At 40.4% G+C, this 62,641-nt stretch overlaps 3 protein-coding genes across 5 annotated transcripts; all 3 read right to left on the minus strand.

Moving 5' to 3' along the window:
* Positions 1-18,370: 18,370 nt before the first annotated feature.
* On the minus strand, positions 18,371-21,224 carry rpl35 (ribosomal protein L35). Its single transcript, XM_071528749.1, has 4 exons — positions 21,125-21,224; positions 20,445-20,581; positions 18,936-19,017; positions 18,371-18,564 (listed from the first exon to the last, which is right to left on the minus strand). The coding sequence occupies exons 1-4, from the start codon at positions 21,125-21,127 to the stop codon at positions 18,415-18,417; spliced, it is 372 nt and encodes a 123-aa protein (XP_071384850.1). The 5' UTR covers positions 21,128-21,224; the 3' UTR covers positions 18,371-18,414.
* Positions 21,225-24,085: 2,861 nt separating this feature from the next.
* golga1 (golgin A1) lies at positions 24,086-51,464 on the minus strand. Its single transcript, XM_071528747.1, has 24 exons — positions 51,329-51,464; positions 49,909-50,219; positions 44,642-44,732; positions 41,186-41,260; positions 39,853-39,950; positions 39,733-39,765; positions 38,987-39,115; positions 37,284-37,453; positions 36,452-36,563; positions 36,243-36,326; positions 34,671-34,796; positions 34,430-34,525; positions 33,387-33,482; positions 32,687-32,782; positions 32,417-32,557; positions 31,418-31,492; positions 30,593-30,682; positions 30,214-30,316; positions 29,319-29,479; positions 28,416-28,574; positions 27,969-28,028; positions 26,204-26,428; positions 26,021-26,107; positions 24,086-25,050 (listed from the first exon to the last, which is right to left on the minus strand). Exons 2-24 carry the CDS (start codon positions 50,035-50,037, stop codon positions 24,970-24,972), a joined length of 2,517 nt encoding a protein of 838 aa, XP_071384848.1. The 5' UTR covers positions 50,038-50,219; positions 51,329-51,464; the 3' UTR covers positions 24,086-24,969.
* A 1,201-nt stretch (positions 51,465-52,665) lies between these two features.
* LOC139651865 (serine/threonine-protein phosphatase 6 catalytic subunit) lies at positions 52,666-59,799 on the minus strand. 3 transcript variants are annotated; one of them, XM_071528746.1, is made up of 7 exons: positions 59,692-59,799; positions 57,548-57,643; positions 56,632-56,670; positions 56,354-56,426; positions 56,156-56,235; positions 55,198-55,407; positions 52,666-53,877 (listed from the first exon to the last, which is right to left on the minus strand). In XM_071528746.1, the coding sequence occupies exons 1-7, from the start codon at positions 59,764-59,766 to the stop codon at positions 53,629-53,631; spliced, it is 822 nt and encodes a 273-aa protein (XP_071384847.1). In that variant the 5' UTR covers positions 59,767-59,799; the 3' UTR covers positions 52,666-53,628. The 3 variants fall into 3 exon arrangements, with proteins under 3 accessions (XP_071384847.1, XP_071384846.1, XP_071384845.1); XM_071528744.1 differs by having other exon boundaries at positions 52,669-53,877; positions 56,354-56,495; positions 56,605-56,670; XM_071528745.1 differs by lacking the exon at positions 56,632-56,670 and having other exon boundaries at positions 52,667-53,877; positions 56,354-56,495.
* Positions 59,800-62,641: the final 2,842 nt, after the last annotated feature.

Below are 62,641 nucleotides of genomic sequence, written 5' to 3' on the forward strand. Positions count from 1 at the left end.
TTGTACTCTATAGAGGGTGACATCACCTGGCACAAAGACCAGCCAATAGCAGATTTGGGTTTGGGGTTTCGTTACTCTTTATAGGGGCAATAAATATGATGTTTACTGTCCCATAGCACAAAATGACTATAATATATCTGCAGGGGGATGATCAATACATGCTAGAGACTTGTGTAGGATAAGTTCAATGTTGTTGCAATTCCTACTGGTCACCAATAGAGGTCAATAGAGTTCATAAATTAGTTTAATCCCTTTAGTTCTGACATAAAATATTCCATAATAATATACATTTTTTTACATGTGTTTCTTATATCATGGTGTGATTAACAAGCATTATCATGAAGTTGCAAAGTACTTACAATGTCTCTTATAATGCCTTATGAGCCCCAGTTCAGTGTTACCAGGGATCCTGCTTTAACAACACATAAACAGTCAAGCCAGGTTCTTAACTTTTTCTCCATATGAGCTAAACAGCTGATTCCCAGTCTGTTTCACAATGGGTGGATACAGGCTGAGGAGACATGGGCTGGATCTGCCAGGAACTTTTATTCCAGGACACAGAGGATGGAAATAAGAGGTGCTTCACCTCTCGTTGCCGACGCTGAAAAACATATTTTCCCTTTTCCCTCACTTAGCACCCACCCATGTTAACAGTTTGGGTGTAAACACTTGACCTTTGTGGTTAGGACACCGGAGAGCACATTAACACCTAAGGGCCCTAGGGGTAACACATTTGGTATGTTTTAATTTTGTACATACTTTCATTCATCTTTTCTTTGACTGTTGCTGTCACTTTGCACAGCCTAAATAATGCTGTATTTCATATTTCTACATACTGATTTATAGTTTTTTTTTTATGTAAAAGTACTGCTGTCTTAGTCTGGTGTTGGTATGATGGAAAATCTTCTCCAAACAGGAAGTAATGACATCCGTCCAGAGAAAGCCGGACTCACCAATGTTAGACGTTTTTCCTCTCTCGTCCCTTAGGTGTCCTTTGGTATAAAGCATCAAGGTTGGTAAACATGAGTTTTCTCACTGATGTCACCTTACAGGATTTCTGGATATTGAAGTTCAAATTTTTCCAACAATTAACTCTTGCTGCCATCTGGAGCCACCAATGTGTAACGTTGTCTAGCATCTTATTTATACTCTATTTTTTCCTGTATCCTATGACTATTTTGCCGCTGCAGTGAGCCAATTCACCCACAGGGACCATTAAAGTTTCATCTTATCTTATTAGATACAATTATCTTTACAGTAAGTGGGCTTGTAACCAGAAGATTGATAGTTTGAATACCAGCCAGTGATGCTCTCCCCTCTCAAAATAAATACTGTTCAACTGTTCAACGTAAACTAGTGGTTCTCAACATGGGGTCCGGGGACCACCAGGGGTCCTTGAGGGGGTTCCAGGGGGTCCCCAGCAAATTGATGAATTGTTAAACTTCACTATTATTTAATTTACAAGTTAACACAGTTAGAGAATGTAGAAGAATGACTGTTTTGATCATAGTTTCACTGTTATCTCTCTACCTACAATACAGATAGTCATGGAATTCTGGACAAAATCATATCTAACAATAAAAAATATTCTCAGACTTGGGTTCGAGAGACAAAATCTCATCAAATGGGGGTCCGTGGCCCTAATGTGTAGTAAATTAGGGGTCCTTGATATGAAAAAGGTTGAGAATCACTGGGTTAAACTAATAGAGAGCAGGTAAGAACAGATGCAGAACTTTGTTGTTGTGGTGGAACTGCTGAAAGTCATGTTCAAGATTGTCCCCAGAGGCTTGTGAGAACCAAACAGACACACACATGCTTTCTATTAGAATAATTGTTGATAATTCTGCTTTTGTTCAATTCCCTAGAACTAAACATCCTTATTGAATCAGTTCCTGAGCTGCGTGCCCTCCGTTTTTTGTTAAAAGAAAAACATGTCCTGAAGGTAAAATAGGGAAAAAACGAAAGGGAGCTGCTACAGTAGATGTAAATGTGTCTAATTGTGTGCATCTGAAGCAGGTTACTGTTGAAAAAGAGCATGCATGTTCATTCATCCCTGGGCAAAGACAGGTCAGGCAAAATAAAACAGGGTCATGGTATGGACTCTGTAAAGAGGCGGTTCGGCTTCTGTTCTGTCCTCACCTGGACACCGTCAAACAGCCGGCTGATGTAAATGGTGTGTAAATGAAAACAGACAACAGCCCCCGAAGGCCACAAACCCTCCTCTGCTGGAATCGGTCCAACCTGGGGGGGGGGGAAGTGAAGACAGACTAATGCGGGCAATATGAACCGCTGTTCCACCTGTTCTCCTTTTAAGTTGTTTCATTACATGTGACGTGGTGATAAAAGCATCACCGAGGAGCCCCAAATCCATGGAGCAATGTTAAGCTTACTTCTCACGCATGACCCTTTCATTTTCCTCACTTTTGAAATATTATCACAGGGCCACGAGAACCTCGGTGCATGAGACAGACCTGTTTTGCTGTCCAGAGAAGGCAGAATTCATGTTGTTACGTGGGGATACAAACTTGCAGTTGCATCACAGATTCTAGCATCCATTCAGTGGTCCAGTGGGGGAACTGGTGTGAACAAATAGGATAATGGCTGAATATAAAACAAGGCTAAAAGAGAGCTATCGGAAAAACATTTTTGCGGTATGGGCGTAGGTCCATTCAGTAACATTTTAAGTAAAAGTGAAAAGTCTGATGAGGTGGTTTTGTTTCCAAATGTAGGTTACTGTGACACAGTAAACTGTCTTGTCTTTAGCTCTAGTCTCTACTCCAAAACAGTTTGATTGGCTGTGAATCACTGGCACATTAAAATTTTGTCACAGACCAGATTTTGTTTTCCACAGCAAATTTAAATTTTAGACTCTGTGCTAACGCAAGTATGTGCTACAAAAGTTATTGAGATGAAGCTGCTACAGAGGTTTTGCTTACAGGAATTATTAAAAGATAGAAATATGTTAGCATGGCTGCCTACACACTAAGGGAATTAGCTATGGGTATTATAGCTTATGTAGTGAGACTACTCACCTCCCGCCTTATGCTTGATTTGATTTGTCAACCTTTTCTTTGTTTTCTTTGCTTTCTTTGCCCCATTTGTTTGGAATGAGTAAAGAAGTTCAATAAGGTCTTCACGCTTGCATCAGACACCCTGATAGAAGTTGGAGAAGAGTCAGCTCTGATTAAACAATATTTTTGGCTTTGTTAGCTAACTAACTAGCCAGCAGGCTAATTTAGCCAAGCAACTGATGTTCAAACAGGAGAGACTAGGACGAATGCTCGAATGAAAAACTTTATTCATGCCATGAAACAAGATGTAAACTTTGGCGTAAGCTCCATGCAGGAACTCCTCCCATTCCTGAAGTTAGGAGTACATCCGGGATAGATGTAGGAATTAGGGATGTAACCCTGGGGAGTTCCTCTGGAGCCTGGACATTGGTGGTGATGGGGTGGAGGAGGGACGAAGGTAAGCACAGCAACTGGAATGACAGCAGCATACGGCATAGATCTGAGAGAAGGGCAATAGCATAGAAGGTGAGGTGTATACACTCCCGTCACTTAGATGATTGGCTCTTTGAAAAAGAGAGGGAAGTGACGGCTAACTCTGATTGGTTCTCTGGAAAAAGAGGGAAAGTGTTCACCAGCTCTGATTGGATAAAGAGAAAGCATGAATCAATAATAAGTAGTCTTCCTGATTGAAATTGCGTAATACTTCACTTGATGTTAACATGCAACTAACTAACCACTACTAATGTAAAACAAATCCAATTCCAGTCCCTGTAACTTTAGCTTAATATGATATACTGGTCTGCGTTCTTCTTCTCTTGTCTTCATACTATTTAAGAACACATCAAGAAATAGCTGGATATGAGCATCAGTCCAAATTGTGGTTTGCCCTCAGTTCATTTTGTTATGCCAGGCTTTCCAAGAATGAGGAACTACTGGCTATCAGATGTCAACATCCGTCTCCTTATATCCATAAAATCCATTCATTTTGCTGTTGTTTCCTGTTGTTGGTTCTGATTACGTTCTTATTCCTAATAATTGCACTGCAGTTATATTATTAGAGAAGAGTGAGTCGCATTTTCAGGTGTCTTGGTGCTGTTATTTAGTGTCACCAGAGTTCCAATGGCATTGTTCTCACCTGGCCAAACGAACTGAACTAAAGGAGGAAATATTCCACACTATGTCTCTTGGGATTACTACCAGACAATGTTGAAATGTCAAAACGCCAGAAATAATGGTGCTGCTTAGCTATAATAACAGGATGTAGGATAAATCTACGCCACTGGAAATCTTCCACCTTATCCACTTTTAAAGAATGGATAGAGGTATTAAGTACAATGGCAAGTTATAAGCGGGTTACTTATAGAGTGGCTGGGAGGGAAGAGCTATTTAATGAAGTATGGGGCCCATTCCTTGCCCAATTGTTGGATATAAAAGTTTGATGCTACCTACCTTAGCATAATTTGTATTTGGACCAGGTATGTGCTGTTTATGCTGTGTAGATTTCCTAGGGTGTTGTGTGTTTTTTTGTTGTTGTTGTGTCTTCATTTTGATGCTCTGTGTTTTGTGTTGGTTGTCTGGCTAGATTTGAATGTTATTGCTGGACTGCAGACTTTTTTCTTTTAGTTGTTAAAAAAAAAAAAAAAGACTGGACAGAACCTGAAAGAAGACATATTATGTCATGTAATTATAATAATGTAACTGATATCTCAATGAAAATGTCTGACCAAAAACATTAATAAAAAATAAAAAAAAAAGGAGGAAATGTTCCAGAGTTCAAACATGCTTGGTGTGAACAATCCCTTAGAAACATATCCAGCTCTTCTTAGCCATTGTTGCCCAAGAGTTGTGGACCTTCAACATGGCAGCCAGAGGGTAGGTTACGTCTATAGCTTGTTAAAATATCAACCATTATGTCTGTGTCATACAAACCATAGCTTGTAACCATGACAAGCCCCCCCCCACCCACACACACACACACACACACACACAGGCACGCACACACACCAACCACAAACAAACCCAGAGAGTGAGCTCATTGGCCCCTTGGCAACAGCCAAGTGGGTCTAACAGACCAGCCAGAAAACTAATGTTTGGGTGTGGATCCATATGCAGAGAAACATTACAAAAATGGGCTGTGGTTCAACTGGTGCACTATATCATTCCCCGGGGAGCGCTCGTGAAAAGCCTTGGATCAGGTAAGAACAGTTGCAAAATGTTATTGTTGTGGTGGAATTGCTGAAAGGCGTTGTTAAAGACTGTGAGAACCACACGCACATGCTTTCCGTTAAATGATTGTTGATAACCCGGCTTATCCAATTCACTAAAGCTAAACACCCCATGCTGAATCATTTCCAGAGCTGCATGCCTTCTGTTTTTGTTCAAAAATTTGTCCCCGAAGTTCAAATGGGCTTGTAATTTGGGTGTCGGCTGTGTGGATCTATCCAGGTTATTGTCCCAGTGTAGGTGGAATGAGGATAGCATGTAATTTATTATTTAGTCTATAGAGTTATAATCACAATGGCAATCCACATTCATCTGTAGTCATCCCCTAATCAAGGCAGGGTTATACTGAACAAATGGAAAGGGCAACTGACTCCATAATTCATTCTATTTGATAGATAGGCCTATCTAAAAGTGTAGACTGAATTGAAGTTAATCTATTGGTTTCTCTTTGCCTCTGCATTTAGAGGCTTGTAATTCATAACTGTAAAGAGATATCAGTTTGGTGTTGCACAATAGACACTACACAGAATATCAGTATCCAGTTACATGACCTTATGTGCCCCTTGCCTCGTTAATCAAATTGTTTTCAGCACCCTCAGAATGTTTGTGGTATGGCACTTTGTCCATTGGTTTAGCCACTTTAGTAGTCAAATATTTGTATGCAATCACTCATTTCTTAAAGGGGCACTACGCAGATTTTGGAAATCATGGTTTGTTTTATACGGAAGCCGAGACCGGCCGTGCTTGCAATTATTTTGTTAATGCCGTTATCTCGAGATCACGAGTTCATTATTTCGTTATCTCGAGATAACAAAGCTCGTTTTCTCGAGATAACGGGTTCATTTATCTCATTATCTCGAGAAAACCAAAGGCCGATTTCTCGAGATAACGAGATAATTTATCACGAGAAAAACGACTTTTGTTTTCTCGAGATCACGGGATAATTATGGAGAACTTGAAAATGAGTGTCTGGTTCATTTGATCACGCCTGATTTCAGCCTTCAAGATCACTGTGATGACTGTCAGGGAGGATTCATAACTGCTAGTCTTCTCCTTAAATGACGAGGACCGATCTGAATGTTATCTCTAACAGAAAGACGCAATGCAATTTCTGCCTGTGTTAGACATTTTCAGCTTAAATCAGTTGCTACATTTGTCAAGACGTCATCTATGCATGCTGGCATGGCACTCCTGATCTCTGATAAACATTATAAGTAATTATAAGTAAGAGGAAACAACAATTTGTTTTTCGAGATAACGAGATAATCAACCTGTTATCACGAGATAACAAGATAATTAACTCAAGATCTCGAGATAACAGCATTAAAAAAAATAATTTCAAGCACGGCCCTTCTCAGCTTCCGTAGTTTTACCTCAGGTAGGGGTATCTCCAGAATTTTAGTCCTTGTTGCTGCACTATATGGTGTGTAAACTCAACGCCAAGCTCCCTCTGATCTGCTCCCAGCCACACACACACACAAACATTTACCATAAGGCTGTGATAGTCCTGATGGCCTTAGTTTTATAACATGGGACAGATTTTGTTTGTTCGACCAAGCTTCAAAACATCATGAAGTCATATGGATTTTCTTGGCAGGCTGAATTGTGAAGTTATGAGCTGTGAGTGAGGAATCCTGGTGTGATGCCTTATTGGAAGACTGATGATCTCCCATGTGTGGCCCAGAGTTGCCGAATGCATAGAAATCACAGCAAAGCAAGACATAACCTGCGATATTAAACATGCATCCCCACATCTCAGTATTGATACACACACACAACTAGGGTTAAACCAATATATCGGTTTGATATTAGTGTTTAATTAAACATCAGATGTTGGCCACCTCTGATATGATGGATATGATGCAGTTTGATTGATTAATACTAAAGATAAAGTTACATAAAATAAGAGTTTTAAAAGGAATATATTTGGGTTGGTATACTAAATGAGCAAAAATGAGTTTTTAAAGTTTTCTAGCATGAGAATTGTCAAATTTAAACATGATATGAAAGGAGAACATGGGTGTGTGTGTGTGTGTGTATTTGGCAGCCTGTATTCACAAGCTTGCTGTGAAAGGTCTACGGATTGCAGACCTCTCCAATAAAAAGATTCTTGGAAACAGTAGGGAGCCAGGCTGTGTGGCTTGACCAGGCTTTTAGTAACCTTAACTGTTAAGTCAAGTCAAGTTTTATTTATTTATAGCCCAATATCGCACAGCATGCCTCAAAGGGCTTCACAAAACAAAAAGATAAAAGCAGTGGTCAAAACAAATACAATAAAATGTACACTCAACACTGGTTCTAATACTTCAAATTCAATGCAATGTAAATTCTGAAATTATACTAATATACTATTTCATTATGCTATAACATTTAACATTTGTACATCTTTTCTAAATGCGTATCCAACCATGCTCAAACTATTTCCTTAGAACAAATACCAAAAACAAGGAGAAAACTAAAAGCTATTAAATACTTTTGAGTGCCTTTAAATCCATACAAATCCCCCCCAAACGTACGATTTTCAACCCAGCCCTACAAATGAAGCCATTACAGTAAAATGCATGTGTGAGACATTCTGAGGCTATGTACGCTCTCTTTTCAGACTACCATGTTGAATGTGTGATGAATGAGAGGAGGCCAAGCATCAAGCATGTTTCTCCACAGTGACCAGAGGAGGCTGTTTCAGTATGAAGCCTTCTGTACGGCCAGAGGACTCCCAGTGTTTCCACACAGACCGGTCTCCTCTGCCCAGAGAGGGCTTTCCTCCAGAGGCTCAGACAGCCTCGGCCTGCAGGGTGACTGTCTTTCACTGCTGCCCTCAAGTCACACATACACTACAGCAGCAGCACCATTGCAATTGGATGTCTCAGTTGTGTTGTGTTGTATTGTGTTGTGTTGTGTGTTATGTTGTGTTGTGTTGTGTCATGTTATGTTGTATATTATGTTGTGTTGTGTTGTGTCATGTTATGTTGTATGTTATGTTGTGTTGTATATTATGTTGTATATTATGTTGTGTTGTGTTATGTTGTATGTTATGTTGTGTTGTGTTGTGTTGTATGTTATGTTGTGTTATGTTGTATGTTATGTTGTATGTTATGTTGTGTTGTGTTGTGTTGTATATTATGGTGTATATTATGTTGTGTTGTGTGTTATGTTGTGTTGTGTTGTGTTATGTTGTATGTTATGTTGTGTTGTGTTGTATTATGTTGTATGTTATGTTGTGTTGTTATGTTGTATGTTATGTTGTGTTATGTTGTACGTTATGTTGTGTTGTGTTATGTTGTATGTTATGTTGTGTTATGTTGTATGTTATGTTGTGTTGTATGTTATGTTGTGTTGTGTTATGTTGTGTTATGTTGTGTTGTGTTATGTTGTATGTTGTGTTGTGTTGTGTTGTATGTTATGTTGTGTTGTGTTGTGTTGTATGCTATGTTGTGTTGTGTTATGTTGTATGTCGTGTTGTGTTGTATATTATGTTGTATTGTGTTGTGTTGTATGTTATGTTGTGTTGTGTTGTATGTTGTGTTGTGTTGTATGTTGTGTTGTGTTATGTTGTATGTTATGTTGTGTTGTATGTTGTGTTGTGTTGTATGTTGTGTTGTGTTGTATGTTGTGTTGTGTTATGTTGTATGTTATGTTGTGTTGTGTTGTGTTATGTTGTATGTTATGTTGTGTTGTATGTTGTGTTGTGTTGTATGTTGTGTTGTGTTATGTTGTATGTTATGTTGTGTTGTGTTGTGTTATGTTGTATGTTATGTTGTGTTGTGTTATGTTGTATGTTATGTTGTGTTGTGTTGTGTTATGTTGTATGTTATGTTGTGTTGTGTTATGTTGTATGTTATGTTGTGTTGTATGTTGTGTTGTGTTGTATGTTGTGTTGTGTTATGTTGTATGTTATGTTGTGTTGTGTTGTGTTATGTTGTATGTTATGTTGTGTTGTGTTATGTTGTATGTTATGTTGTGTTGTGTTATGTTGTGTTGTATGTTGTGTTGTGTTATGTTGTATGTTGTGTTGTGTTATGTTGTATGTTATGTTGTATGTTGTCTTGTGTTGTATGTTACAGTATGTTGTATTGTGTTGTGTTATGTTGTATGTTATGTTATGTTGTGTTGTGTTATGTTGTATGTTATGTTGTGTTGTGTTGTGTTGTGTTGTGTTATGTTGTATGTTGTGTTGTATGTTATGTTGTATTGTGTTGTGTTATGTTGTATGTTATGTTGTGTTGTGTTGTGTTATGTTGTATGTTGTGTTGTATGTTATGTTGTATTGTGTTGTGTTATGTTGTATGTAATGTTATGTTATGTTATGTTGTGTTGTGTTGTGTTGTATGTTATGTTGTATTGTGTTATGTTGTATGTTATGTTATGTTGTGTTGTGTTGCGTTAAATTGTGTTATGTTGTTTTATCTTATGTTATGTTATCTTATGTTGTTGTTATATTATGTTTATTCAGCTTAGTTCCAGTGAGCATCCATTTTTACTTTCTAATTTTGTCAATGATAATAATTAATAATCAATTAATACTAATTATATAATAATAATTACTATTATTATCTATTTGTATTGTTATTGTTTATTGTTTATTATTAATTTGTTAATTTATAACTTATATTACCATATCTCAATAATAATAATAATAGTAATAAATACAAACTATGACAAATATTTATTTATTTATAAATATTCTAAATGATAATAATAGCATAAGAGTTGGTATAATATTACAAATATTAAGTTATTTTCTATGACATATTTATTAATTTACATTACTATTCTAAATAATGAAAATAGGGGTAGGGATAATACAATAATAATAATAATGATATTCAATCCTGCCTCAGTGCGAGGGTTCTGCTGCACCCTCCAACAGAGGCCCAGCAGTGGGAGGGTGACGCCCAGGGTGACACCCCAGAGCAGAGGGGGAGGAGGCGGGAGACCGAGGCCGGTAAGCAGCGCTGGGGGGAGGCTGCAGGCCAGAGGGGGGCCGGGGTCCAGGCCCAGGCCCGGGCCCCGAACCAGACCGGGCACGGCCCTGGAGCCAGGAGGACCGTCGGGGTCACATCAGACAGAACCAGCCAGGGAAACATCAGGTAAAGGCCGGTGTTGATATTTTTGGATTGAAAAATATCTCATTATAATCAATTTAGATTAAGGGCTTCCCTTAGACAACAAGTGTAGTATTGATCAATTCTACAATAAATATGTAATCAATCAAACTGCATCATATCAGAGGTGGACCACACTTCTTTTAATAAAAGGCCAGTATCGGCCCCATATATCAGTCTAATCCTATCTGGTACTAATGTGTACTCATAATGTGTACTCATGCCATAATGGGGACCAAAGCTGCTGTTTACACACAATGGTAACCACTTAAAAGGCTTTTGTGATCAACACTTCTCCCAGGGGACAAAAATGAACCCACGCACACACACACACACACACACACACTCAACAGCTTCCATCTGCGTGCAAATCCCCATAACCATATCCAAACAACATGCATACATGATTTTTCTCCTCTGGCTCGGGGCACGAACAGCTGGGGCTATTTGCGGTGACTCTCAAACAAATAATCCAATTTTTATTTGCCAATTGACATGAAAGTTCCTCTCGTTTCCCATTCCCTCTGTTTTATTCCGTTTCCGGGGCAGTGTGTGTTTTTGCTGCAGTTTGGGTAATTGCCTTCTGGATATCCTCTAGCGATCGCAGACCCAGTCGTTCAGATGTTGTCATGCTCAATCTATCACACTGACCATGCTAATTTCAAGATGTTGCGTTCGGGATATTGGCGAGCGCGGGGGTCGAGTGACATCTGCGGCGTGGGATTCGGCTGAATTCGAAAGCCGTTTTTTTTGTTTTTTTTCCCCCCCGAACCGCTATGACCTACTCTTTGAAACGCATTTTCAGAAACTCCCGGAACCCCCCGCGATGACGAGAGGCAGGCTGACGGACGGCCCGCTGGAAAGGTTTCAACGCTGCACCTTTATCTGCCTTCGTCGCGCTGCGAGGATGAGGAGCGGGACGCCGAGGCCGAGGAGACGGGGTATGGTTTCCATCTGTCGGTGTTTAGGAGTTAACGGGACGACCGGCCATCTGCGTCCGTATCGCGGGTCGCCCCCCTCAGATAATAATCTTTCGCGTCACATCTGCGCGTTCCCACCCTCCTCCCGGAAATCGGAAAACAGAGCTCCGAAGCAGGTCTCCTAAGTGATGTCAGTCGGAGGGTGGGGGAGGCAAAACATTTTCCCAAGCAAGCCAACAGCACATGTAAAGGCATGCCCGTAGGATCTGTTATATCCCAGGAATAATTGTGTGCAAACGCCACGGCCAATGAGGATCAAGTTACAGGATGTTCTGCGGCGGAAAAAATGTCCTGTGAAATGTCAAATCGTTTGTTCGCAGTGTAGAGAAGTCCAGTCCCACTGCTGGAATAGAGTTTACCACCTTCAATAAATCTTTGAGGTAACACTTTACAATAAGGGTCACTAAGTTAAGGGTTATTTAATGCTTAATAAGCATTAACTAACCCTTAATTAACAGTTAACTAATGTGTCTGGTAATCATTTACTAATGGTGTTCATGTTAACGAAGGTATTCATTTATACATTATTTAATAGTCATCTTTATAAACTATTAAATATGTATAAATTAATACCTTAGTTAATATGAACATCATTAGTAAATTACACATTAGTTAACTGTTAATTAAGCATTAACTAACCCTTATTAAGCATTGACTAACCCTTAACTTAGTGACCCTTATTGTAAAGTGTTACCATCTTTGAGATATCATTTTAACATCAATAAATCATTCATTTGGAGACATTAGTATAATTACTGTAAACAAATGAGACCATCACTGAGATTGGCAGCCTCTACCGGCCTCTACACTGCATTTTACATTCTGTGCCATTGTGTCGGATTTGGCAGGAAATCTGCTGGATTGCTTTACGGCACAAAACAGGAAGAGGGCGCTGTTCTGCCAGCGTAAACGGAGCTAAAGCTTTAAGAGTTTCTTTTTCTCTTTTAATGAATGATGCTCACTTTATGAGTGACATTTGCGAACGTTTTGACAAAAACACAATGTTGAAAGGTCATTTTTTGTTTTTACGTTTTTAAGTGAACATCGTACATTAAAGGTGTTCCATGTAGCATTTTAACATCAATAAATCTTTACAGTATTGATTTTAAGACATTAGTATAATTACCGTAAACAAATGAGACCATCACTGAGAAGATTGGCGGCCTCTACAATGCATTTTACATTGCGGAAATCTGCTGGATTGCTTTATGGCACAAAACAGGAAGAGGGCGCTGTTCTTCCAGAGTAAACGGAGCTAAAGCTTTCAGAGTTCCTTTTTCTGTGTCTATGCTATCTCCATCTAATATGTTCTGGAAATTATAGTGATAATGAGAACAGACAATAATGCACATTGTCTTTTTTCTAACCCAAGAGTCTGCAGGTTTTCATTCCAACCAAACACTACAGCAGCTGATTTCACTAATGAGTTCCTCCTCTCTGGTTGAAAGTGTGCTAATCATTGAAAACAGCTGCTGTATGCCTTTGGCTGGAATGAAAGCCCGCAGACTCTTGGAGCTCAGTGGGACGTGATCGAGAACTGCTGCTTTACGGCACAAAACAGGAAGAGGGCCGCAGCGCAAATGGAGCTAATGCTGCGTTCGCGTCATGTCAGATTTACCGTATGCGAGCTGTCTATTGGGAAAACCCGTTCACGTCAGCTTCCTAGTGCTGATTACAAGTAGGACGTGGAAATTATTTGCGGGCTCCAATATCTGCTTCTTGACAGGTGGCAAACATGGCAGTGAATCCACCAATGTTGGCCATCCAAGATAATAAAAATCAGAATGATCAGTTATATTCACACTTATACAATAAACTCTACTCACAAAAAGTCACCATGAAATGAACTCTCATTACTAGTATAGCCACACTGATCCGTTGTGTCTGTCCGTCTCCATTCATTTCAATTCAGTCAGATTTCCATCCGTTTTGACGGACAGAAAGCTCAACCCAGTTGAACTTTTTCCGGATGGACGGGTTCGTCACGGTCCGTTTAGCCAATCAGAGGCGTTCCTACGTTTGTTTTGGAAAAAATAGTGACCACCAAAATAGTGATCACAGATGGGAGCGTATCTATGTTCCCAGGGTCCTATGTTCCCCAATTCAATATTCTGGCAACACACATTAACCCTCCTATTGTGTTCGGGTCAAATTTGACCCGTTTCAAGTTAAAATATTTCATAAATATTATCCAGTTTTTTTTTTATTGGAACAAGGCTTCAAAACAGCTATATAAACACAACAAAACCAATGGTTATCATTTTATTTGTTTTTGAAGGCCTCTAAAAAGAATTGTTATATCTGTGGTGTTGCAGAGAATATTAAAGAGTCTGGGTGGTTCTGTGGATAAAATTTTACTCAAACTTGACTCAAACTCTTGTTTGGGTTGGGTTTGATTCACAAAACTACCCAGAATGTTTCATCCCACAATAGCCCATGTCATATTATATCATACATCTTTTTCAGGTTCCCATTATGTGCTATATAGAGCTGGGGAACATAGGACCCTGGTAACATAGGACCCTGGGAGAGCACATATGTAGAACTGGGGAACATAGGACCCTGGGAACATAGGAATGACTCCTCACAGACAACGGTACGACCAAAACAAATATAAAACAGAGAAAGCCTGGTATAACATTGGGATGACTGTAGGTTTTCCAGTTCAGTTTTGTAGTCTATGTAGCTCCGTTATGAGCAAAGCTAGGCTGCTGTATTTCTGCCTCTCCCACCATGTTGACGTTCCAAAACAGCCCAATGAGCAGAAATCTATCCGTCAATAATTCTGTCCGTTTTCCGACGGATCAGTGTGGCCGCAGCCTATCTTTAATGGTGACCTCATGCTGCACCAACCAATAAAACCATCACAGATTTTTGAACAATCCCGCCCCTCTCGTCAAATAAAACTGCATTTCTCGCTCTAATTGATATTCCATTGGTTTAGTTGCTCTTTGCCTTGTGATGATGAGTGACCGGAGCTCGCCCACATTTTTATTTACCACTACATCACTGCATGCTACTATATGTTAATGTCTTCCATGCAGGCCTTCGGCAGGGGAGGAAACTAACATTCAAGAGACAACTGAGGTAAACCCCCCCACTCCACAGGATCCCACAAAAACCGACCAAACCCAGGGCCCTCCGCTCCACTACGGGCCCCCGTCGCCTTCTGATGACATCACACCGCAGGACTCTGAGGACACCGGACATTTCGACTATGACGGAAACCAGAGCTTAGAGCAGATTGTAGATAACAGAACCGGCCCGTTCAGCCCTAAACAGCCTCCACATGGACAGGATAGAGAAAAACGAAGGGAAAGCGCCCCTCTCTTGATAAGGGCCGCAGCTGTCCAGAGACGGAGGCCCCCCACATCGGTTAAGAAACACGGGGCCCATAAGGAGAGCCTGGAGAGCCTCCCCAAAATCAAAACGACCAAGACTCTGGTGTGGGGCCCCTATGGACCGCAGGAGGTTAAGACTGTGTATGTACTGCAGGGCCACTTGAGAACAAGTAAGAAGATGTATGTGGAGAAGTGATGAACAAAAATAGTCAAATCTGCAAAAAGGTCCCCACTTGGCAGGAAGACAGGAACGCTCAAGAATGGAGAGCAAAATGTCCTGTGAAACGTCAAATCGTTTGTTCGCAGTGTAGAGAAGTCCAGTCCCGCTGCTGGAATAGAGTTTACCAACTTCAATAAATCTTTGAGATATCATTTTAACATCAATAAATCACATTCATTTTGAGATATTAGTATAATTACCGTCAACAAATGAGACCATCACTGAGAAGACTGTCAGCCTCTACTCTGCATTTTACATTGTGTGCCATTGTGTCGGATTTGGCGGGAAATCTGCTGGATTGCTTTACGGCACAAAACAGGAAGAGGGCGCTGTTTTTCCAGCGCAAACGGAGCTAAAGCTTTCAGAGTTTCTTTTTCTTTTTTAATGAAAGATGCTCACTTTATGAGTGAATTGACAACATTTGACAAAAACACAATGTCGATGGTTGTTTTTAATTAAGTGAACTTCGTACATTAAAGGTATTCCATGTAGCATTTTAACATCAATAAATCTTTACAGTATTGATTTTAAGACGTTAGTATAATTACGGTCAACAAATGATACCATCACTGAGAAGATTGGCGGCCTCTACACTGCATTTTACATTACGTGCCATTGTGATTTGGCGGGAAATTTGCTGGATTGCTTTATGGCACAAAACAGGAAGCGGGTGCTGTTCTTCCAGAGCAAACAGAGCTAAAGCTTTCAGAGTTTCTTTTTCTGTATCTATGCTACCCCATCTATTAATATGTTCTGGAAATGACAGAGATAATGAGAACAGACAAAATATCACATTGTCATTTTTGTATGCAAACAGTTCCTCCAACTGGGGTTTTTGATAAGGTGAATAGCTTGTAATGCACATATCCAAATGTATACGTTTAGTAAATGTCATCTATTGTTTTTTCAAATTACAAATTACAATTACAAATTTCACTTCATAATAGATGTACTTAATATATTGTAATGTCATACGTATTTTTTCATGGTTTTTCTTTTTCCTCGTACTTTTTCATTCATTCATTTCCACTCACCATGTTCTAACATTGTAATTCTCAGTTGTGTATGTTTATTTACCCCACATTTACTCTATTTTTAATCAAGTAAATTTGCTGTATCCTGTCACTACTTGCTGCTGCAACCACTCAATTTGCCCACAGGAAATTATTAAAATTTTTATCTCAAACACCCATGTGTCCTGCTGAAGTGTCCTTCAGCAAGATGCTGAACCTCTACCTGCTCTCTCATTGTAAGTCTATTATTCACTTTAGATGTTAATGGCTAAGTTCTGCAATCTTTTACCTATATAATACTGTATATATTGTTTGTAGCAAGAGGCTATAGCAATAGGAACTCGCGGTTTCAAACGACAGTTGACTTGGGAGCCAATATTCTCTGTGGGTCCAAGTACGACAGGTATGTAAGAGACAAAGTATATATAGGTCCAAAAACGTGGAACTTATCCTTTAAATCAGTGTAGACCAGTGGCTCTCAACGTGGGGTCCGGGGACCACCAGGGGTCCTTGAGGGGGTTCCAGAGGCTCCACAGCAAATTGATGAATTGTTAAACTTCAGCATTATTTCATTTACAAGAAGTTAACACAATTAGAGAATGTAGAATGACTGTTTTGATCATAGTTTCACTGTTTATCTCTCTACCTACAATACAGATAGTCAAGGAATTCTGGACAAAATCATATCTAGCAATACAAATATTCTCAGATTTGGGTCAGAGAGACAAAATCTCATCAAATGGGGGTCTGTGGCCCTAATGTGGACTCAATTAGGGGTCCTTGATATGAAAAAGGTTGAGAATCACTGGCGTAGACCACAACATAAAGGATCTGAGCTTCCAGAGTATCAGATCTGGATCAAAGCACTGGTTTCCACTTCTAGAGAAGCCAAACATTTTCACTGGTGTGTCTGAATGGAAGAGGATGTCGGGATCCTCCCAATAAAACACGGCAACACAACTCGGCGTATCACACACTCCGGGTATTTTTTGACATAAACAAACAAATCCTGAGCAAAAGGCCATTGTGTTCACCACAGCTCTAATGATCCACATCCCTTCTGGCTGAAGAGAAACAACACCGCTAATGATGCAGGAGACTGAAGAAAATACTAAAACATGCCATAGAAAACAAAAGCATGGACTGGGTTTTAAATGATCAGCAGGTGAAAATGATTCCCATGAGATGTGATGTGGAGAAACATTTTCTGATGCATACTGTCTCTCTCTTTCTGCAGAAGCTCATCCTCTCTTCATAGATGCCTTTCTTTGTGAATTCATAATCAAATTTGAGTGCTTGGTTTGTCATGTGGGTTTGGACTAATGTGGATGTGTGCTGCCCTCCTATGGTGGGCTGGTTAAAGACCCAGACTCCTGGATTCTGTCTCCACAAGTTATCACTGAAGAGAGATTAGTTCACTTCTCTCAAATAAAACTGCAGCTGATTTGGATGCTTCACTCTCCTCTGTTCATGAGACCAGCGGTTCTCATCGTGGGGTCCGGGGACCACCAGGGGTCCTTGAGGGGGTTCCAGGGGGTCCCAGGCATATTGATGAATTGTTAAACTTCACTATTATGTCATTTACAAGAAGTGGACACAATTAGAGAATGTAGAAGAATTACTCTTTTGGTCATAGTTTCACTGTTATCTCTCTACCTACAATACTGATAAGTCATATAACTCTGGACAAAATCATATCTGACAATTAAATTATTCTCAGATTTGGGTCAGAGATAAAAACAATCTCATCAAATGGGGGTCCGTGGCCCTAATGTGGACTAAATTAGGGGTCCTTGATATGAAAAAGCTTGAGAATCACTGCATTAGACAAGCTGTGTTCTCTGTAGCTAGATGAACATGCCTCTCTGGGAAAAAATAATAAATCTGCACTAATCATACATGAGCGCCCTCTACACTCTAATGTCTTTGGATTGCAATAGTTTCACTCAAGAATTGCAATGACCTTAAACTGTCATATTTGTTACTATATTATCAAGGTTTCAATACATTTTCCATGTCAAAATTCCATCAATTCTTAGATGGATTGCATGGTCAGTTTTTCTTTCATACATTTTCTATTGCAAAAATATGGTTTGATTTTTATATTTTCACACTTGGCAGACGCTGAATGCACAATGTAGAACTAACCATTTAAATACCAGCAAACCACAATTTATTTATACATCTATCCCATGTAGGAAATCCTCTTTCCTCCCTCTGGTTGCAATGCAGGGTGAGCCTGCTGGTGCAGCAGGTTAGGGGCTAGTTGTTTTATTCAACAGGTTTGACCTCAGGGGAATCAAACCTAGGACCCTCCAGTCTGGGGATGACCTCAGCACCCGTTAGACCAGGGCCAAGAGCCTGCAGGTTTTCATTCCAGTAAAGCACTACAGCAACTGACTTCAGTTTAGATCTGCGATTATGTAAACAATGGTGTAGATACTTTGTAGAGGAAAAAAAAAAAACACAGCATGCAATTTGTGTCTTTTACATGGGTTTATTTTATCAATGGAAAAAGCCTTTAAGCTTTGACAGCAAATTTGCGGATGGAGTAGAGGAGTTCCTTCCTCTGCTGTTTCTTGGTCCGGAGACTCTCCTCATGCTTGTTCAGCCGGCGGCGGATAGCTCTGGTCTTCTTGGGTCTCAGGTCCAGGGGCTTGTACTTCTTACCCTGAAAACAATGAAACGAACAATCAATACCAAGTAGAACGCTGGCATTGTATCAGGATGAAAATTAACCAAGGTGAAGACCAAGAAAGGGGTGACAATTTTTGAAGATCAATGTTTCAACCATGGGATGATGTGTAACGCATCATCGGGGAGGGAATGTTAAAAAGCCACTATGACTATGAGGAACATTCAGGCCATCTCGGGTCTCAGTCTTTTGGTAAGCAATTGAGAATGCATCAGCAAAACATCAGCTCAAGGAAATCATCTTTGACCACGGATGCCATATAAAGAGAGTTCCAGTTAAATTGATGTGGGGAAAAAAGGACACATCTCTGAATCATGTCGTCGTTGGTGAATCTCCTGCGCTCTCACCTTGTAGAACTTCCTCAGGTTCTCTTTCTGTGTCTGGTTGATGACAGTCAGGACTCTGGCGATGGATTTGCGGACAACGCAGCTGGAAAAAAAACAAACATTTCAATTAACAGAAAGTAGCAAAGTTGGGTGATATTTGGTCGAATATTCAACATCCAAAGACTTGTACACAGATCCTGGTTCAACTTGGGACATGAAGACGTTCAACTCATGAGCCAATTTAAATTTAGCGGAAAGCAAAGATTGCGTCTTGATTACCAGTAACACAAGTTTCCATATTCACAACTATGTGCTATAAACTGGCATTACTCAAGAAGCCTAAATAATGCCAGACAACTGTATTTGTAGTTACTCTGCCGATTGTAATTTCCCTTAATTGAAAAGTTAAATCCAATTTAGTGATTAACCAAGTTTCACCACTAATTCTGCAGCTCTTTGTTGATGACTGCTGCCTGCATTAACTTTCAGTTGGTATAATTCTACCTTCCTGGGCATCAACATGATGCTGGTGCGCCATATACAACTCCAAAGGCAATCCAAAGCATTATATCCACATTACTGATGATTATTTATCTAAAATCTCAATGTGTAAATATTTTGTGAAAGCACCAATAGTCATCCCTAAAATATTGTCGCAATATTGATATCGAGCTATTTGGTCAAAAATATTGTGATATTTGATTTTGTCCATATCGCCCAGCCCCATCTTTCACTATAGAGGCATCAGGTGAACAAAGGGTGCTGCCTCGAAACCAGGGCCCTCAGACTATGTGCCATAGAGGGCTGAGAGTCTGCAGGTTTTCATTCCAAACAAACAGTATGGCAGGTGATTTCACTGATTAGCACACCTTCAACCAGAGAGGAGGGACTAATCAGTGAAATCACCTTCTATACTTTTTGATTGGAATGGAAACCTCCATGACACATTGCAGTGAACCAGGAGTATAAAATGGCAGCCACTTTAGTCTTCAGTTATCCTCTCTTCTCACAGTTAAACACACATCAACCAACCCATTAAAATTCTCTGTAGGGTGCCTGTTCCATCATGCTAAACTGCCTGCCTTCATGCTTAAGTTTTCACAGGCAAGGCTTTTCATGTCAACACTGTTCTTTTGATCATGTCAACATCGAAGTTAGCTTTAAAGGCCGAAAAAAAAAAAATAATAATAATAAGGTAATACAGGATATTTTAGTAGGTGCCCAGCTCATAACACCGCGGGATGATGTGTAATGCATCATCAAAGAGGGAAGGTTAAAAAGCCACATTGACTATGAGGAACATCCAGGCCATCTCGGGTCTCAGTCTTTTGGTAAGCAATTGAGAATGCATCAGCAAAACATCAGCTCAACGAAATCATCTTTGACCACGAGATGCCATGCAGGAAAAGCTCCAGTTAAATTGTGGAGAGAAAAAAAAACATCTCCGTTCGCCATTAAAGGAGAATCGTGTCTTTTGATCATCCTGTTCCAGTGACTCGATAACGTGAAAAAGAATCAATCCCCACTCACATCTTGGAGAGCTTGGAGGCAGCCCCGCCGGTCACTTTAGCCACACGGAGCTGGGACAACTCGTTCTTCAAGTCGTCCAGCTGCTTCAGCAGCTCTTCCTTCTTCTTGCCCCGCAGATCTCTTGCCTTGATCTTGGCCTGTGTCGTGACAGAATGGATGAAGACATTTATTTTAGTGACAGCTCTCCCATTAGTATCAAACAGGTACGCCGTCTGAAATGGCATCTAAGCAAGAAGCCTAAAGTCGGCCCCATGCTAGTGTAAAACACCAGCTCGCTAACACATCACGCTACAACGAGCAAACCATAATATAAAGTTACGGTATTCAACAGCCGGTTGTTAAGTCCGAATACGCTGACTGTATTTTACCAAACGTGTCGTATACACACGTTATTTAGTTTACATTGCCGAGCCATGTTAGCAAGGAAACGTTAGCGACAAACCCTGCCTCTCCATACTGACAGAAGCTAACTAGTTAGCAACGCAGGCTAGCGGTTAACCTCAGCACCAGCGCGCGATAATATAACATTTTTGTCGATAATAGCGGCATCCTATTCATCGCCACATACACCAACAGCTACATAAGAAGCTTATGTATAAGTATATAAGACATTTTTGGAGGTTTTGGGGATATAAATGGGGTCATTTTAAGAATTTGTGGACCAGCTGCGATTCCCTCACCATGTTCCTTCTCGCTGCCCTGTTGGAAAGGCCGGACGCACCGCGTGCGCAACAAAAGTAGCTTCCGGAGAGTTTCTTCTTCTACTGTTTTAAAATTCCCTCTCGGCAAACTCCAACAGCGCCACCGACGGGAGGACTGCCGAATAACAACCACTATTTGGAACAGACGTGTCTTGAAAACATATCTAAATTAACTAGAAGGGCACTCGGAGAGCGCAGACCTCCGCCAAGGCCAATAGTCCAGTCTGCTATAATATGCAAATATCGTGAGTCGGATCCGATCCGCTCCAAAATTTAATGGGTTCTTCCTTGGCCCATGCTACACCTTTCCACGAAGTTTCATGAAAATTGGCCCAGTAGTTTTTCCGTAATCCTGCTGACAGACAAACAAACAAACGGCACCGAAAACATAACCTAAAATATAGTAAATGGAAGAAAAAATATAGCAAATGGAAGTAAGGGAAGGGGGGGGGGATAATAATTTAATTATGCACAATATAAACATACGTAAAACTACTCAATGTATCGGGTATGAAATAAGTGAGAAATTACAAAATTACTAAGATATGTGCAATTTATACAAAAGAGAGAATATGGGAATATGAAGAAATCCAAAATGTGAATTTACTGCTTATATGTATGATGTGTAGCCAGACGTCATGATTTTTTATCATTTTCAATTTATTATCAATAAATGGGGGAAAAGAAAACATCTGTGGTGGCAGCTATTGTTAAATCATAGAATGCAGAAGACAGAAAAGCTGTAGTGATTGTACAGTATTTAACACACAGCAGAATCAAACAGGTGGGAAAAGTGCATTGCTTCTTTGATTCTCATGGAGACAGTAGGTATATTAACCATTGGAGTCTGTTAGCTGTCATTAGTAACACAGTGTTACAGTGTTGCATTAAATTAGCTGCTTCATCCTCCCAATATAGAAGAAACCAACTACTGAACCTCAATTAGAATTTCCTGTGGGACTGACAGCGGCCACCCAGAGAGCCGACGTGCCTCTGCTCCACATTTTATGCCTATTTTTTGGAATGAATAATAAAATCTCGAATATTCTAGGCTTTAAAAAAAATCAAGAGGAACCTATAAGAAGATCGACCGAGTGCTTTAGGGATCCCAAAGGTGCGATCTAACAGCAGGCATGCAGATTCCCCCCGGGTTTCCCACCGATGGGGAAAAAAAACAACAATAGAACTAGAACGGGTTCGGGTCTGTGATGATAAATACTGCAACTGGCCACGTCAAAACCATTTACATCCACTGATTTATAAAGTTCTCAATGCATATGTACAGTTTTCATATATAAATAGACATATGGAATGTACTCATTTACATCAACACAAGGCAGGTAAAGGTTAAGAGTTAATGTCCGGTCCGGTCATCTTCATTTACATAGCATTTGCTGCCATTATTCAACAGGTCAGCTGTTAGTCCGGGCCAAAGTGTTCAGGTTTGTGTCAAAGGAAACGGGCTTTAATGTTCTGATGGCCAAGGGAAATGAACTGGAATCATATAATGGAGATTTCAATGATATTGTGTAAAGAAATACAATCAAGAGAAATGAGAACACATAAAACTGTCTTATACTTTAAGAGAGATCTCAGTTTTTGGTGTTCATTCATTCAGTCTCCTCCACATTGAAAGAGAAGCTGTGATTTATGATGAATTCATAAAGTCAAAGTCAAGGTCAGATCTGCACTGATGCATTGAAGTAGTTTGATTCTCCGTTACATGATGACCTGAACCGTTTGTCTTCCTCGACACTATATTGTACTTGTTGGCCATCAAAACTTACACTGCCATTCAAAGGTTTGGACCCACCTGATTGAATGTACTATATTTTTCATCATCTTAAAAGCCATTTTGATCTAAAGGCTTATACTTTAATCCTTGAAATGTGTTCCTTAGAGCAGTGATTCTCAACCTTTTATCATATCAAGGACCCCTAATTTAGTCCACATTAGAGCCACAGACCCCCATTTGATGAGATTTTGTCTCTCGGACCCAAATCTGAGAATATTGTTATTGTTAGATATGATTTTGTCCAGAATTCCTATGACTATATATATTGTAGGTAGAGAGATAACAGTGAAATTATGATCAGAACAGCCATTCTTCTACATTCTCTGTTAACTTCTTGTAAATCAAATAATGCTGAAGAACAATTCAATTTGCTGGGGACCCCCTGGAACCCCCTCAAGGACCCCTGGTGGTCCCCGGACCCCCACGTTGAGAACCACTGCCTTAGACAAATATAAATAGTGAAGTTGATGCCTATGTATGAATTTCTTTCCAAAGCCTTTGCCTTTCCATCAAAGCAAAGGGCGGCTACTGTAAAGAATCTAAAATATAAGAGAGTTTTGATTTTTTTTAACACTTTTTTGGTCACTGCATAATTCCATTTGTGTTATGTCATAGTGTTGATGTCTTTACTATGATTCTAAAATGTGGAAAATAGTAAAAATAAAGAAAAATGTGGTGTGTCCAAACTTTTGATGGGAAGTGTGTCTTATCATGGTCAGGTTGATGAAAGTAAATGTACATTGTAGACCAATTTTGCTCTTTTTTTTTTAACACAAATCTGAACCCTTTATGTCCGTTTGACCTGGACTAGTAAACCAACTCCGTCTCATTGATACTGAAGCCGTCGGAGCGGCTCGGACTCTTGTCGCACACATCCTTCACGGGGGGGGGGGGGGGGGGGTGTCATTAAAACGACACGTTTTCATTTAGAAAGCCCTCTGAGATTATAAAAAAAAAAAATGAACGATAACCCGAGTGAAAAGGCTGTTTGCGAAAGGTCCTTCAGAAATCAAAGGCTGTGCCATTCATCCAGAGGAGACGGGATGGAGAGAGAATATGAACGCTGCTCTCTTTCTTTTCAGTTAAGATCCCTTTACCTTCTCCCCCCCCCCACCCCCACCCACCCACCCACAGACCATAGGCAGTCACTGGCGATGCGTACCCATCTTCAATGTCTACATAAATGAAGAAATACAGGACAGAAGTCAAACTCTGATTAAAACAAAAAAAAAGAGCCATCCTGCCCCGTTAACCCTCAAAGGCTCCGTTCACACTGCAGGACTTCATGCTCAATTCTGAACCGCTGCTCCTATCTGTTCGCTTTGGATGAGTGTTCATATCTATTCTAGAATGTGACCCATCTCTGATACCAATATGAAGTGACAGCGATGTTGAGTGACACTAACAAAAGACGTCACATCTGTTTTTGTTTCCGCCGTATCTCAGTTTCCGTATGAGCCTTTTGAGTTTTGACTTGAATTTCTTTCGAAAAGCCGATCAAGTCGCTTTCTTTCCATTGTTGCATCTTGTTGTCCTCCGTCTCCGTGGTAACGCTGGTATGCCGTTCACGCCGATTACAAAACATCAGCTCTGTCACAAGTGAAGGAAAAGAGTCGGGAATTGGGACACTTTCGGCTACAGTGTGAACGGAGCCTTACATATTTCAATTAAGTTACTCTCTCTCTCTCTCTATGGTTGCTATTTAACATTAGGTCAAAAACCAGCCTGCCTCCACCGTTCACGTGAAAATAATGTCATTTCAAAAATCAACAACAGATTATAAATAGGCCTTTGTCCCCTAAAGTTGCCGTGGAGCCCTTCTCTGTCCCCACAGAGCAGAAAAACGACAGTCTCTCCCCTCCCCGGCAGAGCAGAGGGGAAACCGCGGGAGGCTGCTTAAAGCTTAGCTAGAGTCCTGAATCAGTGATGGGAGCCGACGCGGGGGGAGGGGGGGGGGGGGGACGTTTTTCCTCCTCCTCTGTCCTTTCTGTCCGTTCTCTCCATCACTTCAGCTCCGCCCGCGCGCCCATCAGCTCCAGTGAGCCGACGCTCCTGAGATTGAAGGCCGGATGGTGCCCTTTGGAGAAGGCTTGGATCCAAACCAGGACATCTGAGAGGAACAACAGAAACCGGCCACTATGTTAACTTACAACAAGACCAGTCAACTAGGGCTGAACAATTAATCAAAATGTTATCGAAATCGCAATATGGCCTACTGCAATTTTCAAGTCGCAGGAGGCGCAATATTTGTTAAAGGTGAAATGTGTCAAAATAGCATTTTAAAGTAAATATTGTGGTGCTGCAGAGATGTCCTGGCCTACACATCATATTCTACAGACTTAAGAAAACATCTTTGTTTGGTACAGATCCCCGAAAAAAAAATCACACCATAATCGTTTTAATACGTTTTTCAATGAAAATTAGAATAATGATGTAAAAAGTAGCATTCCCTCTAATATTGCAAATCAGATCGCAATTGCAATATCAGTCAATATAATCACAATTAGATATTTTTTCAAAATTGTTCAGCCCTACAGTCAACCTGAAGATTTACACTCATCTATTAAAAACCAAACACTGATTGGTACGTGGGTTAGACCCATATATGGGGGCTATATTGGCCTTTTATAAAAGAAAAAAAAGAAAAAAAAAAGATAAGAAATCAGAAAATCAAAAATCTAAAAAGTGTCATCCACCTTTGATATAATGGATATGATACAGTTTGATTGATTACATATTTATTGTAGAATTGATCAATACTACACTGGTTGTCTATGGGGAGACTTCTGAGCTGATTCTAATGAGACATTTTGAATGGATTCCACACAAGTATGAATATGCTTTATTATTCTACTTGTAATTTTCAGGGAATTTTGGGGGCAGCAAAATGGTCAAATTGAAAGATACTAAATATTGGCACAAAATACTGGATATTGGCAGCTTCAATCCAAAAATACTGATAGTGGTGATGGCCTTCAAAAACCCATAGCGGGTTTATTGTTATTATTAGTAGCAGTAGAAGTAGTGAGTAGTAAGATGAAGGCGGAGTACGGCGCCTGGTGATGACATCACACACCCACCTTATATTCCAGAGTTTGCTTCAGCATGTCCTCTTCCTCACGAGTGAAGTTCAGCAACACAGACACGGCTCGTATTAGCTGGTACGCCTGAAAGCGAGAAGCGTGAGGCATGGTCAGTTGTTGATAACTTTCCTGGCGCTCTGAATTGTCAGAATTATTATTATTATTATTTTTTTTTTTTACCTCGGCCTCTCTGGACGACATGAACTTGAGGACGACGTGTTTGAGATACTCGAAGTTGATTTCCCGCGAGTCGTTGAGGTCCGAGGTGTTGGTCACGGTGGTGTTGGGGGTGGGGGGGCCCGGGCTGGAGGCCGGCGGCGGCTCGGGGAAAACCCTCTCCTGCTTCTCCGCCCGGCTCTCCGGAGGCTTCTCCCTGGCCTCGGCCTCCGGGTCGGGCTTCAGCTTCTGCAGAGCATCGATAACGGAGCGCGGGTCAAAACACAGTTACAGTTAGCCAACAGGAGAATGCTTGAGGATTGTGATCTGGCTCATATGGTGTTTAAAGGTCTGTGATATAGCTTGTTGCCACTAGCCCTGCCTTAAAAGTGATCATTCAAATCTTAAAATCACTTCTGAAACTAAAACTGAGGTGATATGATCTGTTTACCATGTGTATAGCCTACACTAAATGTCATGTTGAAATCAGTTAGTTTGATACTAAAGCTGTGTCTATATTTAATTGCACCATGGAGACTTGAGATGCATGTTAACTAGTGGAGTGTAAAAGGAAAACTAATCACAACACTGTTGCAGACAGTGACGTTTTCACTGTCTGTGGCCAACAAACTACATGTTAAAACCAATTTCTGCTGCCCTAATTAACTGTAGCCTAAGTCAATATTGGCACACATACCTAATTTACCATCAAATATCAACAAATAGGTATGTTATCTACAGGGTTCCTACACATTTTCAATTAAAAAATGCCATCCTTTTTCCAGACCCTTGATTTGTTTTGAAGATTTTGTCTGGTGTTCAATATGATTTATGCAGCTAGACATCTTGCCCCTGCTAACTAGCTCATATCACTGTATAGATGAAGATTGTGAGATGATTGGCAGGGTTCCTACACGGTTTCCATTTTCAAATTCCATATTTTTCCCAGACCCTATGTTCTTGACCGGATTTGATTTTGGTGGGTATTTGATATAATGCATGCTGACAGCGGCTGGGTAATAAGAGCGTCCCTCTATCTGAACATTATTCTTCACATCAACAAAAACTGTGGACTCAAAGTGGGTCTACAACAACATAAAAGCTAGAATTATGTTTGTATCGGACCTGAACCGCGACATTTTCCATACTTTTCCAGACATTTTCTCAAATTCCCGAACTATTCGAGACCTGGAAATGATCAAATTCATTTTTAATACTTTTCCAGACTTTCCAGACCTGCGTAGGAACCCTGTATCTAGTACAAAGCATTAGAATTCATTTGTAGTTTGTCTCCTGTACACACTATAATCCCAGACATAAATCTGTGTATATGACTAGATGAAACTAATACATAACCGTTACTTCCCACAAGGTAAAATCTATGTAGTTAGGACTAATGCAATTATTGTATTGTTACGTAGCTAAAATTGTAGTTGTGATCAAAATAAATGTTGCTAATATAAACCACGCTGTATTTGTTTCTCCGGATCCTCCAGCAAGTTTTCCATCTATGAAATTGATTCGCCATGCCAACAGCTATTTTACTAAAGATTTGACTGAAATTTGCAGTAAAATAAGTTGGAACTAATTTCACTAATGCGTAAACTGACTACGTTCAAAGTAGCCCAGGTTTAAATGTAAGTTCAACAGCGCAGCAGTCTAAGCCACAAGAGAAAAAAGAAGCATGGATGACTTTCTCCAGATTTCTCCAGACTATTCCCCAGTTGAAACAAACAAGATGGAACAAAAACAAGATTTCCAGTTTCCCGGGCATGCAGTGTTGTCTAACCAGCTCCTTCTGCAGGGTCCTCTTCAGTTCTGCCAGTCTCTGCTGCAGCTGCTTGATGGTCTGCGAAACAACACACAACCGGTCACTCACACTGGATAACACTGGTATGTTGCTAGCCTCTACCTCACATTGTTAGTGCTAGTGTTTCTCCAAATTATCACGTTTCCCATAAACCCTGTTGCTTCCTGTCCCCCCCCTCCCCCTTCCCTGAAGAAGATAAACATGTTTGAAGTGATTTCTCCATCGGCCTTTTCGCTCCTTCCACCATCTGCTGCCAGAAACTCTGAAAGCTTTAACTCTATTTGTTCTGGCAGAACAGCGCCCTCTTCCTGTTTTGTGCTGTAAAGCAATCCAGCAGATTTCCCGAAACCCATCCGGTGGCACGCAATGTAAAACACAAACAATCAAATAACAATAGAATGGGAATGTGAGTAAGAGTTGGCTGACCTTGTTCTTGTCGCCGAGCTGCTGCTCCAGGTCTTTGTTGACCTTCTGGATGTGGTCCAGGTCGTCCACCGTCACGCTGCCGTTCTGGTCCTCGTCGCACACTTCCGGAGTGTGGAGCTGCTCCGTCAGGGTCTCCACCTCCACCTCCAGGTACGAGACCTGGACAGCACACCGCAAAACACACACACACACACACACACACACACACACACACACACACAATTTAGCTTAAAGTTCAACTGGTGCTGAGATGAAACTTTTCTAAACATCTCTTTATTGAGTTTTCAAAAGGGTTCTGGTATACATAATACAAGATCATCGTATAATATTCAAAATATAAAACCGCCCTCCCCTTTCCCGACCCCCTGGTCTCTCCTACTCATCCTCCCAATCCACCCCACCACCCAGTCCTACCCCCAGTCCCATCCCAGTAGGCTACGACTGTCCACTACTGACAAAAAAATAAATAAATAAATAACTGGGTCGTTGCAGCAGCAAAATAATGATAAGATATAAGAACATTTGAATATAAATAGTAGAAATGTATGAATGAATGTATGAAAAAATGGGAATTACAGCATTACAAGGGTATGCAAAATAAGGTCAGTAAAACATAATGAAACAAAGTAAAACAAACAAAAAAAACATGCATGATATGAAAATACACTAAAATGGAATATATGCAGTATGAAATAACGGATACAGATATATGCAATAAATACAAATGAGAACAAATAGGGGAATATGAAGAAAACAAATATGTGAATTTACAGTTTAGTGCAAAAATCTTTTCCAGTAGTCTATATTTCATATTGGAAGGACGCTGTAGGTGTTTATGTTCATGCGAGTGTGTGTCGATGCCGATGTGTGTGTGTGTGTGTGTGTGTGTGTGTCCTGACCCACCCGGGCCTGGCAGCGGTCGAGCTGCTGCGTCTGGGCGAGCAGCTCCTCCCTCAGGCCGCTCAGCTGGGAGTCTTGGTCCAGCTCCCTCTGCTCCGCCTGGGCCCGCTGCCGCCCCGCCTCCTCCTGCAGCTGGAGCAGAGACGCCTGGCCGCTCTGCAGCTCTGCCACACACACACACACACACACACACACACACACACACACACACACACACACAGAAAATATTATTCCAAAATGAGACGTCACATGGTTCCAACGAAAAGGCCAACACTGACATTTCAGGATGCAGCATCAGGTAATAGGGTGCGACTGATATGGGGTATTTTGTGCTAATTTTAATATTTAGTATTCAATATCTTTAAATTGATTCGAATGCGACATTTTGATCAGATTCCACACAAGTATGCATTGCCATATTCATGCATACTTATGTGGAATCTGATCAAAATGTCACATTAGAATGAATTCAGATTAAGGGATTCCCATAGACAACCAGTGTAGTATTGATCAATTATACAATAAATAAGTAATCAGTCAAACTGCACTGGACCAGATCTGATTATATTGGTCTATTCTTGCAAAATGACTGTTGAAATGAAAGTCAAACACATTATGGGTAACTGAGAAAATGATGAGTCATCTTAAGATGTTTGCTTACACAACAAATATGCTTTTGAGGAAGGACTAATTCATAGTTTTGAAGTAGAGACTGAGGAATTTCAGGTAGTAATATTTCTCCTTAGTGGATATAGAAGTATGTTTGGAATACCTTCATATAAACAAAAACATGAAGTGAGGATGTGAACATACCACTAAAGCTTTGAGAGGATGTACTGCTGCATCCTGTCTGTGTGTGTGTGCGTGTGTGTGTGTGTGTGTGTGTGTGTGTGTGTACCGTTGCGGAGTGTTTCCATGTCCTCCTCTCTCTGCGTGAGCTGCTCGGTGACGCTGGCCAGGTCCTGCTGTGCGGTCTGAAGAGATGCGCTCAGCTCCCCCACCTGGCATGAAGCACAGAGAAACACCTTTCACTGCACAGCACACACTTTCTAATGGCTTACACTGCAGCAGAACAGGCGATAAAATCATCTGGTGTGACCTAGGCTTTAAATATAAACCGTTTTCCATCATTTTGAGCTCCTTTTTCATTGTTATTTTGTGATTTAGTGGAAGACAGCTGTACACCACAATAAACTGTTTTGGATTTCCTTGGTGACATACTTGTTCCTGATTGGTCCAGAGGGGGATTACGACATCATTTACGGGGGCCTACACACCTGTGTCTGCAGCTCCTCCTTCTGTCGCCTGCTCTCCTCCAGAGCTTTGGCGATTTCCACGCTCACAGTCTGCCGGCTGCTCAGCTCCGCCTGAGGTAACAACGAGATGAATGAAGACTACAAATACACTGATGCTGCTTTATCTCAACAGGGTTCCCATACATTTTCTATGTCAAACTTTGCTACTTTTCCCAGTCCTTTAGTGGATTTGAGGATTTTTGTGGCTGTTCAGTAATGTACACAGTTAGTGGCTATACAATATGACTGTCAGTGAGGCTGTATCACAATATGTAAAATGAAAACTAGATAAAAATGTGTGGTCATCTGTGTATCTGTCTGAACAACATTTTTCTTTCACCCGCCTTCCTTTTACATTTGTGCAAATTTTTCAACAGCTGCAAAATATCACTTTATATAATTTTCTGTTTCATTACTTTTCCAGACCTTCAGTGAATTGAAAACTAAAATCTCACGAGACTTGTGAAGAACCCAATGTGTAATATGTTTTTTGGAATGCCAAGCAGCAAAAAAGCCATCTGTTCTAGGGTTAGACAGATATATTGGTTTGCTGATATTTCGGGCCAATATTGGCCTTTTATTAAAAATCTGATATGGTCCAGTCAGTGTTGTCCACCTCTGATATGATGCAGTTTGACTGATTACATATTTATTATAGAATAATCAAAACTACACTGGTTGTCTATGGGAAGCCCTTAACCTGCACTGATTCTAATGAGACATTTTAATCAGATTCCCATGCATCTACGTGTTTTATTATTACTATTACATATGATTTGAGAGAATCTAATGTGTTGTGGTTCTGACCCTGGCCTGGTCCAGCTCCTCGGTCCGTTGTGTCAGAGATGAGTCGGCCTCTTCCCTCTGCTGCTCCAGATCGCGCTGCCCATGAGGAGGAGGAGGAGGAGGAGGGGGAAATATTAGAGGAGAGAAAATTACATGAAATGGTCTCCACACTCAAAAGGATGCCCAAGGTCACAGTCTCTCTTCTATGCAGTAATCAAATAAATGCACCATAATTAAGGGGATAATTAAAACTATTATGTTGATTGCTGAAGATAAAAGCAGGTGCTCTCTGGGGCATCCTGGTGTTTCAGCTGGGTAAGGAACACACCATTTGCTGTCTCTGTCAAAATTTGCAAAAATGCAAAAACAAAAACAAAATTATGCTTTGTCTACAATTTATGGCATCCTTTTGAGTGCATAAGATTTTAAATATTAATTCTGAACAGTTGGCGGTACGGACCAATTTGAGGCTAGAGCAGTGATTCTCAACCTTTTCCCTACCAAGGACCCCTAATTTAGTCCACATTAGGGCCACGGACCCCCATTTGATTGAGATTTTGTCTCTCAGACCCAAATCGGAAAATATTTTTATTATTAGATATGATTTTGTCCAGAATCCCATGACTATCTGCAATGTAGGTGGAGAGATGTCAGTGAAACTATGATCAAAACAGTCATTCTTCTACATTCTCTAATTGTGTTAACAATTAATTTAACAATTCATCACTTTGCTCGGGACCCCCTGGAACCCCCTCAAGGACCCCTGGTGGTCCCCTGGACCGCACGTTGAGAACCACCGGTCTAAAGCAGTTAGTGAGCTTTAATTATAGAGAAAAATCATGAAAGCGGGTATAGCCTCTAGGAAAAAAAGAGGCACAGGAGTGACAGGACCTAACAGACTTCCAACTGTGATTAGCCTGATTAAAGTAACACAAATGACAGCGTGAACTTAGACCAAGACTAACAGCTTAGGATCAACTAATATGGCTTAGGACCAAGGAATCAAGAATCAGAACTTACAACCCTGGCTTGCAGCGTCTGTCTCTCTGTCTGTAAAGCGGTGATGCTTTCCTCTAGCCGGCCGGCCCTCTCCTGGCTCTGCTGCTGTAATAGACACACCTGCTGGTCTAGGAAGGCCTTCTCTGCACTCCACTCCGCTTGCTGGAGGACACATAAAGCACACCAAACCGATACATAAACCACCTTATAGTCTAGAACACCTTATTACAGAATTTCGGGACCTACCGGGGCGCAAGGTGAGTTCCTGCTCTGATTGGAATCCATACTCACCAGTTTATCCATGTGCTGCTGTTTGTCTGTGATCTGCTGCTCTGCACTCCTGAGCCTCTCACTGCTCTCCAGGACTTGCCCCTCCAGGCCAGCGATCTAATAATAGCAAAAGATATAAACCGACTGTCATCAACGAGTCACCGGAAGCCCATTCATTTCCCACAGTGCCGAGTGAACCGTGTGTGAACAGAAGTCCTCCAAGCCTTCCATGCTGCTTCCTCGTTTTCCCCTACCTACTGTCGATGAAACAAAATCACATTTCCTCCCTGCTGGGCGAGTGCAAAATGGAGGAGAAGTTGATTACAGCCGTTCAAAATCTTCCCAGTTCTCTACTTCTGTTTGAAAGACGACAGGAAATAAGGTCTCAAAATGACACTTGGAGAACGGTTGCATCCATCGTAAGGGTCGATCGTAAGCTCTGAAGTCATTAAGTATGTTTTTTTCTGTTTATTTTCCATTGCGGCGCTTGCTAGCTAGTCGTGTTAACTCATAAAAAAATGATGTAACATTATGGAAGGAAATAACAAAGCAAGCATGAGACCACTACCACTACTTTAGATGCAATCGGAGCCGCTCGCACGGTCCGCAATGGGTCAGAATAGAGCAACACGTCAACCAAATTGCTTGGAGTGTGAACGCTCAATGAGAGACTGATTGTCCAGTTCTGTTGCTCTTCCAGCAGTGGGCATTGCTGGCTCACCTGCGTGTCTGTTCTCTCTCTGTAGGCCTTGGAGGAGTCGTCTTTGTGTCGGAGCAGAGTCTGCAGCTCGGAAACGCTGCAGCTCGTTTTGGATATCTGGGGTCAGAAAAAAGGAGAAACGCGTTAAGGGGCTGGAAAACCCCACAGGACGCTTCATTTCCCCATAGGGATCACTGAAGTTTGAGGTTATGTTGTTCTTACAAATTCCCATAAACGAGAAAGAAAATCCGAGGTCACTTTGTATGAATGCAACATTTAGATAAGAAGCTTTCCAATACTTTAAGAACTTTTGGTGCCTTAAATTCAGTTGTGATTAATTGAATAAAGAAATAAATATAAAAAATGTAAAAACTAACAAACAAATACAAATTAGCCTGATACAGAGGCATATGGTTTTTTGACACTCAGCATATCTCAAGGTCAAGGTGGTGGGTATATTTGTCTAAAACTATTGGCATCAATCAGGTATAGCAAGGTGTGGCATCTCCTATAGCTTAGACCAGTGGTTCTCAACGTGGGGTCCGGGGACCACCAGGGGTCCTTGAGGGCATCCCAGGGGGTCCCCAGCAAATCGATGAATCGTTAAACTTCATTATTATACACTATATATAAGAATTATAGAATGTATAAGAATGACTATTTTGATCATAGTTTCTCTGTTATCTCTCTCCCTACACTACAGATAGTCATGGAATTCTGGACAAAATCATATCTAACAATAAAAATATTCTCAGATTTGGGTCCGAGGGACAAAATCGCATCAAATGGGGGTCTGTGGCCCTAATGTGGACTAAATTAGGGGTCCTTGATATGAAAAAGGTTGAGAACCACTGGCTTAGACCAAGTGAGACCAAATTTGATATAGTTTTTATCATTATAATGGAGAGAGAAGATCAAGCAAAATGACAAGAAATCTATTTGGAAGCCAAATCTAAAAAAAGTCACATCAAGGGAGCATTCAGGACCAAAGTTCCCTCTAAGCTGATGGGTTGGACTTTGCCATAGGTGAAGGTTTAGTGTACAGATGTGTATCGATCGGTTACCTGTGCCTCCAGTGAACTAACAGTATCTGCGTGGCTGGTCCGAGCCACTAGCAGCTCCGTTCTGGTCTCTTCCAGACTCTGCTCCAGGCTGCACTTCTGAAAATACAACAATAAAGCTAAGAAGGTTAGCAAAGACGGCTTCCATTTCTTTCCATACGATTCCACAAGATGCTTGAGTACAGCTCTAAGTGGGCAAGTATGATTGAACCCGCTTTGGACTACAGCTCTAGATGTTCTTCACCTCCTTGAGAAGCTCCTGCAGATGCTCATCCTGGCTCAGGTTCCCCTCCAGACGTCTCTCCAGAGAGGTCACCTTCTTCTGCAGGTCCGCCAATATGCGCTCCTTGTCCTCCTCCGTCACGGCCGCCTGACGGTGTCGGGGGAAGACGGATGAATAACAGGGAGGGGGTTTAGAGGAGTAAAGAATCCAGGGTTCCTTCAAATTTTCCCCATTTTAAAACTCCTTACTTGTCCAGAGATCAGTTTTTAGACCCGCATTCCCACAGTGGCCATAATGTAATATTCTATTACTTTTCCATGTCGTTCCATAACTAAATCTGAGAACATGACCTAAAAATGTTCTGACTTCCTGCTTTGTTAATATTGTTTTCCAATATTAAACCATCTAATGCAATGAATGCGTGAAACAAGTTAGAAAATACATTCTACTAGTAATAATAATTGTATTCATGCAGCAGCTTTCTTAAAACAACTTTAGAAAGTGCTTCACAACCAGTGAAAACAATAGACAGCTAAAGTAAAATAAAGTAAAACAAGTAGGCTATTTAATGCCGTTAATCCAGTTTTGTGGACCAAACAGAACCACTTGAGACTCATTTAGCTGTAAAACATTTAGAGACATCCAGCACTTGATGTCAGCTAGGCACTGATTCAGAACGGTAAGGCTCATGGTGTCAGTTGGTTTCAGGGGGAGATAAAGTTGCGTACAAGTCCAGTAGTTGCTCACTTGAGGAGCTAGGGGTGCAACAATTCACTGATTCAAATCAATGTGTCGGGCTTAATGTCTAAGATACGGCTGTATCGGTTCAAACAGCTTGAATCTGACCAAAGCTGGGAAGCAATTAAAGCAACCGTATTTCCTCTAATATTGGCCCCGGCCTTTATTTACCTCAACCGCAGAGGGTACCAGGCCTTTATTGGAAGCAGGCTTATATTAGAGACAGGCCTTTATTTCTAATTCCCTCTGTTTGATAAGTATATTTGCTCATATTTTAGTACGAAGCCTCCTTGTTTTCTGATCTGCTTCTGTTGGGGTTCGTTAGGTAGCCGTTTTTTTGTTACTGTGACGCATTACCAATAATTACGGTAATCGACGACGGCACGCTCCAGAGACTTCCGCCGGCCGAGCTATCTTGTGGCATACTGCCATCTTGTGGCACTTGTACGTTACTACAAACTACAGTTACATTATATAACAGGCACCAGGAGTTTACCGGTATCCACCTTTGTTTTTTCCTTTGTTTTTTTCCCCGGCCTGTATTTGGGGCCGGCCTTTATTTGTTCGTGTCGACCACGGCCCCGGCCATTATCAGAGACCCGGCTTTTAATTGACTACCGGCCACTATTAGAGGAAATACGGTAAATTAATGCCAGCTTCTCTATCAGAACAGCCCGATACGACAGGTGCATGTTGTTTTTATTTTAGCGCCTAATAATGTACCTAATAATGTAACATAAACAGGTATTATTAGCCATTTTAGTTCGATTAGAATGTTTTTTCTAAGGACATAATTTTTCCTATCAAGAGAGCACACACAGGGATGGAGAAGCCAAAGTTACATGACGTCCTGACCTTTTGTTGTCGCAACTTTAGGGCATCGTGTTCCGTCTGTAAGGCTTGCAGGGACGTCTCTAAAGATGACACCGCGCTCTGCGACTGAAAACACATTAATACACAAATTCACTTGGTTCACTCGGCCATCTGTCTTGATGAATTATTAATAAATGAACAGCGTTAATGGATTCAGAGTCTTTATCGGCTGGATGTGTTCCAGGACTGACCTTCTGGAAGTCTTCGGATACCTGCTGGATGACCGCCTGCAGCTCCTGGCTTCTTCCCTCCAGCTCGGTGATCTTCTTCTCCGCCTCTTCTCTGAGCTCCAGCAGCTCCTCTCTGCAGAAAAAACACACCCGTTTTCCTCAACTTTTCCCATTTAAAAGCTCTAGGCATTTGCTAGATTTCATTTTTCCTCCCTGGATACCAAGATTTTGGTCGGTGTTCAGTATGATGTATGATGTTAGTGGCTATCACCTTGAGTCCATTCAAACTTATTTATAAAGTAATTTAATGAGGCTATTGCATTGATTGAACAGTTTCCAAGAATTGGCTGGATGTAAGGGAAATATAGACTTTCTATTTATTTTTTGCTTTCAAAAGGCAGCAACTGTATTATTACTTAAGGCAGCTACTGCGAATTTTAAAAGGCAACTACATACTTTTTTCCACCATATTTAAATGTGTTTTCAATATAAAGTACACGTTTCCTTTGCGGGACCAAAACAAATGGTGTGAAAAAACACAACACCACCTTTCATTATAAATAAGGATGCACCGATCTAAAATCCAGCATTGGAATTCGTGCCGATAAGGGTGAATTTTGAGGTATTGGTACCGGCTGCATGTTGTTCAATCGACTTCCGATCCAATTATAAATGTATTTATTTAATTTCCCCCCTCCGATCTATTTATGCAAACTGATGTAAAAAAAGTATCTGCTGTAAACAAGCATCTTCCATCAGCAGTGCGGCCCAATGTTAATCCATAAAAGTGACCTACTGCAGCTTGAACCTGGAGACTATGCATAACATCTCATAATGTTGCATCCCTAGGTACCGTTCTATTTCCAGCTCGGTGTTGAGTCGGCAGCTTTCGTCGTGCTGCTCCTCCAGGGCCTGGAGTTTCCCCTGAGCCTCGGCCATCCCTCGCTTGGCCGTCTGGACCTCAGCCTCCTTCTGCTGGAGCTCCCTCTCCCGCTGGTTCAGCTGCTCCTCCTTCCTCAGCAACTGGTTGAGGAACAGTTGAGAAACACGGATCGCATTTAAGGAACTTGTAATGTCAGGAATTAGAATCCGGCTCAGGAATCCCCTCTCTCCCCCTTCATTGTGCCTGTCTCTCTACACCATATATGATAAAAAAAAAACACAGTTGACATAAAAAGTTTTAAAACCCCACAATAGTAAACATGTCATCCACCCGCGAATGATGCAATCAGCCTTTGGGCCAATCGGTGATAACTTATACATGTGAAAGGGATCAAAGTTTCCAGTCTGTTATTGAATTATGCAAATACATTTTGCAGAGGCATTTTCACTGTCTGCTAGTAGGCTTGGGCCGATATTCGATAATATGGAATATCGCGATACTTTCGGCGGTATCGAATATGGCCCCCGACCCCAGCCACAACACTTGTGCAATCTTTTAAACCTATAATCTACTAGTGGTAGGGTACTAAAAAACAAAAATAATCATAGTTGTAGTGAAAAATTTGTCATTTTAATTTCAAGTGGTTTATTTTCCTGGAAATAGCGAGAATTAGCTAATTATACCAGAAGGCCACTGTTTTTGCTTGAATAGTAAGATCAAATTTCTAAGCTATTAATAATAATTATTATTATTATTATTATTATGGTAACACTTAATAAGTGTCACTAAGTTAAGGGTTAGTTAATGCTTAATAATGGTTAGTTAATGCTTTATAAGCATTAACTAACCCTTAATTAACAGTTAACTAATGTGTCTGGTAATCATTTACTAATGGTGTTCATGTTAACTAAGGTATTAATTTATACATTATTTAATAGTCATCTTTATAAACTATTAAATAATGTATAAATTAATACCTTAGTTAACGTGAACACTATTAGTAAATTACACATTAACACACTGTTAATTAAGGGTTAGTTAATGCTTATTAAGCATTAACTAACCCTTAACTTAGTGACCCTTATTGTGAAGTGTTACCATTATTATTACTATTAATAGCCTAGAAATTTGATGTAATTTAGAAGAAATAAAATAACCCCCCCCCAACAATGATATCGCATATCGCAGTATTTTGGCGGGAGACCATCGCGATATTAAATTTTGGATATGAATTTAGTCAGTAAAAGGTCCTCATGAGCAGTGATTCTCAACCTTTTTCATATCAAGGACCCTAATTTAGTCCACATTAGGGCCATGGACCCCCATTTGATGCGATTTTGTCCCTCGGACCCAAATCTGAGAATATTTTTATTGTTAGATATGATTTTGTCAAGAACTCCATGACTATCTGTATTGTAGGTAGAGAGATAACAGAGAAACTATGATCAAAACAGTCATTCTTCTACATTCTCTAATTGTGTTCACTTCTTGTAAATGAAATAATGCTGAAGTTTAACAACTCATCAATTTGCTGGGGACCCCCTGGAACCCCCTCAAGGACCCCTGGTGGTCCCCGGACCCCACGTCGAGAACCACTGCTCATGAGGATAGAAGTACGAGTGAGCGTGTGTGTGTGTGTGTGTGTGTGTGTGTGTGTGTGTGTGCATGTGTACCATGTGTTTGACTTTAGCGAGCTCCTGCTGCTGGAAGCCCTCTAGCTCATCCCGGTCGTCTCTCCTCTGGAAGAGCGTCAGGCTCTGCTCCATCATGTCCTGCAGCTGGGCCGACATGCCGGCCTTCTCCTGCACAAACACACCGCTCACATTACAGCGACACACACTCTTATATACACCCTGTCCATTTTCAGGGCATCGGTTTCAAAAAGCCAAGTTAAAGACTTTTTGAGCCCTATGAACAAATTAGACAGTCTTATATCATTCCTTTGCTGTCCTCACTTTAATTCGAATCAATGACATTAAACTAGTTCTTATTTTTGCTGGGGATCCCCTGGAACCACCTAACGAAAAGTGAATCCAGCAATGTCATATACAGCAGTGATTCTCAACCTTTTTCATATCAAGGACCCTAATTTAGTCTACATTAGGGCCACGGACCCCTATTTGATGAGATTTTGTCTCTCAATCTCAAATCTGAGAATACTTTTATTGTTAGATATGATTTTGTCCAGAACTCCATGACTATCTGTATTGTAGATAGAGAGATAACAGAGAAACTATGATCAAAACAGTCATTCTTCTACATTCTCTAAGTGCCTTAACTTATTGTAAATGAAATACTGGTGAAGTTTAAAAATTCATAAATTTGCTGCAGACCCCCTGGAACCCTCTGAAGGACCCCCGGTGGTTCCCGGACCCCACGTTGAGAACCCCTGATATACAGTACAACAGATAGCATTTACCTTCTCCAAAACGTCCATCTTCTCAATCCATTCCTGCAGGCAAAAGATGGAAAAAGATTACTACACAAGTAAAAAAAAAAAAGCATCATTCTACTATGTGTGTGGTAGCTCAGCGTTTACCTGATCCTTCTTCTCCAGGGCTAAAGTCATTCCCTCGGCCATCTTGGCTCTGCTGGCCTGGTGAGACTCGTTCTGGTCTTGCAGCTTCCTCATGGATGCTGGGCAGCGAGAAGGAAAAAGGAAAGAAAGGAAACCAGACAGAGCGGTTTGTATGCAACTAAAGAAGATTAGAAATGTTAAGACATTGGCACAGACATTGGCACTGTTAGTTAGCTGTGAAAAGTGAGGGTCAGATTAAGAAGTGAGGTTATCCGAGAAGCAGAGACAAGCAATGCATGGCAACTGACAAACAAAAACCTACACCCAGTTTGTTAAAGCGATTGCATTATTTGTTTGTGAAGGACAAATCCACCCTGAAATACTGGTGCTGTGCCTTGTATTTCTAGGCCTATTTTGTTGTTTTGTGGTATATATCCCGATATTCGATAATATAGAATATCGCAATATTTTGTGAATATCGCAATATTAACTGGCTAAATTTAGACAACTCACATCAAGATATTTCCAGCAGCTACAATGGAGTCTGATAGCAAAAAATGTTTCAGTGATCAAAAACAGTGGTTCTCAACCTGGGGTTCAGGAACCCCCGTGGGGGTCACAAGATAATGTTGGGGGGGGTCGCGAGATGATTTATGGGATAGGAGAAACACATATTTCTACTAGACAAATTTATTATCATGTCTATTTTTTCTGAGTTTTCTCTAATTTTTTTTTTTTTTTTTTGTGAAATACTGAATAGTTTTCAGCCTCTCAGCCTCCTCTGATAATTAATCAAATGAAACAACCTGAAAAGGGAAAATCATTCTTTGGTTGAACTCTACACACTTGTGATGGGGGGGGTCGTGAGTAGACATTGCTTTGTTTTAAGGGGTCACAAGCCGAAAAGGTTGAGAACCACTGATCTAAAACATCAGCGGTAAACGTCTTTTGGTGTCAGTCCCTCAGAATCAAAGAGCGAGGGCTTCTTTCTAGAGCCGCCATTTTTGCACCGAGAGACGTTCAACAATCATACAGGGAGAGATCCATCGTAGGAGAAGCAGAGATCATTTCTCCACTGGCAGTAGCTTCAATAGACCGTCACAAAATAGCTCCTGGAATGCATGATTGATGAGATCTAACAGTGTAAAGAGTATCTGAGGGTGGATTTTTTTAGTTTAAAAAGGCAGAAGCTACCAACGCTCTCCCAAAGCAAACCTCTAAAGCCCATGATTAGCATCTGGAATAAACATGATCTCCATGAGAGGAACTGGATGGTGCGCCGAGTGACCATTACCACAGCCGACAGACAAATGAGAGAAAGGAAGCTAAATGGGAGGAGAGTAGAGGTACGTACAATCCTGATGCTTTTCTAATGCAATTTCAAGCTTGTCCTTGGTCTTCTGCATAAGTCGGAGCTGCTCAGCGTAGTCTAGTGGCGGGAGGGTAGGGTGATGGGGTGGGGTGGGGTATCAACGGTACAGGAACACACACACACACACACACACACACACACACGCACACGCACACGCACCCACACGAACAGGAAGAGGGAACAGGCAGATGACGGTAAAGAGAAAGGCAGAGGAGGACGTGAACAACAGATGGAGAGGGGGAAAAAACAAAAGGGTAAACATGATTGAGAAATAATGGAAGGTAAACCAACCAATGATTTTCTTATGTGAGAAAACCATCCTGGTCAACAGGCTGCATGAGAATGTGCGACCTTTAACCTTGTCCAGGTGTTCACAGTCACACAGGCCACCCGGAGGGAGGAATAGTTAGTTAGTGTATCTAAACTACAAATATACACTATAAACCATGGGATTTGCCCTTAAAATTCACCCGGTTAAACTGTTGAAAGGTGCTACATGTAGCATTCTAGCCTTAATAAATCATTACTGCATTCATTTGTTATATAATCACTGTAAACAAACGTGAACCGATAAGAAGCCTCTACAGGAAGGGCAGGAAGCAACAGGGTTTATGGGAAATGTAGTCTTAATTTTGAGAAACATTAGCACTAACAATACCACTGGTGTGAAATAGATAGCTACCAATAGTCTCAACCATGGTCTTGTTTACAGCAATTATACCAAGGTATTACAATTAATTAGCCAATGATATATTGATGTGTAAAAATGACACACATAACACCTTTAACTTAAAACCTGCGGGTTTTGTTGTGTTTATTTTTTACTATTCTTATTATTTCTACTTTATTTTCGGTAGCACTTCACAATAAGGGTCACTAAGTTAAGGGTTAGTTAATGCTTAATAAGCATTAACTAACCCTTAATTAACAGTTAACTAATGTGTAATTTACTAATGGTGTTCATGTTAACTAAGGTATTAATTTATACATTATTTAATAGTTTATAAAAATGACTATTAAATAATGTATAAATTAATAACTTAGTTAACATGAACACCATTAGTAAATGATTACCAGACACATTAGTTAACTGTTAATTAAGGGTTAGTTAATAGGGTTAATAATAGGGTTAGTACTAATCCTTATTAAGCATTAACTAACCCTTAATTAATGTACCCTTATTGTAAAGTGTTACCTTATTTTCTTTATTGCCTATTTCATATTCTATTTGCATGCTTATACCGTATTTCCTCTAATATTGGCCCGGGCCTTTATTTACCTCAACTGCAGAGGGTACCAGGCCTTTATTGGAAGCAGGCTTATATTAGAGACAGGCCTTTATTTCTAATTCCCTCTGTTTGATAAGTATATTTGCTCATATTTTAGTACGAAGCCTCCTTGTTTTCTGATCTGCTTCTGTTGGGGTTCGTTAGGTAGCTGTTTTTTTGTTACTGCAATGCATTATGATAATTACGGTAATGGACGGCGGCATGCTCCAGAGACTTCCGGCAGGAGTTTACCGGTATCCACTGTTGTTTTTAGCTGCGACCAGCAGCTCTAGAGCTCGCTCTGTCGGTCGGTTGGTTGGTCCACAAAAATGTCCCCAGCCTTTGGCGGCCTATAGCCGCACAGTACGCGGTCGCAGCTATGGCGAATTCAAGCTTGCTTCCTTTGTTTTTTTCCCCGGCCTGTATTTGGGCCCGGCCTTTATTTGTTCTTGTCGACCACGGCCCCGGCCATTATCGGAGACCCGGCCTTTAATTGACTACCGGACACTATTAGAGGAAATACGGTATTCTAGTTTTCTTTTCCCCCTGCTGCTACAACCTAATTTCCATGTGGATCAATAGTTTCATCATCTTATCCTAATTGTGCCAATATATCTATTGGCAGATTAGGGCCCATTTGGGCTCATTTTCTAATGAACAGATTGGGCTTGGGTATCGTTTTTGCTGAGCTAAATATTAGGCAATGTATGTTGTATGTGTATTTTTTTGCATAAGGACAACACAAACCATCGATGGTGGATGCTACATTTTTCATTTCTGACTGTAAATAGCTCTGAAATTGTGTGTATTTTTCACCTTTCAAACTGTCGCCTGACAGGATTTAGCCATATTCATCTGGCAAAAAATTGTGTTTTGAACTGCTGCTGCAAAGTTAATAGAGCAAAGAGTCACTAAAGTTTCACTACCAAAAACTAAGACCATTTTTATTCTATTTTGCTGTTCACTAATCAGCCTGTTGTAAGATTGAGTGCGCTTTGGGAGATGCTTGAACTTTTTTTCTGTGCGTGTGTGTGTGTGTGTGTGTGTGTGTGTGTGTGTGTGTGTGTGCACAATGGTTTTAAATGGCTGGACCTGCATGGCCTACCTAGATCAATTGTCCGTCTGCTTGGCACATGCGTATTACGGATAGACTTGTTTATTTATTCATGTGTTTACTGTGTGTGTAACTGTGTTCTGAAGAGGAAAAAAAAGAGAGGCAGGCAATCCAAAATTAACAAACACAAGACATAAAGCTTGTTAAATAGGAAATGTTTCATCCCTCTACATGGGATAAATATGTAATAAGACTTAACAGATAATGTAATAAAACCACATTATTATATTAACCAGCGATTGTTACTTCAGAAGGAGTGTAACATATTTTTAACTGATGATGTGATAATAATATTGAGCAATACTGTATTACATTAGTAAGTTATTACATTATTAGTCAATATTATTATTACATAATGGGTAACACTTTACAATAAGGGTCACTAAGTTAAGGGTTAGTTAATGCTTAATAAGAATTAACTAACCCTTAATTAACAGTTAATTAATGTGTAATTTACTAATGTGTTCATGTTAACTAAGGTATTAATTTATACATTATTTAATAGTTTATAAAGATGGCTATTAAATAATGTATAAATTAATAACTTAGTTGACACGAACACCATTAGTAAATGATTACCAGACATTAGTTAACTGTTAATTATGGGTTAGTTAACGCATAATAAGCATTAACTAACCCTTTATTAACAGTTAAGTAATGTGTAATTTACTAATGGTGTTCATGTTAACTAAGGTATTAATTTATACATTATTTAATAGTTTATAAAGATGACTATTAATGCTTATTAAGCATTAACTAACCCTGAACTTAGTGACCCTTATTGTAAAGTGTTACCACATAATCAGTTAAAAATGAAGTAACAATCGTCAGTTGGTGTCTGAGTAATTTTATCAATCAACCCATTTAGGGGGAGATTTTATTACATTTTGACATGTTATTATATTATTGACCAGTTACGATATGATATTATACACTGTGAACATTAAGGACAAAATCCATGGGGGTGTCTTGGTCCTGGATCTCGGGTCTTGTTCTCTCCTGAGTGCTACAGGTTGAAATCCTCTATTTGCTGGACTTCAGCCTGACATGTCTTACCTGATAGTTTGGCCTCCAGCTTCCGAATCTGATCGTTCCTTCTGAGGATCTGGGCGGAGAGGTCGTCCCTGGAGCTGCTGCCGTCAGAGGCCTGCACACAGACACCACAGTGTTAGATAGAGCTCATCAATATTCATGATCATACTGGGGCTTTAAAAAGGAAAACTCCACCCTCAGATCTCGTCAAATCTGTGATGCTCAGTGCATTCCAAGAGTTATTATGTGATGAAGTGTTGCAATTTAATTTTTTGGTGTACCCACCCCACTTTCCCCTCGACCTGCCTCGTCTACTTCTACTGCAGTTACTTCTACTGTAATATTACTCATAATTTTTGGCCTAATTTGAATTTATGGATTCAACTTCTAAAACTTCTACTGCAGTAAGTGATTTCCTATGTTTCCCAGAATGCCTTTCACCAATCCCCAGTGAAGGGAGCGTGAACATGTTTCTTTCAATCAGAAGTGGGCATATGGACATATAAATATAACTTGCTCGTTAACTAGTTTGTGAACACTGGGGTGTGTCCATGATTGTGGTCACACTCCTTACTCAAAACGTAACATGTCTTGTGGCTGCATTGCATTGTGGTCTATTGAGGCTGCTGTTGGTGGAGAAATCGGTGTCTCTGCTTATTCTATGATGGATTTCTCCCTGTATGTAACAAAACTGGACATCTACCATTGATGTTCTAGACAGCTGAAACATGTTCTGCTATCAAACACTATTGCAGCTGCTGGAAATATCTTGGAAATACACCACATAATACATACACCTTTAATGCCATTAGGACTTTACTATATTTTCTGTATGTTTTCATTTTACCAGGAACACAATGTTACATGTCAGCTGGATGTACTGCTAGTCAGCGACTTGGGCTACACTAAATAATTCAGCTGAGTGCAACTGAGACGACGGAACAGCCTCAGGAGTCTGGCTTCCCCGTGGGAGATTATCAAAGATATGCTCTTTTTTTTTTTTTTTTTACAAGATATGAGAACATTTCTATTGGGAACTATATAGACAAACCTGAAAACATATTTGTTTGCATTGCAGAACATATAAAAACTAGAAATAACCGCCTCGCGGTTGTATGCCTCCGCCAATAAACTTTGTTTTATCATTGCAAGGACAGTCTTTATTTATTGAACATATATACTTAATGTGATTATTAGGTCAACTTAAAGGATTTCGGTGTCTGCAAAAGTAAGTGACAGCACTTCCACCGTTTCTGTAGAATGACCCAAGATCGTTTTCTCAGCTACAGTGGTAAGCAAAACATTATGATGTCACAATGAAGCTGACCTTTGAACTTTTGGATATAAAATGTCATCACTTCATCATTTTATCTTATTAGCCATTCATTTTGTGTGAAATTTTGTCATAATTAGCATATGAATTCTTGAGTTATGGCCAAAACCGTCGTTTTGTGAGGTCACAGTGACCTTGACCTTTGACCTTTGACCACCAAATTCTAATCAGTTCATCCATGAGTCCAAGTGGACGTTTGTGCCAAATTTGAAGAAACTCCCTCAAGACGTTCCTGAGATATCGCGTTCACGAGAATGGGACGGACAACCCGAAAAACATAACAAAACTGAGCAGCCAAAACTGAACGCTGTCAAAAGAATACTAAGCTCGGGAATGAAAAAGAGACAAAGGCTCGGTAGTGGTGAGGTTGTTCTTGTGGCAACGAGTGTGTAGTAATTTAAACCGAGAAATGATTCAAGCGGGGGCAAGTGTGACAGCGAGCGGGGCTTCAGGTTACACTAGTCGGTCTTAAGACAGAGCAGCACATTATCCCGCCCACGTGCTCTCAGACAAAAGAGCTGGCGAGCTGGAAGGCATCCTCTATTTTATGTGAATGTCAATCACACCCAGGCACTGATAACTCCAGCTGCATGACAGACCACTGCAATTTCCAGATCCAGGGTTCCTTCCCACTGTGGCCCTCGTGTAAAATTCCACGACTTTCCATAACTAAGTTGTATTGCTTCTATGAGGAAAGACATTCTTTCTTGGTTCGTTTTTCCAGTTTTGTTTCCACCCCAGTTGGACTGAACACCATCTAATGCAATGAATGTGTGACAGAAGTCTTTTTTCCTAAAGTGACCATTTGGAAAATTCCCTTATATCCCATGACTTCCCCTGTAGAATTCCCTAGCTTTCCCCCAATTCGATACATAATGGGATTCCTCCAAATGACGAGAAGTGCAAGCTTTTCCTTAGGGGCAAAAGTGTTTTAAGAAAAAAAAACATTAAATTAAGTTGATTGTGCACTTTATTGTAGATATTTTGATATCGTGACACACATTTCTGCTGTCTGAATTGATGATGACAAGCAAATTTTACTTAAAAACTTTACTTATAAAATGAGGTATGGTAGGAATATTATTTGAATATTTCTGTTTTGTTTGACATCACACCTATCATCACCATTTGGTTCGATGAGATGAACATTCATTTGATTATTTTAACAGGATTTTGCATACATGAACCATATCGTGATATATATTGATATCGAGAAAAATCCTTATGATTATCATGATATTGATTTCAACCGTATCGCCCAGCCCTATTTAACACCATTAAGTACTGAAAAAGACACTATGTTGAAAAAAGCTGTTTCTACACAGACTGCAATTCATATCACAATGGCAATATTCGGCAAAGTCGTGTGAATTTCTGGCAGCATCATTGCAGCCCTTCTGATGATAACAGATTCCCGGCTCCGTACTGTAAAACAGAACATGCTCCAAAACAATCCCTATTAATCTCGGGGGGGAAAACGATTGGACAGGACTTCGCCATCTGGGCTTTGAGTGTATGAAACAGCCTGAGTAGCTTTGGCTGGTAAAAAAAAAACATACAAAAACAAACAAAAAAAAAAATCGAATTTTTACGGACTGTTTCACGGAGCTGGTGTTTTCTTTTATCCATTCCATCGCTGCTGTTTTATGTCTTTTTCATTTTTAATTCATGTCTTAGTTTATCATTCATCTCATCAGGCTTCTATTTATTCTTGTTTGAACATCACTATGAGGAGAGATGCGATATCGAGCGTCTATGCAGCTGGTAGTGCTGCTGCACATCGGGATGCTCCCCGGGGCTCGATTACATCGGAGAGAGGCGGTAAAAGGCTCTTATACGGCCACAGAGGGGATTACTAATGGAGCTGGGCCGGGGGCCAGCAGAGTCCAGCGGGGTCTGCCAGAGAATCCCTCCAAACACTTAGACAACTGGCCTCAATATAGATATTACAGGAGGAGGGAAGCCGCTTCAATGGCAAGGTTACGCTATTAGGCTATAGTGGAGGACAGTGATTCTCAACCTTTTCCATATCAAGGACCCCTAATTTAGTCCACATTAGGACCCTCATTTGATGAGATTTTCCCTCTTGGATCCAAATCTGAGAATATTTGTATTGTTCGATATGATTTTGAATTCCATGACTATCTGTATTGTAGGTAGAGAGATAACAGAGAAACTATGATCAGAACAGTCATTCTTCTACATTCTCTGCTTGTGTTAACTTCTTGTAAAAGAAATAATGCTTAAGTTTAACAATTCATCAATTTGCTGGGGACCCCCTGGAACCCACTCAAGGACCCCTGGTGGTCCCTGGACCCCATGTTGAGAACCACTGGTGTAGGAAGCACACTCTTGCCAAAATTTAACCAGTTGAACTAAGGCTGGGTATTGGCAAGGACCTCACGATACGATACATATCACGATACATATTGCGATACATTGCAATACTCTACATAATTTACTGAAAATTTAAAAACAGAGCTGAAAATACAACTTGCTGTAGTCTAATATGTACATCACATTATATTGATAACTCAGCAGACAAATTGAGTCAAAACTATTTAATTCAAAGGGATTTGAGGGAAATTTAAGGACATTTTAAATCTGTTTAAAACATGAATAATTGTTTTTTAATGTATCGATACGAGGGGCTGGGAAATCGATACAGTATCATGGAAAAAAATATTGCAATACTCAGCTGTGTCGATTTTTTTGCACAGCTCTAAGTTTAACCAGTTTCTTTCATTGTTTAACCAGTTTCTTTCATTGTTTAATTAGTTTAATTACATAGTTGTAATAGGGTTGGTTATGTACCAAACTGGCTGGTAAAACAGACAAACTCTGGAGTGTTTCCTCCTTCAGTTCAGTTTGCTTGGCCAGGTGAAAACAAGAACCAAATAACCACACTGTGACGCCCGAAAATGCAAGTGTCAGCCCTCTAACAAAAGAACTGTGATGCGCTTCATTAGGAGTGGGAACATAATCCGAACCAACTATAGAAAACGATGCCAAAACGCAAGGGATCATGGGTATAAGGAGACGGATGTTGACATCTGATAGCCAGCAGTTCCGCATGTTTAGAAAGCCTAGCAGTGGCAAACTGCAGTCTGGACTGATGCTCATATTCAGCTATTTCTTCATGTGTTCTTGACTGTTGTGAACACCAGAGAAGAAGAGTGCAGACAAGTCCATCATTCTTAGCTATAGGGCTGAACGATTTTGAAAAAATATCTAATTGCGATTATTTTGACTGATATTGCAATTGCGATATGATTTGCGATATTAGAGGGAATGATAATTTTTACATCATTATTCTCATTTTCATTGAAAAACGTATTAAAAATTATTATGGTGTGATTTTTGCGGGGATCTGTACCAAACAAAGATGTTTTCTTAAGTCTGTAGAATATGATGTGTAGGCCAGGACATCTCTGCAGCACCACAATATTTACTTTAAAATGCTATTTTGACACATTTCACCTTTAACAAATATTGCGCCTCTTGTGATTTGAAAATTGCAGTAGGTCATATTGCGATTTCGATAAAATTTCGATTAATTGTTCAGCCCTACTTAGCTACAGTTACTGGAATCAGATTTGTTTTGGCCAAAAATCTCCAACCTGGCAGGATGACAGGTTACCAATAAACAAGCTACTTGTGAGTCATGTGACTTTTGTTTAAAAGCCCTGGGTCACTTGTAGTTGGGCAGCATGAATCTAAATAAGCCATATTAAAAAATGCAACAAAGTCAACTTTTCCACTCTGGTTCAGACCAAAGCAAACCAACTGGAGGTGTGATCACACATAAAGATAACCCAGCTTGTGTCACAATAAATCAATAAACGGTTACGTACTAATCTATCTGTTACAGTGGATAAATTAATAACTCCCGGACAGAGATTTGGAAGCATCTGGCTAGTGGCTGGGGATCATTTCCCACCCCGGTCGTAATACTTACAAAGTCATCCCCGGAGTCCGCCCCCACTGAGGTGATGGACTCCTTACTGATGGAGCGGGGGATGCGAACGCCGGTCCGAGGCGCCGTGGCCGCCTCCTCCGCGATCTTCTTCTTCAGCTTGGCGAACATCTCTGTCCTGTCGGGCCCTCTTTCCGGATGCGGTTCACAGGTCCCCGTGGAGAACCTGCACCGTGCGAGGCTCTGGGTGGCGGGGGGTTCAGGGTTCCTGGCTTCGGGAGCTGAAACGCAGCTTTGTCCTGGTGCGGTAATGTCCGAAAGAAGAAGGTGCTTTTATTGCCATTCTGCTACATCTGGAAAAAAAAAAAAAAAGATGACTGACAGTTATTACAATGCAAAGACTGACAAGAGTAGACAAGTAGAGCATCACACTGGGATGACAGTGTGACAGTTAGGGCTGGGCGACAATTCAATATTATCGTTTATCGTTTTTCAGTGGAATCGTATCGTGATGATATGAAGATATTTTGATATCGTGACCGAGGTTGTTATCGTTAACGAAAACTAACGAAATAGCGAAAACAAGGTGCGAAAAAACATTTACGCTAACTGAAATAAAAATTAAAACGAGGCTTTACGAAAACAACGGTAACTAACTGAAACCGTATTGTGTGTTTACAAAACGAACTAAAATAAACTAAAATTATAGAGAAAATGTCTTGCGTTTTTCGTCTTTGTCAATTTATTTCATACATAAGCCTAGTATTTTGAATTTTTTGAATCTCGCCCAGCCCTAATTTTTGTTCAAATCAATGCCAGAGAGTGACACTGAAAAAACACTAACACTAACATCAATCATAGTCACATGATGGTAAAGTTTGGCTGTGGTTGGCAAGTTTACTCTACTGTCTTTTCTCTCTAGCCTCACAGTAGGCTATATAACAAACTTCTGAATATTGCTTTTCCAATGCAAACCTTGGGGATGTCTGAGTTACTGAATGACCTGTACATTTGAAGGGCTTCAGCAATTTATTATGCTTGGCAATTAATTCTATTGCAAATACATTGTTTATTAGGGTTAGGGTTAGCAAGTTAACAAGCTAACCTAGAATTTTAAGGAAGATTCGTTTGCAATAGCCCAAATACCTGAGGAGTTTGTTAGTAGCCCATTTCTTTTTCTTAGCTGGGTTATAACCTAAACACAGGTTTCTAATGTGTGTGTAGCTCACATTTGCTTCAGCGTAAAAGTTACCGTTTGTCCCACTGTCGATATTAAACGCAAATGGATAGGTATAAGTGAGCTGTCAGATTAAGTTTATGATACTCCCAAATTCCTAAATGCCTGGCCAGCTGGACAGACTGCTAACGCTTCTAGCCATAACAATGAGAGCTAACGTTACCACCACTGGCTGCTGTTAGCTACCGCTAGCTCGCTCGCTCACTGAATCCGCCTTTCTCTTACCATATTAACTTCGATGAAACAGTTCAGTCCATGACGCTCTCGTACGCTAAATGTCCGTAAGTTCGCCGTTTTTCCACATATACTCCAAGAATTTCTATCGCTGCGGTCATTATCCACCCATGAACTAGACTAGCTGGTTCTGTCTCGACTGACAAGCTAGCTTACTGCTAGTTGATAAGCTACACGTAATCATCCCAACACAGATGACTAGTGACGTCACATCTGTGCCTCTGTTAATTGGGTAGTAAGAATCGAGAGGCGTGGGAACGTAGCTGCGTAGAGAGTATCCGAGCGAAGCGAGAGGACAATTTCCGTTCTACTTCCGTCTTTGCTTAAATCCCGTTTGACCAGACTAGACCGCTTGTTTTTTGGCTAGGAGTGCACGAGAACGTCTCACGTTCGGTTCAATATCTTTGTTTTGTGTTTTTTAGGTATTGTTACATTCGAGTCATACCAGAAAAACTGTCCGAACATCTTCACAGTTCAAAGCAATGATTCTGAAGTGTTCACACACATTCAAACTCGTTCGAAGCTGTTAAACACCATCATTGAAGTTTACTTTGGACTTTGTTTGCTGATAATTATCAGTAGCAGCAGTCTCAGCTTTTTCATTGATAACAAAATGTACTGAATGAATGATACATTTGAGTTAATGTTTTACATGAACACAATACAAACCAAACATTACAATGTGTCAACCACAAACAAAAACTCCAGGATGTACTTCTGGTCAGATTCATATTCATGAAGGTTCTTACATAAATTAGCTGCTGTATGCACTAGCTAGCTTTCTGACTATTCATTATTATTCTGGTTTTACACAGCTGTATGCCCGTGCGAGATCCTGTGTAGCAGACAAGGGCTTCCTTAACCTGGAATAGGAGGTTAACTATCTTGATAATTATATAAGCGTCTTTGGCTGTATTTTGGTGCAACCCTTGGACCTACATCAACTAGCTTGTTTGAGTAATTCACTACAGTTGCACGAAGTCCAACTTCTTATCCCAATTTAAAAATATTTTTTATTAATTTTATGTCATGAATAGACTCTGAAATTTATAAATAAGTTTATCATCCAATATTATATTTACTGAGTGACAACAGTTATCAGTTGTTGAATGCTGTAATTTTTTTACATTTCTCCCATTTTGTTTGTATCATTGCTGTGAAGTGACTTTGTTACTGATGTCTGAATATTGTAATAAAAACTATGCTGAAATACACAAATACAATAAGGAGAAGTAAAACTGATTCAGAATCTGGAAGTCCCCCATTTTACCCACAGATATCACAAGAACTTGTTAGACATTAACACTCAAGGTTTAAGCGTTTATTTATAAGATCACATTACAACACTAAACAGTACGCTTATCTTAATAAAAGCAATTTTTGCTTTTGTGCAGTGCTTCATCATTATCTTACACACAACTTTAATACACTTCCATAACAAAATAAAATGAAACATCGTATATAACATAATACACCTTGTGATTTGCTCTTCAGAGTGAATTTTTTTTATTGTAAACTACAATGGAGATTTGTTTTTTATTTTAAATAAGCAAAATTTTACAAGAGTTTACAAGTTGGCTTCTGTGTCGTTTCAATCCTTCGTCTAGAATAGTGATTCTCAACCTTTTTCATATCAAGGACCCCAATTCAGTCCACATTAGAGCCACGACGGACCCCCATTTGATGAGATTTTGTCTCCCCGACCCAAATCTGAGAATATTTCTATTGTCAGATATGATTTTGTCCAGAATTCAATGGCTATCTGTATTGTAGGTAGAGAGATAACAGTGAAACTAGGATCAAAACAGTCATTCTTCTACATTCTCTAACTGTGTTCACTTCTTGTAAATGAAATAATGCTGAAGTTTAACAATTCATCAATTTGCTGGGGACCCCCTGGAACCTCCTCAAGGACCCCTGGTGGTCCCCGGACCCCACAGTTGAGAACCACAGGTCTAGAAAACATTTACACGGCGTTGACGGTGATGCGGTGAACACTTAGGGGGACAACTTGCAGCTGCATCGTCTCAGAATGGGATTTGAACTTTGAACTTTGAATAATTAATGGCATTAAATGCAACAGAGCGGGGGGGGGGGGGGGGAGAGAATTGCGGACAGTTGGCACCAAGAGGCGGAGATTCGTTGAAAAGATACTAAAATGTACTATACAAAATGAATATGGGCTCACGAGTGCTGATGCTGCCGCCCACGCACAGACACTGCAGTCCCTTGTCTGTGGTGGTTTTGGGGGGGGGGGGGGGCCCCCGTTTTTGAGTCCCCCCACCGCCGCTTTACAGGAAGTACGGCGTCGTCGTCCGAGGCGGGATGACCCTCTCCGAGTCCGGCACCGCCCTGAAGAGCTTGGGCTCCCGCGTGTTGGCGTCCTTGAAGACCATGATGGAGGCGATGTTGCCGCAGCGGTAGCAGTAGTTGGGGGCCGACCACACCGTCACCAGCTTCTCGTCGAACATGAACTTGTAGCCCTCGTGGACGAGCTGGTGCGCCCGGCAGATCAGCTTCAGGTTGTTGATGTGGACGAACTGGCCGTTTGGTGTTTGTTGTTGTTTTTTGTTGTTTTTTTTATTGGGGGGGGGGGGGGGGTACAAAGGAACAAAGGAGGGAAGGGGGGGGGACATATGTTAGATGTTGCAAATATTGCCAAGCCACTTCACTTCACCCTCTCCTTCACCTTCACTGCTATATTGCAATAATTACATTCAAACTAGTGCAATAATTACATTTATTTATTCTAGTGCAATAATTACATTCAAACTAGTGCAATAATTACATTTATTTATTCTAGTGCAATAATTACATTCAAACTAGTGCAATAATTACATTTATTTATTCTAGTGCAATAATTACATTCAAACTAGTGCAATAATTACATTTATTTAATCTAGTGCAATAATTACATTTATTCTAGTGCAATAATTACTTTCATACTAATGCAATAATTGCATTTATTTATTCTAGTGCAATAATTGCATTTATTTATTCTAGTGCAATCATTTTATTTATTAATTCTAGTGCAATAATTACATTCAAACTAGTGCAATAATTACATTTATTTATTCTAGTGCAATAATTACATTTATTCTAGTGCAATAATTACATTTATTTATTCTAGTACAATAATTACATTTATTCTAGTGCAATAACTACATTTATTTATTCTAGTACAATAATTACATTTATTCTAGTGCAATAATTACATGTATTTATTCTAGTGCAATAATTACTTTCATACTAGTGCAATAATTACATTTATTTATTCTAGTGCAATAAGTACATTGTGTTTATTTATTTTACTTATTATTTTAGAACCTGTGTTGTTGGCTGTGGATGTTTGTTTGCTGAGGTTGTTTTGTTTTGTTTACGTTTTGTTTACCTGTGTCTTTTAAATTGCACTGATCAGGAGTAGTGCTCCTAATTTCGTTGTATTCTGCACAATGATAATAAAGGCTTTCTATTCTATTCTATTCTATTCTATATTGAAATTCAATATATCGCGATACAAAAATGTGACGATACGTATCGTGGGGCAGAAAAATGAATCGCGATATCAGCTCCATGTGATTCTGCTGCAGTAATCACAAATTACCCATCACAATTTCACAAACTCTCCATCCAAATTATATCATTGTCACTTTGTAATGACATTTTTAAATTGTTGTTTACATTCTAACGAGCCAATGGCATCGCTAGAAAGATTTATCTCGCTAGAAAGTCAGACTTTGTTGTCACTGAACTTTTATTTATTACATCGTATCGCGGGTGTATCGAATCGTATCGTGACATGTCATTACAACTACTACAACTACTGCCCTAGTAAATAAAAAATTATAATATCCTCTCACCTCGTTTGTGACCTTGGCGCCAAAGAGCCACCCGGCTCCTCGGGGGCTGATGGCCCAGGTGTCCACGTCTTCGGGGTCCGACCACACCAGATCGCAGAACGCTCCTTTGTGGGGGATCTCCTGGTTCCGCTCGATGGTTCGGATCTGGTCCAGGGTTTTGATGTCGGGGGAGAGGCCGCCGTGAACACACAGGATCTGCTCGTCCATCAGCTGACAAACACGCACAAGAGAGTCAGGGTGTCACATTGTAAGTCTTATATATGAATCTGAAAAATGTATATCCCATGATCCCTTGATTGGGTTTTTGTCACGTTTTTGTGTTGTATGTCAAGTTATTATTATTATTTTGTCCATCAAGTACCACAATGGAAGTAAGTGGTTTAAGTTAGGGCTGAACGATTTTGAAAAAATATCTAATTGCGATTATTTTGACTGATATTGCAATTGCGAAATGATTTGCGATATTAGAGGGAATGATAATTTTTACATCATTATTCTCATTTTCATTGAAAAACGTATTAAAATGATTATGGTGTGATTTTTGCGGGGGATCTGTACCAAACAAAGATGTTTTCTGTAGTCTGTAGAATATGATTTATTCTACATCTCTGCAGCACCACAATATTTCATTTAAAATGCTATTTTGACACATTTCACCTTTAACAAATATTGCGCCTCCTGCGATTTGAAAATTGCAGTAGGCCATATTGCGATTTCGATAAAATTTCGATTAATTGTGCAGCCCTAATTTTATATTATAGGAATGTAAAAGGCATGGTGTTGAAAATTTAAATAAAAATATTGTGAGAAAAAAAAAAAAAAAAAAGATGAACTTCTGACTATCAGATGTCATCTTAGTGGTTTTGGGGTGGTTTCCCGTAATTGGTTCCCATTTGACAAAATTCCCATCCCTTGTGAAAAATCATATGAAACTCAGAGTAACCGTTCCAATACTTACTGCTGCGACTGTTAACATATCAAACACTTTGGTACAATATCGCCAGGCATTTGCGTTCCCATACTTGGTTTGGCATTCGTCTGCAAGGCAAAAAAACCCAAAAGAAACGACTCATTTACTTGAAATGAGAAGTACCGATTCAAGAAGTGAGAACAGTGATGATATGTGACCACCAAAAAACAAAGCCGGTAATCTCACCATAAAAGCCGTACACTTGGGTAATCTGTCTGCTCTCATGGTTTCCACGGAGGAGCGTGATGCGGTCGGGCCACTTAGCCTTCAGCACCAGCAGGTAGGTGAACGTCTCCAGGCTGTAATATCCTCGGTCCACGAAGTCGCCCTAAAGACACCGGGCGACAGAGGCTCATTGCTGTAAACATTATACAGCAACACCGATTTAAAAAGAACCATTAAGATAGGTAGATTGAAAGTGATGTAAATATACAAACCATGAATATGTAATTTGTGTCTGGGACCTGGCCGCCGGTTCGGAAGAGTTCGCAAAGATCGTAAAACTGAGACGCAAGGAGATGAAAATTTAGTCAACAATGTAAAACAATTGGCCAAATAAAACGATTTGTCATGTGTTGTCATCATTTTGTGACTTTTGCATTATATCCGGATGCATTTTCTTTTGCCTATGGTGAAAATTATGGGATTTTTGGATCGCGTCTGCCGCGTTCTTAAAATGTGTGAACTAGGCCAGTGGTTCTCAACGTGGGGTCCGCGGACCACCAGGGGTCCTTGAGGGGGTCCCCAGCAAACTGATGAATTGTTAAACGTCAGCATTATTTCATTTACCAGAAGTTAACACAATTAGAGAATGTAGAAGAATGACTGTTTTGATCATAGTTTCTCTGTTATCTCTCTACCTACAATACAGATAGTTATGGAATTCTGGACAAAATCATATCTAACAATACAAATATTCTCAGATTTGGGTTTGAGACACAAAATCTCATCAAATGGGGGTCTGTGGCTCTAATGTGGACTAAAATAGGGGTCCTTGATATGAAAAAGGTTGAGAATCACTGAACTAGGCTACTTCAAGTAGAAAATGTACATATTTGAACACATTACTGAATTTTTGAAATATTTGAATAACAACCATGGATGTGGATGTTGCGTTATTCTCACTTCACAAAGGCAATATTTCATTTTTTTCATTGCAGCTTCAAAACTCAATCAGAATCCACCTCAACAAATGAAGAAATGCATAATGGAAGAAAGCCTAAAAGCAAAAATATCAATATTATGGTTGGATGTAGTTAAAGGCAGTTATTTTACACCCCTATTCATTTTCACATTACACTGAATATGGGATCTGGAATCCCATATTTGGGCATAAGAACTATTCCTGTCTTCTTCAGTGCACTGGAATCTGGCGTTTACCTGTCCATGTATGTCCCCACATACTGTTACAGGAGTAGAAACAGGCTGGACGTTGGATTCCTCCAGCAGAAGGTCACACACATAGTCGCATAACCTCTGTGCAGATTGGAAACAAAACAGATACAGTATTCAGTGTTTATTTTTGTCAGGGGGGGAAAAGCCTCTGAAACAGCATTTAGATTTTCCATATCAAAACCCCCATGCATTTATTTCAAAATAAGATGCGAGGACTGCAGTTGGTGTTCGATATGATGTATGCTGATAAATGCTGGGCAGCAATGACTCTCAACTAAGCCAGGTGACTCTACAGCTGCAGACTTTACTTCACAAGAATGAACATTCTGGATATCTGCAATAGAATTCTTACTAGGAAAAACTCCCATTTCAGATATCTACAATCCAATTGTTACTAGTCATAATTTTAATTTCAGATATCCAAAATGAAAACGGCGTCCTATCTACCCGTCAACAGATATCCACAATACATTTGTGGATATCTGCAATTGCATTGTTTCTAGTCATAATTCTAATTGTGGATATCCGTAATGACAATTTTACTACTCACAATGTATTTTGGATATTCAAAATTACATTGCAGATATCCAGAATGTTCATTCTGGATACCAAAATGCAATTGTGGATATCTGAAATTGAAAGCCCAATACACATGAATGGCAAAAGTGACGTGATTTGTCCTAGGTAGAATCATTGTGGATATCTGAAATGTTCTTTTTGACTAGGATGAATTGAATTACAGATATCCGCAATACATATCCAGTCTAGCTATTAAATGTTAAAACGGCCACTTATACTTTTTAAGGTTTTTTAGATATCTTAAATGTAGTTTTGACTAGTACAATCAAAGTTGTAGATATCTTGTAATACAATTTCTACTAGTAAGAATGTTATTGTGGATATCTTTAATTACCATTCTGACTAGTGAGAATACAATTTTGACTAGGATAAATGCTATTATGGATATCTAAAATGTAATTACAGATAGGAGTGTGGCTTGATTAAATGTTAAAAAGGCTTGCCATACAACCTCTATCAACATGTGAATGACACTAGGTCAAAAGCCAAACTGTGTCGCCATTTATATATATCATTACTGTACATTATTTTCCATACTTTTCTGAACATGTGTGCATTCTTCCCAAAGGGGGGCGTATGTTACATGTATACCTGTGTAACTAAGGAATCTCAGTCTAGTTGTTGCTAGTAACAGTCAACATGATGCGTCATTTCTCCTAGACCGATACGTTCCGTTCTCTCAGGCGTGGAGAAAACGTCACACCAAACACTATTCAAAAATCCGGCCATTAATGTTGCCTTGTTTATCGGCAAACATATATACACCTCGTAAAACAAAACTTAACGGTTTCCGAGACTCATTAGGATCCACTGATAAATTCGGCATCTACGTGATCCACCATGCAGCACGTATTTCAATACATTTTCAACTTTTATAATTGATACGACTGTTATTCCCTCAAATGTCCTCCACCAAAATATAGCGTGATGGGCGGTGGTGGGCAATGTGAACCAATTCTACAAACAAGTTGGATTATATGTATGCCGAATCAAAGAGTGGCTCCATACAATGTTATGCTTCATGTTCTACCAGGTATGCATTTCTCCAAAGTAAATAACTTAAAACGCAAAGTATCTGGGATAGGTCCGGGCTGGAGTTTGATTTTCTCCGAACTGAACCGACTAAACCAACTGAACTGGGGATAAAACATGGGGCTAAAAGCACCAGAGGTCCATTCAACCGCACCGAACATGTAAGCTGTGTAAGCAACCTGGTCAATGACAGTCAATTTTTATCAACTGGCTCAGCATCAGCAGTTCAGAATCAGGATAACCGTTAACGTTAGTGTCAGCAATTAATGGTCAAACAACGCTGGATATTTCCAATCCCGCTTCGGTTAAAAACAAAAAAATAATAGCTAAAATTCGACCAGTGTTTACTCTTGACAGCTATAACAGTTTTGACTTCCTGACCGATATGACGTTAGCACCGCAAGCTAGCTAACGTTAGCTAATTATGCTACTGTAACACAAAACAAACAGCAGCGAGATAACATTGTGTGCTTAGGACGTGACTTAATAAAAAAAAAATTCTATGAATCCACAATTACCTTGAGGTCGTTTTCTGGGAGGTATTTACACTGCTTTGCAATCTCCGCATATTTATCCAGGTCTAGAGGCGCCATTGTACCCAGCTAGTCGCTATGCGCAACTTCCTGCAACTCTTCAGCCAAGTTCACTAGACTCTACTGCCACCTATCGGCTGCGTTTACATATAGCACTTTTACTTGAGAATTTTCATTTATGAATGTCAAGCTACGTTATATTTCAGAAATGCATGTGTAAGCATTCAGATACGTTTTCTCGCATTTCTCTATTATGTCAGATATTTTGAAAAACGTAACGCATTCATTAATGATGATAATAAGCATACAATGTAAAACCTTGAAATGTCATCATACCATCACAGAGCCTAACCTAAAAGGCTTGTATGCCTTCTCCTGTAAATAGTGATCATAGTTAATTCTGGTAATGGTTCATCATGGCTTGTGGTCCTTGTTAGGACTACCTGTCGGCTAGTTATTAGTTTTGTTAGCCTGCTTTCCAAGCTCATTATGTTTACAATATGTCTCCTCATAAGTAGCTAAATTTATGAATGGAACAGGGTATGTTTTGATAATTTTCTGAGGATGTTTGACAATTTACATTGCTTTGTGTCTCCATAGGAAGGTAAAACGACTGTCCAACCAGTGAGCGGAGCAACGCCCAGAGAGATATTTCCACGGCTCCTATTGGCTCGCGAATGTGTCAATCTCCCGCGCCCCAAGGTAGGCTGCACCAGCGCGTGAAGTGTAGACTGGTTCATAGGGCAACAAGCAGCAGCGTGAGCGTACAGCCGCCGAGGACATCAATGGTGGAGTACGCGTCCATTCAGGGAAAGGTCTGAGAGAGACCATTACTGGGGCTTACATGGAGAGCTGAAATCGAATATGAGGTTAACGTCCTTAATGATGTACATATCTCCGGTTTTGCTATTTATTTTCTACGTATATATTGGATTTTCTCAAGCTGCACCTCGCATCAGTTCCTACGATGCGTCGCCTATCTCCAGGAAGCCCGGCTCAGCCTCCGACACCTTGGAGACCTTCCACACCGTCATGCCTCGTCGTTTACCGGAGAGCAGGTTCGCTCCCGGGCCTCTAACGGGACTCGCACCGTCGCCTACCATTGTTTCCGTCGGCCCGTCCAGCAACACCGTACAAGCCAACGCTAAAGTCGCAACCACCTTCAGCCTCCGACAACGGACCCTACTACTACTGCTACCACTACCACCACCACCACCACCGCACCGGCCACAGAAACCCTTCCTCCCAGTAAAGAACAAATAACGGCGCCGATATCCAGACTAACCGGCGCAAAAAGAGATCCACGGATGCACAAACATCGGTTTTTGCTCCGGAGAAAATGCTGCAGACCATGGTGTCTATGGTTTCCCAGCGCACCGCGAACGATGCCTGGTCTGCGGATAATATCGGCACATCTATTACCTCAACCGAGAACAGTCAAGGTGAGTTAGCCCTACGTTTGACTCAAATATGGAGATTGGCGAGACTCATTCAGGTTTTCCCATATCAGACAGATGACGCTCAACATTGGGGAAAGATATGAGGATTTAAAAAAAAAAAAAAAAAACTAGGGCTGCGTGGAATTTGATGTCGTTTTTGTTTTTTTTAGCAGCCGATCCGTTCCCATTCCCCGAAACGAGTCGGTGAAAAGGAAGACATTGCGAATAACGTGAAATATATTAACGCCGCCGTTAACGAGCTCGGATGGTCGCGCCGTGGGTTTTGACGCAGAGAGCGAGCGAATAACAGATTGCAACAATGGGCAGACCTCTCGGATTGCATGGCATAGCCTACCCCCCCCCCCTTCTTCAGACAATCTGTAAACCATGAAATCCTCCATATCTCACAGAAATCATAATATAAACATAATATTGTGTGGATTCGGGCGTCTGTATTCTACGCATACCAGAGGCCTTTTTTTTATTATAGGGTGAGGGTGCCAGATATTACAGTGGGCTGAAAAATGGGGGGGCGGTGTGTAAGGGGGTGTAAGGTTTATCCTGTTGTTGTTCACTGAATTTACCCCCCCCCCCCTACCCCCCAGTGTACAGAGCTTTCCCCATGTACGCCCCTGTGATCCTTTTTGTGCTGGTTTTATACTGACCAAGAAGCTGTTTAGATATAGTTTGCTCATCTTGCCCCCATTGTGTTTGTATGGCACATAGAACAAGGAGTACACCCCCCCCCCCCCCAATCCAACCAAAATGGCCAGGCAGGCCAAGCCATGAATGAGCAATGACAGCGGAGCCCTCCTCTTCACACCTCTCTCACATCTCAGTATATCCATGTGGATCTGTTGTTCTCCAGCACAGGCCACCTGATACTGTCCAAATGGCCCTTGCTTGGCTGTCTTGAGGCCTCTGGAGGTATAGGTGGAAATTTGGGGTTGGCGGGGGGGGTGAGGGGAGTAGGAGGACATTCCCTTCTCAATCATTAGGAGAAGGGTGAATTTAATTGTCCACCCGCCCCCCTAATTATTTTTGTCTGGAACACATACAGTGCTGTGCAAAAGTCTCTAAATATATGTAAATCCCCCCCCAAAAAGTGGAAGATGCTTTCAAAAATCATGAAATGGAAAGTTTCTTAATATCAAAAAATTTACTATAAAGAGCAGTCTACTGACACACTAATGCAGGAAATACATAAATAGAAAAACTAGGGTGCCTAAGACCTTTGCACAGAACTGTATACCAGTGATTCTCAACCTTTTTCATATCAAGGACCCTAGTTTAGTCCACATCAGAGCCACGGACCCCCATTTGATGAGATTTTGCCTCTCAGACCCAAATCTGAGAATATTTTATAGAATTCCCATCTGTATTGTAGGTAGATGGATAACGGTGAAACTAATCATTCTTCTACATTCTCTCTAATTGAGTTAACTTCTTGTAAATGAAATAATGCTGATGTTTAACAATTCATTCAACTTTCCGGG

This window comes from Centroberyx affinis, unplaced genomic scaffold (assembly GCF_046629955.1).
Source record: "Centroberyx affinis isolate AG114_WGS23_722 - 3 ecotype Tasmania unplaced genomic scaffold, CSIRO-AGI_Caff_v1 ptg001723l_1, whole genome shotgun sequence".
Taxonomy (NCBI): Eukaryota; Metazoa; Chordata; class Actinopteri; order Beryciformes; family Berycidae; genus Centroberyx; species Centroberyx affinis.

Excerpts from the sequence above, each read along its gene's own strand:
- LOC139651865 (XM_071528744.1), bottom strand. The coding sequence starts at position 59,766 with ATGGCGCCTCTAGACCTGGATAAATATGCGGAGATTGCAAAGCAGTGT. Across the intron at positions 56,671-57,547 it reads GTGGGGACATACATGGACAG|TTTTACGATCTTTGCGAACT; the intron begins GTAAACGCCAGA and ends CTTGCGTCTCAG. Across the intron at positions 53,878-55,197 it reads GCGCCAAGGTCACAAACGAG|TTCGTCCACATCAACAACCT; the intron begins GTGAGAGGATAT and ends CCAAACGGCCAG.
- golga1 (XM_071528747.1), bottom strand. The coding sequence starts at position 50,037 with ATGTTCGCCAAGCTGAAGAAGAAGATCGCGGAGGAGGCGGCCACGGCG. Across the intron at positions 39,951-41,185 it reads ATTAGAAAAGCATCAGGATT|CATCCATGAGGAAGCTGCAA; the intron begins GTACGTACCTCT and ends CTCGCTGCCCAG. Across the intron at positions 36,564-37,283 it reads ACCGAGCTGGAAATAGAACG|AGAGGAGCTGCTGGAGCTCA; the intron begins GTACCTAGGGAT and ends TTTTTTCTGCAG.
- rpl35 (XM_071528749.1), bottom strand. Across the intron at positions 19,018-20,444 it reads GCCTCCAAGCTCTCCAAGAT|CTGCGTTGTCCGCAAATCCA; the intron begins GTGAGTGGGGAT and ends TTTTTTTTCCAG. Across the intron at positions 18,565-18,935 it reads ACCTGAGGAAGTTCTACAAG|GGTAAGAAGTACAAGCCCCT; the intron begins GTGAGAGCGCAG and ends CATTGTTTTCAG.